General features: G+C 51.8%; 1 protein-coding gene across 2 annotated transcripts; it reads right to left on the bottom strand.

Annotated features, from left to right (window-relative positions):
• Positions 1-28,182: 28,182 nt before the first annotated feature.
• On the bottom strand, positions 28,183-49,212 carry TRIM29 (tripartite motif containing 29). Of its 2 annotated transcripts, XM_058423386.1 has the most exons (9): positions 48,358-49,212; positions 41,444-41,539; positions 40,035-40,268; positions 39,466-39,664; positions 36,401-36,484; positions 33,202-33,261; positions 32,165-32,266; positions 31,132-31,211; positions 28,183-28,245 (listed from the first exon to the last, which is right to left on the bottom strand). In XM_058423386.1, exons 1-9 carry the CDS (start codon positions 49,210-49,212, stop codon positions 28,183-28,185), a joined length of 1,773 nt encoding a protein of 590 aa, XP_058279369.1. The 2 variants fall into 2 exon arrangements, with proteins under 2 accessions (XP_058279369.1, XP_058279370.1); XM_058423387.1 differs by lacking the exon at positions 33,202-33,261.
• Positions 49,213-69,763: the final 20,551 nt, after the last annotated feature.

Raw genomic sequence — 69,763 nt, 5'->3', positions numbered from 1 at the left:
ACGGAGGGGAAATAATCTGGATGGGAGAGGTGGGAAGGAAGGGCAGCTACACAAAGTCCCCAGCACCCTTTAATTATGCTTCCCTCTGCTCGCCAGCTCTCGAACAGAAGGCAACATTTGAAATAATACATCCATTAAAACACCTTCAGTGCCTGTCAGATTCGCTCTGAGAGGATTCTGCTTGTTCCACACTGCTGAGGTTTTTATATTCACAGAATTCCATAGGAGCGAGCCAAAGGAAAAGAGGGAGGAAGAGGAAAACCCGCCTCTGGAATGGGGCTGGGCTGGCAATTAAAATCCTGCCCTGTGCTGGCAAAAACACAGGCGAGAACAGGCTGGCCTGTGCCTCTTGGAAGCGATGCTTCTGCTGAGTTTGGGCACATCCCAGGGGTGCCAGGCAACAATCTCGAACAAATCTGAAATTCCAGGGAAGGAACGCAGCAATATCGGGGATATTTGGGGTGCTGGATGGTTCCAAACCCCACAGTGAGGCCCCAGCACCAAAAATATCCCGGAGACTGCCACGAGAATAAGAGAGAAAGGAGAGAAAGGGGGATGTAGGATACTTAAAGCAAGGGGGATACTCCTGGAATGATCTGGGATTTGCTTCCTGGCTTTTTATTTTTTTATTTATTTTTTTTTTTTTTAATTTTATTTGTTAAGCTCTGCTCTTTGCCAGGCTCTGGGTGTGCAGAGGAGCTCTGGGCAGGGCTGTGCTCCTGCTCCTTGCTGTGGTAGTTCTCCTTCCTGCCCCTCAGCCTCACCCGGTGCCACCTCCTCATCCTCCCGTCACCCCCGCAGCTCCAGGAGTTGCCGTGGCTCCAGTTTGGAGTTCCAGCTTCATCTCCAGGTCAGCTCTGGTTTCAAGGCTTGCCCAGCCGTCCCCCTGTGCTGTGACCAGGGACAGGGCTCGAGGGACAATGGAGCTGTGTCAGGGGAGGAGTAGGCTGGATATCAGAGGTTCCTTTCCCCAGGGAATGGGCACAGCCCCGAGGCTGCCAGAGCTCCAGGAGGGTTTGGACACCGCTCCCAGGCACAGGGTGGGATTTGGGGGTGTCTGTGCAGGGCCAGGAGCTGGACTGGTGACCCCTGCGGGTCCCTCCCATCTCAGGATATTCTGATTCCCTGCAGTTGTCCCTACCTCAGATGTTCCCCCCGAGATCCTTCAGAGGAAAATCCTGTGTCTGGTGCAAATCAAAACCCCGAGCACGCCCTGCGCAGGCGAACGGCTCTGAGGATGAGCAGCACTGGAAAAAAGGGGCTGAATTTCTGCTGGGGATCAGTGAAATGCCTTTTCTGTGTGGTTAACTCTGTTTTCCCTGCCTCAGAGCTGCACCTCTGCCTCTTTGGACAGACACGGGAACCACCTCTCCCTTCGCCTTGCTTTGATTGTTTCGGTGTGAATCTGTCAACAGAGGAGTGTCAGCAGCCTACACGGGCAGCAGATTTATTTAACACCATGCCTTTTCCTCCTCACCACCGCTTTTCATTTAATCTTTCAAAGCCATAATTATCTAATATTAATGTTCTCATCATCACAACACTCACAGAAAGACAGCGGGGCTTTTGTCCACAGAGACAACGATCTCTGAAATTAATATAACGCTCATACAGGATTGATTTCCACCTCAGAGTTGCCCTCAGCCGGAGGGACCAATCTGTTTAAAAATATCTGCTGCTAATTACCCAAAGAGCCATCATTCAGCTGGAGGATTGAGTGAAATTGTCCTTCACATGTCACATCCACCTACAAACCCTCCCAGCCTTCATTGTTTCCGTGCGGCTCCAAAAACGTGGTTTAACCCCAGGCAGAAACTCAGCTCGGGCCCCCAGGGTGGGATGGAGGAGAGGAGCGGAGGAGGAGAGGTGAGAAAACTCGTGGGATGAGATAAAGATGGCTTAATAGGTAAAGCAAAAGCCAGGAAAGCGAAGGAAAACAAGGAATTCATTCTGCATGTTCCATCATCAGGTGTTCAGCCATCCCCAGGATGAGCTCTGTGTCTTTGTCTTCCTCTTCCTCTTCTTCTTCCTCTCCTCCAGCTCCGTGTGCTGAGAGAAAATCAGCTCCATCCCAACCAAAACCAGCACAAAAAACTGAGATATTTTATATCTGTTCCAGGAGGGAAGGGAGAGCCTGGGAACTGAGATCTGTTATTGCAATCTGCCCCCTCCCTGGAAGTGTTCAGGGATGGGGTGTGGAGAGCCCTGGTTTAGGTGTCCCTGATCACGGCAGGGGGTTTGGAATGAAATGAATTTTCAGGTTCCTTCCAACCCAAACCGCTCTGGGATTCAGGAAAATGGGGAATGGTGTCATCCTCACCTTCCTGCGGAGCTTTGAGAGAAGGCGGCGGCCACATTTGGAGATAACAGCAACAATTAAAGGTACAAGGCTTGGACCTGTGGGGCTTTGGGTGTGCTGGATGAAATCACCTTTCCTGGCGCAGATGGGTCCTGACCACAGAGCTTTAGTCTTAGTCTTGGTTTTAACTGTCCCGTGCTCCAAGAGGGTGGGGAAAGCTGGCTGTGCCACCACGAGCTGACACAGGGAAATAGCTGGGACAGGGAAGGGGAAGGAAAAGGCTGGGTCCTGCTAAATGCAGCCCCGAGTGGATGTTCGGTGTCTCCCTGGATGGCTCCATATGGGCCAGCCCACGCAGCCGGGCTGGGAGCGGTGACAGCCCCGGGGAATGTGAGGCACGACAGAGGCAGGGCTGGGAGCTGCTGCCCTGCAGGGAACAGCTCCAGGCTGCTGGGAATACAGCCCCACCTCCAGGGAGAGCCCACAAACCCCTTCTCTTCTGGGCAGCCAAACACCTCCCATAAAACTTCCCCAGGTGCCCGTAAAACCCCAGAGTAACAAAAGCTCTTTTGTTTATTTTTCGTCTCATTCTTTGCCGGTGTTGATGAGAACGGGTTTTACTGGGGGAAAGCATCCTTGACAGAAAAAAAATTATCGACTTCTCTGCTCCTTCTTGCACATCATCCCTCTTCTCTCTCACCCTCAAGGTCGTGCATCCCCCAGAGTCAGTGGAGTCGTGTGGGATTAAAGCCAAGGAGAGGGAATTCAGGAGTTTTACCTGCACAGGTGTGGCTGCTCAGCTGCTCTATTTCAGGGCTGGATTTTGCATCACCAGCTCTCCCCTGAACTTCTGCAGCTCTGCTTTGCCTCATTTTCCACCAGCGCTTTTTTGGAAGGCACCACACTCGGAGCTGAAGCTCCTGACAGCCTTTGCCGTGTCCCTCTCCAAGCACCGATCACGCGGTGCAGCCAAATCCCCATTTTCCTGCCACCCCCTGGCAGGGCAGGGTCAATAATTAAAGGCCTTTTTTCTTCTCCCAGACATAACCCCAGCCTGGAAGTAACAGGAAGCTCCCACAGGCCACAGGGAAGTCTGGAGTGGCTGCTGGTCCCGTTCATTTCCTTCACGTGTCATCAAGGCGGGTGCACAAGGAGCCCAATTAAGCTCCAAGCTTCAGAAAATGAAGGAGCTGGGTTGGGTTGTTTTTTATTTATTTTTTTATTTCTAGGAATTCACTCCCAGCAGCATCTGCCTGATAGGTTTGGAGGGGAGAGAGGTGGGGAATGCTGGATAAGTGGAATTTTTTTGCTAAGGACAGGAGGGAAAGAAGTTGGGAGCAGGAAAGTCCAAGGCCCTGATGCCTGGAAGTCCCACCCAGGTGATGCCATGGCTGCTTTTGGGTTTGCAGCCAATTTTACTGCAGAAAAGCAGCAAAAAATTGCATCCCTGCTGTAGGAGGGGAGGAAGACATCCCTGACTCTCCCAAATTTGCACCCAAAAGTCTGATTTTTGTGGCCTTGGGGAAAAAAAAAGAGCAGCGCCCAGAGGAAAATCTAGGAGCGTGCAGATTCTGTGCTTGGAATTCCGGCAGATGAAGATTTGCCCTGCTCTGGGGATCCATATCTCCAAACCCGGGCTGTAAATGCCGCAGCCTGGCATTTACGGACTTATTTTTACCTCAGTATATAATCCTAAATGGAACAGCATGGCGGAAAATTACGCCTTCTATTTATTTTCTTTTTTTTTTTTTTTGGCCTGAAACGCTCTTTTTAAGGGGATATTTCTGCCTCCCCCTTGTTCCTCCCCACCTCCTTCATCCCCAGTACCAGAGCTGTGTGACTCAGCCGCTGAATGAACCAAAGGTTCCCAAAAAAAGCCCCGCAGTGCTCAGAGCCGCTGCTGCTGCTTGATCAGTCAGAGGGGAGCGGATAAAGCGGATTTGCTGCGGCACCGCGAGCTGGGACGTGCTGGAGCTGCTCTCCCACATCCCAGCTCCGTTTGGAGCAGCTGCTCCTGGCTCTGGGAGTTCGGGAAGAGCTCAGGAAGAGCAGCAGCAGCTCTGAACAGCCCGGGCACCACGGGAGAGAGCCGTGGGATGCTCTGAGATGAATCCTTAATTAATGAGCCCGTGCAGAGAAGCAGCAACTCCAAGTGGCCTCCCCAGCACTTTGCCTGAGTCAAATCCCGGGAAACCCTGTGGAAATCCAGCTGCTGGATGCGGATTCCTGCCTTTTATCGGGGAGTTTATCAAGGCATCGTTGCCACAAAGTCATCCTTGAGCGCAGGGATCCTGGCTGTGCTCATCCCGAGCCTGAGGAGCTGCCAGGGTGGGATTGGAACCCGGGAGAATCCCTAAAGCTGCAGCCAGCCTTCCCTCAGCCATCCTCGGCTCCCCACCAGCCAAACTGGAGTTTTTTAGATGGGATACTGGGGAGGAATCCAATCCCTGTGAGGGTGGGGAGGGTCCAGAGCGGATTTTCCAGAGGATGCTCCATCCCTGGGAGTGTCCAAGGCCAGGCTGGACCGGGTTTGGAGCAACCTGGGATAGCTGAAACTGTCCCTTCAACAAAGAACAAGGAAATCTCAGAGGTCCTTTCCAAGCCAGGCCATTCCAAGGCACCAAGAGGGGGATAAATGGATGTTTGTGTTTTCCAGAAGAGCTGCTTTGATGTTGGTTTTTTTTTTTTTTTGGAGATTACATTAGCGCAACCAGTCAGCTGTAACCTCTGGGCAGATCAAAACCCTGCTCGAGCAGCTGGCTGGGAAAAAACAACCACCGAGGTGTTGCTAAATGCTTTTATTTCCTGCCACTCCGTTGTTTGGAGAGCCTTGTTGATGAGGAAAGGGAAAAAAAGTTTAATTTGCTCTAAACCCGTGTTGAATCTCTGGGTCCCGGTGTATCTCACCAGCGCAGCCGTTCCTCTGTTGTTCTCCCTCCCTTGAATAACTTCGTGAATTAAACTGGGAACTGGGTGATTCACGGCGTTTGGAGCCTATTTTGGGAGGAAATGAGCAGGGTGTGTGGGCTGAATTCACGCCTTTGTGAGGCTCCTTCCTCCCGTCCCTTTGCTGTGCCTTGGGGCGGCTGCTGCCGCTCATCCCAACCATCCCAGTCCCTCTCCAGGATCCCCTCGCAGGCATTCAGGCACTCAGCACCTTCCCAGCACATCGTTTGCTCGATAAATGCCCGAGTTTTGCCTTCCTTCTGTAAAATCCAGCTCCTTTTTATTTCTTTTCTCCTCCTCCCAATCCCACTGCGCTGCAGAACCGAGATTTTCTACTCCCTTTCCTAAAAGTGTTCCCTCTCCCTTACCTCTGCAAGGTTGAAGGTGTTGTCACAAGGACTGGGACATCCAGGACACATCTCTCCACATCACCACCTTTTCATTTGGATGCTCAGGGTTTTCCTTTTGGAGTTTCTGGCCTGCCAACCCTCCTTGGGAATATTTCCTGGCGCCGTGGCACCTCCCAGACAATGCCACACGAACTTTGGGTGGCCCCGGATGGCATCAGAGACAGGGAACGTCACCAGGCAGGGACTTTCCCCTTCTCCTTCTCCCAGGGGATGAATTCGGAGACCTGGGAGGGACCAGCCCCAATCTCCCATGGGGGAATTTCTGGTTCTGCCCCAGCTCCCATTTTAGCTCAGCATTTTTGTCACTTCTCATGGGTTTTTCCAGGGATCTCTGTCCAAACCTCCCGCTGTACCTTTGAAGGGGCTGTGCGTCCTCGGGGCAGAAGAAGCTCAGAAATAAGGGGGGGGAAAAAAAAAGGGGAAATGGGAGAGTGGGATTCCCAAACCGCAGTTATTTAATACTAAAGGCTGAGCCAAGTCAGTCTCTTCCCATTTTACTGAAGCATTTTGCCACACTGGCTATTTAGGTCAGGAAAAATGTCACGTTTTTCAGTGTAAATATCACATTTTGTAGGTTAAAGGCTGTGGAACAGCCCAGCACAAGCAAGGCAAACACGCAAAACATCCCTTGAATTTTATCTCAGTGTTTCAAAGTGGAGGAAGGGCGATGTGTCCCAAAATATTTGGATTTTCGAAGCGAAATCCCTTTGAGAACCTCTCCCAGGACTGACTCCCCCCTGCAACCAGCCCTGGTGAGGTGCTGCTCGTCCTGCAGGTGACTTTTTGCAGGTCCCAGCCCATGTCAGCTCCTTTCAGCTAAAAAAGGACCCAACAGATGGGTTCAGACACGAGGAGGTTTTTATAAGCGGTGATTTAACAGGAGCAGAGTTAAAAAAAAAAAATAAATAAACAAAAAAACCCTCGACTGTTTTTCGGTGAAACTTGGTCAGCTTTCAAAAGCGAGCAGGTTTGCTTCAGTGTTGGTGTTTGTAACCTCTCACATGGTAAATTGCAATTTAAATCATCTCCCAAAGCCGCAGCAGCGAAATTATTCCAAAACTGCCAAAGCAGAACACCTCATCATTGTCAATATCCTTTTATCCCCCCCTGGTCAAAATTAGCACAATTTCACAACATAATCTGCTCGGGGATGAATGACATTTTCAAATGGAAAACGGGCCCCATTCAGCTGCTCATTCATTTGATTGGAAATGAATTTTTTAGTGGCAGTTTCACACACTTCGCTTTCTGTGAATACTCTGTGATTGCAACTTTCTCAGACGTGCGTGTGTGTGTGTGTTGGCAACAACAGATTCCAAAAAAGAGTTTCTCCTGATACATCTTGGCCTAGAGCTTGTCACTTCTGGGTGTCTGGGAAGAGTATTTGGAGCAGCTTTGATTCTTGTCTGTGGCATGTTTTAAATCCCTGATTGGATGAGCATAAATCATATCCTGTATAAATTTTCGTGATCATCAAGCCCAGATTTGGTTTTCTGCTTAAAACGGTGTCAAAGACAACTTTTTTAAAGCAATCAATTTACTGTGATTCTTTAAAAAAAAACCAAAAAAACAACAAAACAAACCAAGATGAAGAGCCTCTGGACACTTCTTATCTCCAGAGCTTTTATCCATTTTCTTTCATTGCCTACATTTGTTTGTTACTTATCCCAATTGTGCTTAATTCCCGTTGAGATCACAGGGGCTTTTCAGCAGCATTTATCTCCCTGTGTGAGCACACGATTTCCAGCATAAAAGGAGCCTGTTCTGCTAATAAATAACACTGGTGAAATTCGATTTAGGTGGGATATTGGGAAGAAATATTTCAGCGTAAGGGTGCCCAGAGAAGCTCCATCCCTGGAAATGTCCGAGGCGAGGCTGGAGCAACCTGGGGCAGTGGAAGGGTTGGAACTGGATGAACTTTGAGGTTTCTTCCACCTCAAACCATTCTGCTGCTTTCTGAAATAATATTGCCCATTTTTGTAGTGGATGTGTTGGGGAAGCCTCGCCTGATAGCCCAAACCGAGGCTGGGTCTTGCTGCTTCTGGACTTGAAGGTTAAATCGCTTTAAATGGTCTTTAATTATTGTAATTACTTTTTTTTTTTTTTTTTTTTTTTTTTTTTTTTTTTTTTTTTCTGGCAGAGGTTCTCTTGGCTGTGAGGCTCCATCTCCTCATCCTGGAGCAGAGCTGGGGACATTTTTCCCTCTGATACTGTCACCACATTGCCACTGATGGGTGCCACAACCCAGGGCTGCGGTTTGAGGGTGTCAGTGCCACCGTGGCCAGGCAAGAAATCATTCCAGGATGTTCCCTTCCATCAAAAAGCTGCTGTGGACAGGGAAAAGTCCCTCTGGGATGAAAGTGAGCCTTTGGGGCAACTTTCCTGAGCTCTTCTCTCCAAGACTCGAGTCTGTATCCCCTTGAAATCCTTTATCCTGGGGAGCTGGAGATGTTCTGCCTCTGGGAATGTTCCTCCTCGTTTGGGACAATTCTCTCTGCGTGCCAAAGGTGTATTTCCTTTTATCAGCTCGGAATGAATCCTTTTTTAATGCAATCGCATCCCTTTATTATGGAAAGTAAACGCAGGAGCCTCCAGCTGACCTTCCCCTGCCATTTATCACCTCACACGCCTCCACCTTTCATTCCTCTCTTCCCTGGATTAATCTACTCTTAATATTTTTAATCTCTCCTAACACAGGAGCCTTTGCAATGTCCACATCGCTCCCACCCTCAGGGCAGCAGCAGAGCCCCGTCCTGAGCAGGGTTTTAGCTTTGAAAACTGCAATGAACATTTCGGAGGTGATGAGGTGATTCCAGCTTCCTGGCTGGCTCTGGTGGTGGGCTGTGAGTGCAGGAAATCTTGTTCCTGAGCATCTCCTGGACTGGGATCCATGATGTGGTGGATTCTCCATCTCAAGGGGAGATTTGGGAGGTCGCTGTCGCCCTCACAGGGGCTCGGAGATGGGGAATAAATCCGTGCAAAGAGCCCTGCTCCAGGGTTTCCCATGGATAACAGCAGCTCAGGGCGCTCCCAGGCACAGCCGAAGGGTTAATCCCGGCCCATCCCAAACCATCTCTACCTCTGGTGGATGCCTTGCTCTTATTTCCAAGTATCGAATCCAATTTTCCCTTCCCTTCCCTGTCCACATCCACAAATCCTTAATGATAAGAGATTTATGGAACTAATTTACTAATTTCAACTGGTTTGGTTGTGGGGTTTTTTGTTGTTGTTGTTGGTTTTTTTGGTTTTTTTTTGGCAGGGGTGTTCTTGTCACTCTAACTCCAAACAGAATTCCAGGCGCTCCCTGTTCCCTTGTGCTGCTCCCAGCGGGGTTTTTTTTTTAGAGATCCTTTTAATTTTGACTAAAACCTCCTCTCCTGGATGCACATCCCAGGCTGGAAGGTCCACCTGCACCCAAATTTCACCATTCCCATTGAAGTCAGTGGGGTTATTCCAGATTTTTGATGAGATAATTGGTGTTCAAGCCTGGGGATCTTCCCAGAGAAACAACCACAGAGGTTTATCAGTGTACACTGTAAAAAACATATTTAATCCCCAAATAAACGGCTCCAGACAATGGAGAGGAGGTCACCAAGGGATAACTGGAAGTGTTTCCTCCTGGGGAAAACATCTCCTAAGGAAAACATTTCTTCTCCCAAACATCAGGATGGTTATCCTCCAAAAAAATAGGAATGAAAGCAGATTACTGAGCTTTCCCCTTTATATTTAAGTCATTTTTTTTTCCTTGAGGCTTAGCGCTAATTGCCCAGCATTTAATTGTCTTGTATTTTTTATTTGCAATTCATTTTTTCCCAGGGATCGATGCAGTAACTCAGATAAAAAATTGGGAATCAGCTGCCGAGCCACAGCGAATTTATCACTGTGTATCGATTCCCGCGGCATCAGCAAATGAAACTCTTGTCCGCATCACGAAAAAAAAAAGAAAATAAAGCAAAGTGGGATAAATGAAGAGCAGGAATTGCGGGGTGGATTTGAGGAAGAGTCGCTCCATTTTTGTGTGGCCTTTGTGACCCAAACAGGGCAGAGAGCAATCAGCTGCCCTCCAAAGGCCTCGGGGAGCGGCAGCACAGAGCCGGGAGGATCACTCGGGGCTCTAAGCTTTAAATACAGGGTGGGGAAATCCTGGATTTGATCCATGGGGGGTTGTTAGATCCCAGGGGCCGCCAGCAGCCGCGGTGGTCACTAATTACACCCTGGCTGATTGAGGCAATCTGTGCACCCAGCTGAGAGAAGAGGGGAAGAAAAGGGAAATATTTCGCTGCGAAAGGCTGGGATTGGCACTCGTGGCTCCTGTGCCTGTTCCATCGGTGATTCCACAGCCCTGGAACGAGCCTGGATTCACATCCTCCCCAGGACCCTGTCCTTGCTCAGCCAGCCAACCCCTGCTGAGTCAAAAACCTGGAATCAAAGCTCCCACAGGAGCCTGAGATCTGCTCCAGCTTTGCGGGAATTCCTCTGGAATCACAGCCCCTTCCTGCACGGAGCCAAAAGGGATTAAAGGCAGAATTTGGGCTGTAATAACGTCACTCGTGCCCTGCCCGGGGGCCACTGATGTGTGAGCAAGCCCAGGCTGCCAGGCTTTTGTAGAACACGTATTTTATAGAATCTATATTTCATAGAACACATATTTTATAGAATCTATATTTCATAGAATACATATTTTATAGAATCCATATTTCATAGAATACATATTTTATAGGATCGATATTTCATAGGATATATATTTTATATCACATATATTTTGTATCACATATATTTCATATCATATATATTAGAATATATATATTATAGAATATGTGTTTGATATGTTTTATAGAATATATGTTTATGGAATCCATGTGTCTAGAATACGCACAAATAAAAATATAAACGCATAAAAATATGAACACATAAATATATAAACAGATACATATATAAATATATAAAATATATTTATATATTTATATATTTATATATTTATATATTTATATATTTATATATAAATATATAAATATATATATAAATATATAAATATATATAAAAATATATAAATATATAAATATATAATTATAAAAATATAAAAAATAACATAGACGTATAAAAATACTACAAACACATAAATAGATGCATTCTATATATGGAATATATGTATTGAAGGTACTCAGTGCAGAAGCCTGATTTTACATTCACCCTGAACTTGAGGCCAGCCAAGAATCTGCTCTTTTTACTGCCACAAACCACCAATAAAACCCTGCTGGTGTCATCAGAGTCTCCAGAAATATGCGTATTTGGAATATTTTCCTTGGCCCGTCTTGGCCAGAAAACAAAGCAGTGCCTGATCCTCTCTCACTTCGGACATAGGGGTTTTATTTTCCCTCCGATTTTCAGGCTGCAGACGTCACCTGGCCGAAGAGAAAATCACACCAGAGCTGATTTAGCTTCTCCCAAGGTCCCCTCTCCATGGCAAAGGCGCTGCTGGGGGAGTGCTGTGGGCAGCAGGAGGATGAGGAGGGGAAACAGCAAAATCCGGTTATTTTTTTTTTTAGTAGAAATGTGACTTTTAGCAGCTGCTCAGAGGGAGAATTGCGTTTCAGAGCTCGTTCTGGGTTTCCTGGTGCTCTGCTGAGTTCCCCCCCTCCTCGGAGCAGATTTCTCTGCCTCTCCTCCCTCCCCTCACACAGGCAGGGTGGGTGCCTGGGGCTCTGGGGTGTCTCTGAGCTCCCCAGAGCTGTCCGGAGAGGGGAAGTGCGAGCTGCCAGGGTGTGTGACAGCAGGGGACACCCGGGGTGGCAGCAGGGGACACCCGGGGTGACAGCAGGGGGGACATCCAGGGTGACAGCAGGGGACACCCGGGGTGGCAGCAGGGGACACCGGGGTGGCAGCAGGGGACACCCGGGGTGACAGCAGGGGGGACATCCAGGGTGACAGCAGGGGACATCCAGGGTGGCAGCAGGGGACATCCAGGGTGGCAGCAGGGGACATCCAGGGTGGCAGCACTGCCTGCTCTCCCCAGCACAGGCCCGGCGGTGAGTGCCCACCCTGGCACCGAGCCACGGGCAGCAGCGATTGTCCCCGGGGTGTGGCTGGAGCCTTTCCCTGAGCGCAGCGGTCCCTGTGCCCCCTTGGCCCTCAAATCCTTGTGTCCAGGTGGGATTGAGGCAGAATTTCGCTTAAATGGGGACAGAAGTTCATTTAAACATTGAGAACATCCGGAGCTGATGAGGAGAACAGCTCTGAGGGGGCTGGGGGCGAGGCCAGGAGCCTCACAGAGCTCGGCCTGGGAACAGAGAGATGCCAGTTCTTCTTCTCACACCCTTAAGCACCCGAAAGTCCCTTTTTGGAAAGCAGCCTGACCTTTCCAGGGAGTTTAGTCATAAACCAGCCATATTTTATCAGAGGAAAAATAAAAAGATTCTTCCCAAGAAATCTCCCCTCCTGGTCCTGTCTTCCCAGAAAAAAACAACACTTTTAGCATCCAACACCTCCTGCTGGTGCTGGGAGTGCAGGTGATGCTCCTGGCAGCAATGGGCAGCTGAGAAGATTTGTTAAGGATCCAGAAATTCCCTGGATTACACCCAAGACCGAGTGTAACCCCAAATTTTGGAGGCTGAGGACTGTGTGTCCCTGCAGCTGAAGGGGCTGGAACACAAAACTGATGCGGGGCTGGAGAAGGATGTGAGGCCAAAAGCGCTGTGGGCACTGAGCAGGGTGAGCCTGGCAGGCCGAGGGGGGACGGAGAGATTCAGGAGGATGCGGGGAGGTGGAATGAGTGGGAAATCAGCGAGTTCCTGCCGAGGGAAGGACAGATAATGGGCAGAGGCAAGAAAGGCGAGGATCAAAGTGGCTATTGATGCTGCAACAGGCCGGGGAGGGATCAAAGGGGAGATAAAACAGGTTGCCAAGGCATCCGAGGCTTTCTTCATTCCCAGCCCCCCGTTCCTTGGAAGGGAGGCTGAAGAAACAGGAACAATGAAGGCAGTGCCAGCGAGGGGCTGGGGAGCAGGGCCCAGCCGGGATAAATAACCCCCAGCTCGGCCTCGCCCTTTCTTTTTGATGCTTTTTTAAAGGTGAAAGCCGAATTCTGCCAGTTCTCCTGATGAGCTCTCCCTGTTTCTGCACGGCTTTGGTCCAACCCTTCTTAAAAATGGCCCTGCATTCCTCACCTGATCCCTCACCGGCAGATTTGGGGAGGTGAGGGGGCTGCACCGGTCACCCCAGAGCATCTAGAGCGCTCCCAACCCATCAGTGGCTCAGAAAATCCCCAAATCCAGGGCTCCTTTCACCTGCCCAAAGCCCTGTGCCGGCTGCCAGCGATTTGAAGTGGTCTCCAGGCCAGGGAATGGGTGAAAATAAAGAAAAGATGAGATCTAGTAACCTTCAGGGTTTGTTCCTGAGCAATTCTTGCTGTTATCCGGATGGGCCCCCTTCCAAGTGGATGTCTGTGTAACTCCTGAGGGGCATTAGCAGCTCTAGATCAGCATTTTAACCTCCCTTCAATTCCTATTTTCTTGTCTGCCCTCTGGGGACCATCTCAGAGCAGTAACGGGAGATTTCAAGTGAAACCAAGGGGGGCTGCTGGTGCAGAGCAGGAGATGCCGACCCCCCCCAAAAAATGGGATTTTGCCCAGATTTTGCTCAGCTCCGCAGCTGCGCTCAGCTGCTCTGAGCCGTGATCACTCTGGAAGAACCTGCCTGGCAACCCAACATGCAGACACAGCTCGATTTGAGACGAATCCCCCCACCCCGCCAGCTCGGCCCTCTGCAGAAAGGAAAAAAACCTCCCCGCCTTCAAAGCAAACCCCAGGTTCTCCCAAACTGGCAGGAAATGACTCGCCCCACAAATACAGGCTCGGGAATATTCGAGTTCTCCCCCAGGTATGAGGAAGCACTAAAAAAAAAAAAAACCAAACAAAAATCCCTTAATTAGGGTTTTGTGGGGAAGAGTTCGGGAGGTCTCAGGTGCTCTGCTTGTCCTGGGCTGGTTTTGAGCCTCTTCCAGTGCGCAGAGGTGCAAGAGCAGCCCCAGCTCCGTGATTTCCACGCGATTTCCAACCTTTTCCTGGGACAGCAGAATTGCTGCCCACACCAGCCAGCCCAGCAGCAGCTCCTGCCAGAGTGGTACAGGTAATTAGACAGGCAATTAGACAGGCAATGTCCAGGTAATTAGCCAGGTAATTAAGCAGCCAAACTCTGACTGACATGAAACTTGAGCACCCCTCCCTGGGGTCATAATTTCAGGATGTATTTCCCACTCAAGAAAGGAGATTTTATCCGGGGTATCTATCTAATCTACTATTTAGGCTCAACTAAAACCTGCTTTTCCTTGGCAATACCCAAGAATGCTGTTCCACTTCTATTTTTCCTATCCCAGGAACGACGGAATAACAAAACAAATCCAGAAATAATCCCCTGCCCTGGCTTTTGCTCCCTCAGCGGCTCCCTTTGGCCGTGCTGCCATCCTCTCGTGGCCATTTACTCGCAGTGATTACACGGATATTGTTCTGTAGGGTTTGCTCTGATCCTTGGGAGAACAGAAGTAAATGAAATGAATAAAACTCCGAAATAAAACTCCGCCAGACCAGGGGTAGCTGAAGAGTTTGGGGGTGTTTTTCTTACACAACCCCCTCCCCAGGTTTTGGATTTGGTGTTTTCTCTGGGAGAGATGGGAGCAGAGACGGTGGAATTATCATGGTCTGTGCGAGTTGCTTTGATTCCCATCCCTCTGCCCCCTCTCCCGGGTCCCTGCTGGGGATAAACTTCAACACATCCTCATTCTGGTGCTCCCATTCCACAGGGAATTCTCTCCTCAGCGTTGGAAAATGCCTCATTAGGAAGGAAGCAGGCGGGGAAGGTTTTGCTGAGACAGGGCCTAGGGGGGTGATTTTGGATTTTTTATTTTTGCTCTTCCTCAACTCAGCTGTGGTAGTTTTCATCAAGGATGTTTGGGTTGAATTTTCCCAATATATTAATCCCCCCAGATTCGGGGGATTTCTATTATTAATACCCTAAAGACAATCCGAACTGCTGTCCCAACACCAAAAAAATAACAACAAAATCCCAAATAAATAAGCACAGCTCCATCTCCTCTTCCCCATTTAGTGTCTCCCTTTTTGGGGATGTGTCAGACACTGAGCTCATCCTTTCAGGCACTGTGTTAATGTAGAGGAGCTGTTCAAATTGCCATGTGGAGATGCATTAAAAAAGCTCGATCTGTTTGTCTGGTGGGAGGAAATGTTTTCTCTTCGGAGGTTCCAAGCAAAACTTAGTCCACTTTTCCCCCCACCGTCTTTTCACTGAACTGAAAAAAAAAAAAAAAAAGATGATTTCATCAGATTTCCTTTTTTTTTTTTTTTTTTTTTTTTTTTTTTTTTTTTTTTTTTGAGGGCTTTTTCTTAAAGCTTCACCTCCCTGAATCATGTGTTTACCTCCAAAACCAAACAAAAAGAAAAACTCTCTGGCTCCCCCCTCCCGCCTTGCAGCGCCATTAAAAATTCCTAAAGCCGCGTAGCCTCAGAGAACAGCCTTTCCAAAAGACATGAAAAAGAATCGCTGATTTATTTATTATTTATGGAGCTCGTTATCTTTTAACTCCGGGGGGTGGCAAATACAGGATGGACTCCTTCAAACGGCTTGTGGGCCCTCCAGTGGTGCTCTCCGTGGTTTCTGTGCTGGGGAGGAGAGGGGAGAGCAGTTCCAGAGGAAAAGTGAAGTAAGGACAGGTAGGGTGGGCAGGTTTTGGAGATTTGTTGGACTGGGATGAGGAAAAACTGGGCCAGTTGGGCCGGGATTTATCTGGGATGGGATTCAGGAGATTGGGAGCTGGCACAGGATCATCCCAGCGGCGCAGGGAGGGAATATTGTCCTTGAGTGCTGTGAGACGCTGGGGATTTCCAGCTCCTCTCTGCTCATCCCTGCTCCATTAAACTCCTTCAGGAGGGATCCTGCAAATGGGTCTCAGCTGGTAAATGAGCCCTGGGAGCAGGAGCTGGCAGGGTGGAAAGGGGCAGAAAAATGGCCTCAAAATCCAAGGGTTTGGGAATTGTTTGGAAATCCACTCGGATTTCTGGTGTTTTCCCCCTTTGGGTTTGGTCACTGGTGTTTGCTGGGGCACACACAGGGAGAAACAGAGGTTTGGGGAGAGATGGGTTGGGACTGAACTGATTTTTGGGGCTCCAGACTGGAGGGGAAAAACCCAAAGAAAGAGCTGCTGCTGTTCCTTGCTGTGCCATTGTTGTTATAAGCCACAAATCCAAACCTTCCTCCTGTCCCTGAATTCCCTCATCCCAACGGGCCTGTTTAAAATCACATTTTACTGCTGCGGTGCTGCTGGTGGCAGTGTGAATTCAGAATATTTAGAGGAGAAAAGTGCCCTGCCTTAATTTCCAGCACTCACCTTTAAACCTTCCACTTCTCCCTATTTTTAGGGGGTTTGTGATGGCAGAATCCAGCCTTTTTTAAAAATCCAACAATTTTTTTTTTTTTTTTCTGATTGTGACTCCCTATCACAGCTTTGGTTAAACTTCCCCCAAATCCTGCTCCTTAGCATAATTTGGGTGGATTTCTTCTGCATCTCAGCACTACCCCTGATTATTTACGGCCCATCACAATCAGCTTCGATGGAGAAGGAGAAAAACACCCCCTGCCTTTGCCAACAATTCGTGGTGCAGGGGAATTTGGGGCTGGAAATAAATGCAAGTAGGTCATAGAACATCCTGACCCGAGGCAGGGGGGGAATCTTTGTGTTCTTCCATCAGGTGCAACAAAATTCCAGGGATTGCACCGAGTTGCTGCAAGTCCTTGATCTTTAATCTGTTTTTGTTGGGGTTTTTTTCTGCTGATTAAAGCTTTCCTAATATTGGGAGTGTTGATTTATGTAGATTTCTGAAGCCTGGCACTGCTTATGTGAGTGCACCTCAGGAATAAGGAGGGAAGTTGTGTCACAGATGCCCAGGGTGAGGGGATCCTCTGGAGAGGCTCTGCCTTGGGAAGCAGCTCTGCATCCAAGCTAAATTCCATAATTCTGGACATGAGGAACCACCTTAACCTCAACAGGGAGAAAATCAGGGAAGCCTTGAGTTGTGATAACATTCCAAGAGGGTTTTTGCTGTTCAAATTCCCCCTTCAAGGGAGAGGCAGCTCCTCGTGGAAGCTCAGCAAAGCACTCCCCAAAATCCCAAATTCCCACAGGGAATATTGGGGACGATTGTCCCAGCAGTGCCAGGGCCTGCACAGCCTCTCCTGATCCCAGCTTTGATTTCCCCATGGAAACTCACTCCGTGTTCTCAGCAGCTCCCAGATTCTTTTCTCCTTTGGGAAAAATAAGGAGTCACATCTTGTTTGTCACTGTTGTCTTGTTCCCGCCACTGACTCAGGGATAAGGATCTGGCACAGAACATTTTATCAGCTGTAGTAAATGTTCTTTCTTCATTAATTCCATTTGGGATCAATAATTAATGCTGCTGTCTCCTTTGCAATCCCCCTCGATGGGAGAGGTCAGGATTTTGCAGCTCTGTGTTCCTTGAATCCCTCACAATCCCCAAATACACAAGGATTCCTATTTTACAAAACTTTTTTGCCTTGTTTAGGGGTCAGCAAGATCCCAATTTACGGGGAAAAGGTGGATAATTGGGAATAGAATTCCCAGCACAGAGGAAAGGTAGCAAAGACTGAGCAAGGATCATCCCATCCCTCCCTGGTCAGAATAATTCAGAGAGACTTGTGGGGCAGCGAGTGAACTTTAAATTGGTAGGAAAAGCAGAGACAGAGAGGATTTCTCTGCCCACCACAGTCTCCCCAGGGCTGAGAGCTCTCTGACCAATTCTTCTGGCAGAGATCACCAAATTCCAGGTTTGGGTCAGCGCAGCCCAAACTTCACGCGCCAGTGGTGATTCCAAGGTGGAAACGCTTTGGGGTCTCTTGAGAAAACGCATGTCCCTGGAGCATCTCCTACCTCAAAAATCAGAGGGATTTGGGTTCCAAATTTCACAAAACAAATAGGGCCAGGCTCAGGAGCCAGAATTTCCCTTGCTTTCGGCTGTCTTTAGCCATCAGCTCCCCTTGGGCCAGCCCACAGCAAATAAAGGCTCTTTCTTGGCTGCTTTTCTGAGGCATTAACCAAGAGCAGATAAATCCTGAGCTGGAGTTTATTTCTGGAACAGCGAAATGCCAGGATGGGATCTCTGTGCCAGCAGCAGCACGAATCTCAGCCCCACCGGTGGCTCTGGACCCTGCTGCGGGCAAAAAAGAGAATTTCAAAAGGTGGCAGAGTACCTGATAAAGGCTCAGTTAATCCCACAGTTAATCTCAGTGTAAGAATGGCGGAGGGATTTCCACACCCTGCGGAGCCAGGAGATGTTTGTCCTCCTCCCAGGTGCCAGGGAAACAGAGGCAATGAGGATAAAATTCCCAATTCCCATCTTTTCAGAGGGTTTTCTTTTCCCGCTGTCTTCTCTCGAAGATTCTTCCCTCCCCCTCCCCTTTCTTAGCAAAACCCGAGTCATATAAATGCAAAAAGAGGGGTTTAATTCATTTACCAGACAAGGTGCCACAGCACTAATCCTGACTGGCGTTTGCTGGAGGACAGACAGGGAAAAACAGAGTTTCTGGGAGGGATGGGCTGGGACTGAGCTGATTTTTGGGGTTCCAGACTGAAGGGGAAAAGCCCAAACAAAGAACTGCTGCTGCTCCTTGCCAGAGTTGTTATAAACACAAATCCAAACCTTCCTCCTGTCCCTGAACTCCCTCATCCCAACGGGCCTGGATGAGGATGCAGATTCCAAGGCTGCTCCTCCTGGGAAAGTCTGGCTCCTGCGCCCATCCTTTCTCCCGGCTGCGTTTGCTCCAGTTTGGCCAAAGCTGCACAAATCCAGGAGAGATCTGGAGAGGCTGAGCCTCCTCCCCTTGGCTCTGTCCCTCACATGGAGCAGCAGCAAACCCCAGCTCTCCCTGTGTGGAAAATCCGGGGCCCTGCAGATCCTGCTGGAAAAGCTCGTCCTGCCTCTGCTGCTGGCATTTTTCTGACGTTTTCCTCTTGCATCCCCAGGCATTTTTTTGCCAGTGGTGGGTTTGATTTCAGTGCCCAAGAATTTCTCCTGGTGTGCCATTGTTATTTCCTAGTTCCTGGCTCTTCTGCAAAAGATCTTCAAACAAAGACCTGCAGTCTCAAATTCAAAAATTAATTCACACAGGTGGTTGGTGTTCGCCCCCTGTTTGAACCCATGGATGCTCTGTGGTATAAACTGAATTAAAATTACCTGGGCCAACCTCTGCTTTTGCGAACGCTCACCGGAGCATTTCAGGTTTTTTGCCTCATCCTCCACCAGAGGCATAAATGGGATTATTCCACAGGCTTCCAGTCAGCCACAGCCCCCAAACAGGGAAACAATGGAGCTCTCAGCCAGCAAAAGTGCAAATGGGATTCAGAGCCTAATTAGATGGGGAGACTGGGAGCAAATATGTAAATACCAGGTTGACTATTGTAAAAAAAAATATTTTCAGTTATTTGTACTGCAGGATTCCTTGATTTGCTGCTGGGACTGGGAGGTTTTATCTCCGTGGTCTCTTAGGAAAGGGGGGGAGAAAAATGCCACACAAATCAAAGCAGTGGCTTTGTTTTCCCAATGTGCTGGAAAGGGGGGAGACCAGGTGAGCATGCTCAATCAACAGGAATGAAAAATTCCTCCTAATTTTAAGATGAAGGGGGGATGAGGAAAAAAAAATAAAATAAAAAGGTGCCAGGGATCCCCCAAGTGCATGGATATCAACATGGAGTGAGTGGGTAATGTCTGAGCAGTGCAGAACCTTGGATCCAGCAAGGATCCACGCTGAAGGAATGAGGCAGTGAGACGAGCCGTGCTTCCTTTGGTGGGTTGGGTTTTTGTTTAATAAGTAGAGCCAGAAATGCCTGGCAAGGAGAGTTTAAGAGGCGCTGCCTGCAGAAGATGGAGCGAGGGATGAGGCACGAGGGGTAAATGTCCCTCCTGTGTGGGGATCTGGGACTCAGGGCTGCTGAAACCACAGCCCCAGGCAGGAATTTGTGTTCTGTGGCAGCGAACGAGAGTTTGCGGTGCCCTGAGTGGCAGAGAGAAAGGCAGCCGAGCTTCCTGGTAATGCAATTGTCATCTCGGAGCCGCAGAACCACCCGTGGGAGAGCAGCTGCCTGCAGCAGAGTCTGGCCTTTGAGTAAAAGCCGAAGGAAATTGCTGTGGGCCCTCGGGGGAGGCTCCGGAGAGCGGATTTAGGATGGGTCAGAGCAGTTCCCGGCCCGAATTGCCCTCTGTAATTTCTTGTCTGCCACGTGCCAGCCCATCTCAGCTCTCAAATCCCAGCATCTCCCAGAACCTGCCACTCTCTCCTTTCATCCCCCTTCCCTGAACTCTGAGCCCATCTGCTTTGGATAAAAGCATCCTTCCCTTCTTCCCTGAAACACAGACTTGAAATTATCCTTACAGAGGGAGCAGACCCCTGCACCAAAGCTTTCCTCCACTGCTGGAGCTCCAGCTCTGAATTTCCAGCCCACTTCCAGATGCTCAGCAGAGGAACTGCATCCCTCCAACACAACTGCAAGTGGAAAGAAATAATAATAATAACAATAATAAGAATAACAATAATAATAATAATAATCCTTTCAGCTGGAAACTTTTGCCCCATGGCCGTGTTTTCTCCATGGAATAATTCCTTCCAGGGAAAATTTGTGGAATTAAAAGGGGATTCCATGCAGAAGCCACGAATAATTCCGTTGACCGGCATTCCTTTAGCAGTGGTCATTCTTGTTTCGTTAATCTCATCCAATTTAATGTCAGATAACACTGGCAGAGTCCTTCAGAGCAGGAAATGCAGGAATTTCACTTCGATTTTGGGGTGCTGTGCTCTGCACGGAGTTCCTCAACATCTGGCCACTGCTTGTGTCCTGTGCCTGGGCTTTCACACCTCTGGGAGGCAGAAATTCCCTGCTGATGCCTTCCCTGAGAAAAGCTCTGGAAAGTGCCCCCCAAAATTTGTGGCCAACACATTTTTTATTTTTTTCCAGGGTAAAACTGCCCGGTTTCTGTGCATCAGTTTGTGTTGCTCCCTGATTTCTCCACGCTGGGTTTTTAGGTGCTTGCAAAGAGCAGAAAGGGAGAAATTCTCCTTTGCCACAAGCGGCAGGAGCCGTGGGCTTTCCCCTCCTTTTACCGGGGAAAGTAGGGGCTACTTAATGAAATAATTGCTCCTTAAACAAATGACCCCTCATTAGCCGAGCCACTGTGGCTGTGCACACTCCGATCTAGGGAATGAAGAGATATTGCCTTAAAATAATCCAAAGAATGGGCACAGCTGAGCTGCCTGGCCGCTTTTATCTACCAGCAGCTGACTAAAAGTGATGCCCTGTGCTGCTGACAGCTATAATAATAATAATAATAATAATAATAATAAGGCATCACAACACAGCTTTGAACCTGGCTGGTTCAGGGTGGAAAATGCTGGATTTTCCTGCAGGCTGAGGTTGATGCTGAGGTTAACAGAGGGGGTTTTTTTACCTTAGGCAGAGCCAGAGTTGCTGTCCCGGCTCAGATAAATGAGAAATCTCCCACTAAACCAGGTCCATGCTGGCCTTGGACACCTCCAGATCTCCAGCCTTGTTCTGATATTTCACCAGTCCAAGGCAGCCCTCTGTCCTTTATTTAATTCTCGGTATTCCAGTCAAACTCGCTGCTTCAGAAGCGATGGAATTGGGGCACGTGGAGAGGCTCAGACAAGGAGCAATAATTTCTCTGGGTGATGAAAATACAGAGTTATTGTGTTAGTTGTGAAGGGCAGGAGTCCCTCATGCCTACTGAACATGAGAGGATGTCGGGATGAGATTTTTGTTCCTGATTATTTCCCTCTCCTTCAAGTGCAGCTGTTCTTTTAGCAGCAGCAAATGGATTTGGGAATATTCAATCATTACTTCTCCCTGAAATTATTTTTCTTCTAAGTGTATCAAATAATAAGTGTTTCAGCAGGGAAAATTTTCATTTTCTCATACTTTTTTTTTTTTTTTTCAGAAAATGCATTATTCTGTTTAGCTTCCTCTGCTTCTTTCATCATGTGTGCTATTCCATCTCCTCTCTGAAGCATCCACACATAAAATATTAGAATTATTAGCTATATTTTGCATAGGCCGAGGTTGCCAGAACAGAGAGAGATTTTAGACTAGATATTAGGGGAAAAAAAAAAAAAAAAAAAAAAAAAAAAAAAAAAAAAAAAAAAAAAAAAAAAAAGAAAAAAGAAATCTTTACTGTGAGGGTGGTGACGCCCTGGCACAGCTTCCCCAGAGAAGCCGTGGCTACCCCATCCCTGGAAAACCCTCTCCTCCTGCTCCTGCCTTGCTCCAAACCCATTTTCCCTAAGAAAACCTCATTTTCTCTGTGTTTCTGATCTCTTTAGCTGTAAAATGGGAATTCCCATTTGCTGGGAAAATCAATTCAACGGAGGCGCTGATGCCGGGCTGCTCTGCTGAGGGGCAGCCACCCCAGCTGTGGGCTTGAGGTGATTTCCAGGCGCTGAAAGTGGCATTAATTAGGGCCAGGAGCCAAGTGCTCGCTGATGGGGGTCCCCAGAGGCAGCTCCCCCACATCTGGGCCGTTCCACCAGCAGCTGCTCCTGCCAGATGTGCTCCTCCCCCAGCTGCCCTTGCTCTGCCTTCCCTCTGGCCCTGTTCCTGTAGCTCCTGGCTGATCCTCACCCCCCAGGATTTCCCCCTGACACGCAACAGCCTTGCCTGGCACTGAGAGCCCCTTCCCCCCGCTCCCAGTAAAACTAGAAATCATAAATATCGCTGGCTGCTCAGCTCTGCAAGCCCAGCCGTGGAATTTTTTCCAGCCCAGCCAGGTTGTTGCCACCTGAGGCCTGGGCGGAGGTTGGTTCTGAGGATGCCGCTCAATTCCCATTCCTCGTGGAACCACACAGAAGTGTGAAAAACTTCCCTGCCGATCACTAAAGTGATCACTGAGGTGTGGGAATGGCTTGGGACAAGGAGCTGGACACCCTCAGCGACAAAGTACGGCCCAAACAGAGCCAAAATTGACTGAGCAGAGCAAAACAAAGGCCAGAACTCAGCAAATGCTGCCTGGGAGAGACAAAGCAGAGCCAGGCTGGAGGCCTGGCACCGCTGTCCCAGCTCCACGCAGGTCCTGACACGCCTGTGACACTGGTGCCACCAGAGTGGCACAGAGCTGCCTGCTGGGTTTTAATTAGAGCGAGACGAAATGACACGGAGCCCGTCCTTTTCAGCGCGGCCCGGGGAGAAGGGGAAGACGAGCGTTTTCAATTTAAGGTTTAGTTAGATAATGCCTGTTGGTGCCAGTAGATTACAGAGTGGATATTAAATCCTCCAGGATTTGCCATGGCAAAGTACTCGCAGAATGCACAAGCAGGAAGGAGAGCAGGGCTGTGGAGCTGTCGTCCCCTGGAGGACCCGGGCAGGAGGAGAAAATGGGAAGTAAATCCTCCCTTTGTAGGAAGCTCCACGTAAAGGGCACACAGGGGCAGGCTGTGGCCTTGAAAGGTTCCCTGTGAAGGAGATTTCCTGCTCCTGACAGGGGCCAAAGGGCAGGGAGAAGGTGATGGGGTTTGTCAGACTGCTGGGGCAGGGAGAAGCAGGGCTGGGTGAGGAGTGCCAGAGCTCCTGCTGGGGGTTTGGGGCCAAGGATCCCACAAAAACACCTTCTGGGGTGTCCCTGCAAACCCAGACAGCTGTGCTGGGGCCCTGAGATATCAAGTGAAATCCCCCTGAGCTGATGCTGAGCTGATGAGCAGCTCCTGATGGCAGCAAAGCAAACCCAAGCAAGCCTTGGGATGTGTTGGCCCCTTTAGCCTGCCTTCAGCGGTGTTTGGGGGCATCCAGGACTTGTCAAGTTCTTCCTAGAGCTCACCAAAGCCAGACTGAACCAGGTTTGGGGTGCCAGCCATGGGAAGATTGACAGGGATCGGGTTCTATGAGGGTAAAGAGACACTTAGAGGCAGAGTTTGACAGAATTTGCTGTAAATCCTCCCCGAAACACATCCCAGAGCACGGGGGTCAGGATCAGCCGTGCCAGGGAAGCTGCTCCTGCGGGTCCATCCCTGTCCTGACTTCTCAGGGGGGAAAGTGTTGAAAACTCACATCCACAACAACATTAAAACTCTTATTTACAAAACACTGAAGACCTGGTAATAACAAACAGAAAAGAACAAAAATATTCATCCTTCATTGCTCTCATATATAAGAAGCTTTACTACTCCAGCTCTAGATACATGGCTGATGGCACAGGGTAAGATTATTATTTTAAAAGCACTAAAATGTGCAAAACAATTACCACAACTATCCATGCATTAATGGCTTAAGTGCTGGGCGGGTTTTTTTTCCAGGTTAAGGGAAATATTAACCTGTAAGGAGCTCTGTCCAGGTCTGCAGCCTGAAGAGCTACAAGCCCAAAGATCTGAATGCCGGCAATGAAAATTCAAGAGCTATCATAGCCTTTGATTGAACATCCCAACAGTTTCATTAAGACCTCGTCCCTGCGTTTTATGTTTGCTAATTAGCAAATTCAAACTCTTTATCTCCGTGTTATCTTTGTGCAAGAGAGTGGCAAATTTATGTCATTATAAAATATTGCGAGAATTTAAAGGTTCACAAGCAATTAGATTTTGTAATTCTTGTTTATGCCTCTGAAGGATTGCTCATTTTAAAACTTTATCGTTAGTATGTACAAAGATAAAACAGTGCCCTGCGTTGCTCTGGTGACTGAAGTCAAGTGGTTGAGTGAGCTGAATGGATTATGAGAGAAAACTGTTTTGGAAGTGGCTGCTTCGATCCTCAGCTGGATATTTCAGGGAATTTACACCCGAGCAGAGCAGAGCAGAGCAGAGCGTCTGTGCCCATCTTAGTGACCATTTTCCTCGGCATCGTCCCCGTTCGGAAGCCCGGAGTGACGAGCAGGGGAGCAGGATGGAGCACGGGCTCGCTGTGCCGGGTGTCACCGTCGGGTTTTGTTGGTTTTGGGGGGGGAGAAGCGATGGATGCGCTGCGAGCGGCCGGAATTGCGCGGCGGCGGGGATGCAGCGCGGCGGAGCGCTGACACCTGCCGGCAGCAGCGACCTGGGACCGGCCCCTGAGCCGCCACAGCCCCGGGACCGTCCCTGGGATTGTCCCCGGGACCAGTCCCGAGCTGCCCTCTGCCCCGGGATCCACCCTGGGATCAGCCCCGAGAGCCTCCTGCCCCCTGGATTGACCCATGGAACAGCTCTGAGCCACCTCCTGTCCCCGGGGTCCATCCTGGAACTGTCCATGGAGCCACCTCCTCCCCTGGACTGGACCCGGGAATGGCCCCAGAGCTGTCACCTGCCCCTGGGATCCACCCTGGAATTGTCCACGGAGCCACCTCCAGCCCCAAGAACAGCCTCAGAGCCATCTCCTGTCCTCAGGATCCATCCTGGAATTGTTCATGGAGCCTTCTCCTGTCCCCAGGACCAATCCTGGAGCCACCTCCTGCCCTGAGTGACCTGACCTGGCAGTGTCACTCACCCCTGTCCACCACAGGGTTTAGAATGGGGTGACATTTAATGTCCATTCCAACCCAAACCGTGCTGGGATTCTGGGATTCTGGGATTCCATGATCCAGGACCTCCCAGGAGCTGCCACAGCTGCTGGCTGTGCTCCGAGTCACTCTGTGGGTGTCACTGAGCCTTGTCCTGACAGCCCCTCTGGGTGTCCAAGTGTCCCCTGCACCCCACAGCTGCTGCCTGGGACAGGGAAACCCAACACCCCTATTCCTTGGGGAATGGTGGGATAATTGGGGTGGGAAGGGAGCAAAAAAAGCTCCTTCAATCCAACCCCCCTGCATTAAAAATGTTCATTTCTCCATTCCAGCCCTGCTCAGGCCAGGAGCTCCATCACCATTTTCTGGTGTCCCTGAGCCCAGGAGCTCAGGGGGTGCTCGAAATTCTCTCATCTCCTGCTCCAGTGGTGGAACGGAGACGTTCTGCAGCAGTGCCAGGACAGGAAGGAGATTTCTCTTTGATTGCTTTTTAATCACAGTAATAACAGTAATGGAGGAATTGATGGGAAAGAGCTGAGCTCTCTCCTCTGCTGACTCCCTTGTGGGGTAAACAAGAAGGATTTACTGGCTCCTTCAGTGAATTGGTGGGATCCTGGCTCTTCAGGATGAGTGGTGGTGATGTCTGGGGAAGAATAGCTGGCATTTAGTGCCTGGGAGCAGAAATATGCCAGGAATCCTCTGGAAATCTTCCTGTGAATAACCCTTGTCGGCACAGAGTGATGCACAATTGCTCCTTTAAGCAGCTGTCAGTGCTAAATCTCCTTGGTTTTGGCCTTGATTCTGCATCTTTAGCACCCCGCAGGGGTTTTACCCCTCCCTCAGGGGAAGGAGAAGCTGCGATGGACACAAAACCTTGGAGCTGAGCACAACCAGAGGTCCCCAGGAGGGTTTGAGTGGGTGGAGGGTCCCAGTGGTGCCCAGAACCAACCTTCTGGGGAGATCCAGGTCCAGGCTGGGGCAAAATCCTCTGATTTTGGCCAGTGAATACAGGAACAAGCACTTCCCTCCAGAGGGAACCAGCGAGGTTTAACTCTGGCACAGGCTGAGGGGTTTTTCAGAAATGCCCTTGCAGGGAAGGATTTTTGTGCCATCAGTGCTTGGAAGCTGACCTAACTGGGTATTTTCGGGGTGTCCTACTAGAAATGCATCCATCAGCTTTTGTCCCTCAAGGATGTGAGAATTTTTGACCCTCAGGGATGTGGGAATTTCCCTTGACCTTCAATATCCAAAAAAAAAAATCAGTGAAACCGCCTCTGGGAGCTGGCAAAAATGGGTTCCCCAAGCCTGCTGCTCACATAAAGGATAATTTGGAGAGACTCAGCCTCGCTGGGAGCACGGAAACACCAAAGACAGAGCTCACCCCGTTGGGTTTTTTGGTCAGACTTTCTCCTTTATTTCTGCAGAGTGGTGCACACGTGAGGGGCCTCGTTTACATCACCAGCGCAGCCGTGTCCTGCCTGAGGAGGAGGAGGAGGAGGAGGAGGAGGAGGAGGAAGGCTCATTCTCATGTTTTGGAGCATAAAAAGGAGGTGGTGGAAGATTTTACTGGACCTGGTCAAGAGCAAAACAGTGAGACCTGGAGGGGGCTGGTTTTATCCCTTCACACACATCCTCAAACCCCTCAGTGCTTTTCCCAGCGATTCCATCCCTTTTTTCACGTCCCTTTTGTCGCATCCTGCCCCACCACGCCAGCCCCTTCCCTCTCTGGTCTTTATGGGGGCAAAAACCAAAATAAAAACCATCATAAAGTGACATTTCAAGTGCTCTGGAGTGACCAACGTTCAGCCGCAGGAGTTTTGGGTGAGGTGTTGGGTTAAAAAGCCGTGAGTATCTTTGTGAAGGGATGAGCCAGGAAGGAATTTTCAGGTGGGACCTCCCTCAGCAAGGTGCTGCAAGCAGGAAAAAGTGGGGGAAAGCCATTCCAAAACTGCTTGAATAGAGCAAACCGTGAAAAGGAGCTGTTAGGTCTTGGTTTTTCAGCATTTGAGGGCTGTTATTGCCATTTCTCCCCCTGCACGGAATGGACTGAACCCCTCAGCTTGTCCAGGGAGAGGGAAAATCACCTCAGGGAGATCATGGAATGGTTCTCCAGCCCTGCATGTGATTCATCTGTCCAGGGGACAAATACAAAAATATTATCCTGAGCAAAAAGCTGTGGCAGTAATTCTCATTGCCCACTGCAGGGGAAAAAAAAATAAAATATAAAATATCTGAACTACAGTATATAAATCAATTTTGGTTTAGGGGAATTAAGAAAAAAAACAACAAAACAAAACAAAACCACCGCAAACCAGAAAAGCACCCAGCACCTATGGCATCTAATCAATCTTGTAGTACTAGGATGGATTTGCTTTTTATTTCTTAATTTGAAAAGGTGGCTGGAGGGGCACTTTAATGGGCTGGAAAGCCTCCCTGCCCTCCTCCAGCAGCTCCGGGAAAATCCTGCTGGGTTGTTTTGGTTTTTGTTTTGGCAGGGAGCAAAGCTGAGCTGATGGAGCACCCTGGGGACACGAGGTGCCACCAGGGGATCTGATCCCAGCGGGAGCTGCGTGTCCCCAGGGTGGAGAGGAAAGGGAAAAGCTCCAGCCTGGGACCTCTCCGTGCTGGGAAGAGCTTTGGGAACACCCAGCTGGGGACATCCAGCGGGACCCCACAGCTCTGGGGACAAGGGGACAGCTGCCTAGCAGGGGGTGCCACCCAAGCATCCGCGATTCCCAGGAGGGGCAGAGCAGCTGGGGACAGGCAGGGCACAGGGAGGGGCCAGCAGAGGGTGTTAAGGCCTGCGGAGCTCTCAAGGGCAGCGGGTGATCTGGGGAAAAGTCCCGGTTTGCTCAGGGAAAGGCGATTCCCTCCCGCCCGTCCCCTGGCGCTGGCAGGGTCGGAGCGGCAAGGGTTAACAGGGTAGCAGGTGCATCCATGGAAATCCGCAGCTGTCTTCGCTGCCAGCTCCCCCCACATCCTCAGCAGCTCAGGGGGCCTCGTTGGAGGTGGCTCCGTTGCCTTTGTTGACGTAGAAGGGGCGGTAATGTGACTGCAAGGGAGAATTTGGGACACGTCAGTTTGAGCCCCCGGCTTCTCCTGACCTCCCACACCTCGCCCCTGCACCCACACCTCACAGGGAAACCCATCACCCCTATTCCTTAGGGAATCGTGGCTTAATTGAGGTGGGAAGGGAGCAAAAAAAGCTCCTTCAATCCAACCCCCCTGCATTAAAAATGTCCATTTCTCCATTCCAGCCCTGCTCAGGCCAGGAGCTCCATCATCATTTCCTGGTGTTCCTGAGCCCAGGAGCTCAGAGGGTTCCTGCCTCAACACCTCCAGCTTTTCCTCCTGGCCAGCAGCACTGCCTCCTTCCCCTCCTGGAGGTGCTGGAGACATCAAATGCAAATAACTTGGCTTTTTTTTCCCTTTATTTTTTTTTTTTTATTTTATTTTGATTTACACCTGTGCTTTGCATGGCCCTCACTGCCGAGCCAAATGATGCCTCATGCAAAACCTCCGACTGTGACTCACGGCTCGATGAGCGGGTTTCTTTTATTTTTTATTTTTAGGGAGAAGGCGAATGTCACCTTTATTTTTATGCCTCTGCCAGTGTGTTTCAATTGCTCACTAACCCGACAGCTCAGGGGAGCTGTCACACTCAGGGCAATGCAAGTTTGGGGTTTATTTGTGCTCTCTGGCTGGCAAACCCCAAACTCCTGTGCGTGGGGATTCCCACGCAGCGGGGCACTCTCGGTTTGTGCTGCGGCACCCCGTGTTTGTGTCAACAGAAACAGAAGCGCAGAGATGGGGCAGAGCCAGCAGGAATTGGCATTTTCTGCCCCTCCAGCTGGGTTTGCTGCAGTCCCTGGGTGAAGCTCAGCCCATCAGGACCTGTCCATGGAATTTCACTCTGATCTGCCCCGTTTCAACGCGTGGCAGAGCTGCGCTGTGCAGCCTCGAGCTGCAGAAACAGCAGCCCATTTATTGCCTGGGATCACCGGCTGCACAGTCTCCAGCCTGGGTGAGAACACCCTCCCACCACTGAAGGAAAAACCCTGGAATTCAGGAAAAAAATAAATAAATAAAAATGGGGCTTTGAATGTCCAGCCTGTCTTGGGTTTGTTCTCATGTGCAGAAGGTGGGAGAGACCCCACAGGCCCCTTTTAGTGCTGCCCTGCTTAATATCAGGGACAAATAATTAATTATTATCAGGTTGCAGAGCGTCCCCAGCCCATCTCCCTGCTCGGTGCTCAGCACCTCCTGCTCAGTGCTCCCTTTTGTTGAGATTCCTTTCATTTTATGGCTTTAATTTCCAACAGAATTCAGATATGAAAGGGGGGGTGGGTGGGGGGGGCTTCATTTAAAACAGCTCCTTGGGCCTGAAAAAGCCCTTCCTCCTTAAACAACACAGTCCTTTGTGAAAATTCATATTTACAGACCTTTTAGAGGGTGTATTACTTAAATACACATTCAAGGCTATTTTAAAAGCCAGATTATTGGCCCAATAGACCATAAAAGCCCCTGCAGAGATACTGCAGCCCCGAGTATGTATTTCTATTTTGGTGCTTTTTAAATGCTTATATTTATCTGCTCAGTTGTTGGGTTCAGGGCTGCGTGGTGAATACTGGCTATAAAGAGGAAATGGTCATTACAAATGTGAGCACGGGAGACAGGGAAGGGATGGTGGGAGAAGTTACCCGGATTTTCTCCGTGAGGATTCAGGAAAAATCCCTGGGAACACAATGGATGTGGGTGATGGTGTTTGAGAGGGTCGAACCCAAGGCAGGAGGGATGGCAGAATTTTGCTGGCTCGCTGCAGCACCTTCAAAGGCTCGAGGCTGGATTTCCTGGAAGAATCTGCCAAGGAACATCCCTTCCACAGGAATTCACCTCCTGGGGAGCCTTGAAAGTGGAGCAGATCCAGCTGCAGTCCTCAGGCAGCCACTTTCTACCTGTCGTGCCCTTCCCCAAGTGTGGGAATGCTCTCACTTCCCGACCCTCTGCTCCTCACAGTAAATCACCTCTCACAAATGCGCAATCAGAAATTACAGGGAAAAAAAAAAATTAAAATTTAAAAAAAGTGTTTCATTTGTGGCGGCCAAAAAGCTCGACAGTCCTGCTTCAGATCACGCAAGGCCTCACCGCAGCACAGCGTGAACAAAACCAGATGAACCCGGTGCTCCTGAGGCAGTGCAGGACCTGGCTGTGTATTTGAGACCACGAGCCCTAAAACATCTCTGCCCTGTGCCTCTGATCGTGCTCAGTGCGGGAGGAGTGGCTGCGAGGTGTTTGGTGATTTCTGGCCCCAGCCTGAGCCCTCATCTTTGATCCTGCGCTTGTGATCAGCAAGGGCCTTTAATGTGCTGCTCATCTACACCTCGTGGATGTCACAGAGTGACACGGAGTGGGTGACACCCCTGCAGGCAGGAGAAGCCCTATCGCTATCATTTGACAGCGTCTGCACAGTTCCTACCTTCTGCATCAAATTTTAGACCGAAAGCTTTCTGAAACATCATTTTTGCAGCATTGATTAGAGCTGTGAAAGCTGGGGGGGGGGGGTTTTAATCTGCATCCTGAATAGGAGCCGAGGGGTTGAAGCTTTTATTTCCACACTTCCAAAGGGCCCATCCTTATCCCTGAAGCCCCCCTTGGAACAGGCTGAAGCTCTCCCAAGAAAAAAAAGTCATTTTTCTTACCAATACAGACTGCTTGTACTATCTTAGCAATACAGACTGGTTCTGTTATCTCACCAGTAACGACTGCTTGTCATTTTCCTTACCAATACAGATTCTCCCAAGGAAAAAAAAATTGTCATTTTTCTTACCAATACAGACTGCTTGTATTATCTTAGCAATACAGACTGGTTCTGCTTGTCCTTTTCCTTACCAATACAGACTCTCCCAAGGAAAAAAAAAAAAATTGTCATTTTTCTTACCAATACAGACTGCTTGGAGGAGGATTTCCACGTCTGAGGCGTCACCTTTGTAGACTGGTGCCTCACTATGGAAGGGTAGGCTGTGACAACACAGAACACAGGCAGTTACAGATCAGCCCCTGCCACTGCCACCCCCGTGTCCCCTCCCAGGACGAGCAGCAGGACTGGAAGTGCCACCTCATTAGTATTGCGTTGCTCAACGTGGAAAGGCAGCCAGCCATCCCCGGTGGGACAGGACAGGACAGACAGCCGTCAGACAGATGCCTCTTCCAGCACCCAATCAGGCAGGAAAAGGCAGGAGAGAAGGCCTGGCTAATTAAAACGTCTGAGGAATGCGGAGAGGCGGAATGCAATCGGACCAATTAAACTCGGGCCGAGTCCCAAAGTCAGCGTTCTGCCTCTTGCAGAGGGCACTACGGGCTGTTTAATTAGTGCAAGGAGCTGAGCCCGGGCTTCCTGCAGCTCCTCCGGCAGCTTGCTAAGCCCTGGCCCCCCTCCAGCACCCAGGGGTGCAGCAGCCCTGCAGTGGCACAGGGGCCTCGCACGATGGCCCTGCCCCACCACCCCAAATTCATCAGAGCCGACTCTGCTGGGCAGGTTCTGGTCTCTTGGATTCCACCTCTGGTGGGCAGTGACAAGAGGGTGACGAGATGTGGAATGGGGGTTTGGTTCTGCTGAAGGAGGACAGGCAGCTCCTGTATATATAAATATATATATATATATATATTTTTTTTTTTTTTTTCTCTTAAGGTTGTGCTGTTTATGTTATTTTTCAGTGATGAAGCTGGAGGGGCAAACGGCGTCTTCCTCAGAAATCATCTAAAGTTCATCCCTACCCGTTACGAACAAAATTTAAAATCCCTCCACCTGTTCCTTGGATAAAACTTTAATCGTTTCGAACACTCCTCGTCGCCCTGCCTCAGCAGGGTCGCTCCTGCGCAGGTGCAGGAGCGCTCCAGGGAGCCAGAGCAGGATTAAGGGGTTTGTCACCTCGGGGGGGGCAGGAGGAAGGGGAATACTCAGCTCCTAGTACCGGTCTTAGTGAAGAGGCTCCCATCAGACTGTTTGCTGAAGTCACCGGGCGGATTCTGTCCCACCGAGGAGAACTGAAAAGGCAGCTTAGTGCCATTGCCTACTGGAAGACAGAAGAGGTGGTGTTATTCCAGGGGGCTGCAGGGGGGCATTGCAGACACGCCTGCCTCGGGGGGCACGGGCACGGCCCTGGCCCTTTTCTCTCTTTGGGGGAGAAGAGGCAGCTGTGTGTGGGGGTGAGGTGATGCTCCAGGCAGGGAAGAGCCTTTCTCTGAGAGCCCCAGAGCGCAGGTGTGGCCGGAGAGCAGCAGCACCTCCAGATGCAGGAGGGATGACTCCAGCACCGCCCTTGCCTCCCGGGCTTCCTCCAAACCCCGCTGCCATTAAAGCTTCCCCCTCTGGGCTCCTGGGGGTCAGGCGGGGGCTGCCAGGAGGAATCTGAGAGCGGGGAGATGAGAGGGACACGGCCCTGCCTGTGGCCTGGCAAGCAGGAGGGGCTGAGGTGCGGCTCTGAGTCACCAGAGCTCCCCAGGCAGCGTGGCCCTGGCTGCTCCCAGCATCATGGGGAAGGCTGGACCTCCTAGGGATGAGGCAAAGGAGGAAAATGTTGGGAAAGGAAGACGGGGATCTGGGAAGAAAAGGCGTGAAGGTGAGCCAGGCTGTGTCTCTGAGAAGTTTTTAACAAGAGGTGTGATGGAAAAGAGGCCCCTCGTGCCTCTGAGACCGGCTGAGAGCGTTTGGAGTCTCCTCCTGGTTCTGCCACGGGGTGTTCTGCAAGTCCAGGACCTGGGGATCTTTGCAAACCGCCTCGTGTGTTTTCCACCTCCTTTCTCTGGGAACAAGGAGAGCCAGGGGTGCCTTTCCCTCCTGTGAGCACGGCTGTGTGCAGACAGTGCTGCTAGCCCAGCAGGAGCTGGCTCTGGGGTTTTCAGGTGCCAGGGCAGCCAGGAGGGGCAGCAGGAAAGGTGCGTTAGTCAGGCAGGAAGCTGTGGCACGGGGGGTTAGATCCTCTCAAACTGAAGGCGGAATTACCCGTACCAAGTGTTTCCTCAGTCGCCTGGAAGGAGGAAAATTCCCATGACCGTGGGCTGAAATTGGCTGTAAAACAAGAGCATCCGGTTCAGCAGTCGGCTCCTGTCGGCCTGTACCTGGCATTGCTCTAGGAAAAGGTCCCCACCGAGCTGGGAGCAGCCCCAAAAAGGAAATCTGGGCCCAGGCAGGCAGAGGAGGACCTGGGTTTCATCCCTGGCTGTGGGGGAATGGGGAATAGGCCTCTCCTGCAGTGAGCAGAGCTCAGGGTGTCACACAGCTGCCAGCTCGGGTTTGGGCAGCCAGCAGCAGAGCTCTGCAGGCAGAGGGCTGGGCTCAGAGCTCCAAAGGCACTGGGACAGGGACATCTCCCAGCCCTGTGCCAGCTGCGTGCCCCAGGCTTCCACCAGGACACTCTGGAGCTGCTGCAGCCCTTTTGGGAGGCACGGGGCTCCCGGTAAAGCCAAAAGAAGATGGATTCTTGGAGCTGCTCTGCTGCCATCCTGTGGGCTGCTGCTCTGTTTGAGATGTGTTTGTGCTAACACAATTCTCTCTCTGTGTGCCCGAGTCCCTTCTACTCTTCATTCAAAGGCTTTCAGGATGGTTTTTCCAACCTCCTCCTGGCTTTGGCCAAACTGTTCGACACATCAGGAGAAGAAAGCTTAGTGGGAGAGGACAGGAAGAAGTGTGGAGCAGCTGAGCAGATTGTTCCTCTGTCCCTGAGGCAGTGTTTGAGATGTTTTATGCCCCTCTGCCTCATCCTGCAAGCAAATATTGGATCATAGAATGGTTTGGGTTGGAAGGGACCTTAAAAATCATGTCATTCCAGCCCGTGCCATGGGCAGGGACTCCTTCCACTGTCCCAGGCTGCTCCAGCCTGGCTATGGACACTTCCAGAGATCCAGGGGCAGCCACAGCTTCTCTGTCTCAGGACCTCACCACCCTCACAGGAAGAATTTCTTCATAATATCCTCTCTAAACCTCCTCTCTTTCAGTTTGAAGCCATTTATGATGAAACTCGAGAGCAGTGGAAGTCTCCTCGAGTTTAAGCAGGGCTTAGAACCAATAGGTTCAGCTGGAACCCAAGCAGCTCCCCAGTTTGGGGCTGCTGTAATCAGCACAGAGCATTCCTCAATCTAGCAAACACTTTCCACTGCGGCCTGGGGCAGAATCTGCAGTGACCCGGCCTGGCCAGGAGCAGGGTGTGTAGCAAAGCTGCCATGAGCTGTCGAAGGATTACACAATGCAAGGGGTGGTCCCCGGTTTTTTGTATATATTTTTTTTTTTTTTCCCCTCTCGTTTTTGGGATTCTTTAACAAAGATGCAATCAGCTGCGCTGCAGGACTTTGATGCCACAGGGACGGGGAACAGAGAGCTCCAGGGAGTTCAGTGATGATGGGGATGCTGCATTATTCATCGGGTAATCCTTGGCTAGCCAGCCTGCAAGCCAAGTGGGTCACTCCTGCTTTGCCTACTGATCCATCCTGCTCCCCAGATCCCTTCCAGCAGCTGGGACCTTCCTGTCACGCCGAGCCCTGCCCCTGCTGGGCTCTGTTCGAGGCTCTGTGTGCCGTCACGGCCTTGCTTGCTTTGGCCACGGTCCCTTCGCTGACAGAAAAGAGAGTGAGCGATTGGGAAGGCGGCAGTGTCTGTGTTTCCAGGAGAACACGGGTGTGGAGGTGGAATAAAGCCTCCCCCGGAGCTTGGATAGTCAGCAGGAGGAGGGGGATCGCTGTGCAGCCCTCGCTGTGCTCTGCACACGAACACCACAGGGATCTGGCAGTGCCTGGGGATCCCTCCTGGATCTTTGGCAAGTTGGAATGCTGGAGCCTCTTCTCCCAGGTGTCAGCAGCACCGGAGAGCAGCAGAGGGAAGCTCAGGCACTCATGACAGCACTGGCCATGCTGTGCCTCTGCCAAAATGGCTTTTTCCTTCTTTTTTCCCCTCCTTTTTGCCAGGCTGGGCTGTAACCCTGTCCCAGACACACCCGGGGTGACATTGTCCAGCGCTCCTCCCTGCCACACTCCGGAAATGCCTTTGGGGCTGTTTCCACCTGAAAGCTCCACATTTTGGGTAGAGATAAGCTCAGCTTGTGCAATGTTAGACTCGATTTTCAAACTTCCCTCGGGGCTGGAAACTTTTGGGTGCAGGGCTGAGTCTGTGGCAGCACAGGGCCTGGAAACCCTGAGGCAGCTGAGCAGCAGAGCAGCAAAACAAACCCAGCCCTGAAGAAAACGCCCCTCTACCCCTGAATTTGGGAAGAGCCCCGCTCAAATCCTGCTGGCACCGAAATGGGAATGCTCCAAACAACGCCCTCAGGGCTGCCAGGCGTGGGCTGAGGGCAGAGGAGAAGGGCAAAGCTGGATCCAGACAAAGGGCTCAGTGTTGGGGTCTGGGTTATCCTCAGGAAACCCAGCACAGGGCAGGAATGTGCCCTCAGGGAATGTCCCTGCTCATTGCTGCCCTGTCCCTGTCCCTGTCCCTGTCCCTGCCCACCCTCTGTCTGCAGAACAGCAGCTGGAAACACCCAGCAAACCCGGGCAGGGCTGAAATTTGGTCACTTGTTTGGTGCCACCCTTCCTGTGGTTCCTTTCCTCGCCTTGCCCGTGCTTTCAGCACTCTCAGCTCCTTGCTCTGGGTGCCAGTTTAGGAATGCCAGCTGGGATTTTAGAGCTGGATGTGTTGGAAAGCTTGGTTCACTGCAAAAATTCATCCTGCAGTGGCCACACAAGTAGGACACAAACAAATCACCAGGGCTCTTGTCAGAGCTCAGAGAGGAACTCCAGACTCCTGCCTTTTTGTTTCTTTAGGACACATTCCTCGCTTCTTCTGTCCTTTCCCAGTAAGGAAAAATTATGTTTGGTGGTGAAAGCAAAATCCTAATGCTTAGTGCAGCTTTCACTTGATAGCACAGAGACATAAGCTTTGGGTGGAGAAAAACACGGATTTTATCCTGGTAACTCATGTCAAAACTCCCCTATATTCATTTTTGGATAGAGTTCAGTCACTCCAGCTCTTCCCCATAAAACTGAGAACCTTTCCTGCCTAGTTTGAGGCAAAACCTTGTCAAAGCTCTGTAAGCTGGAGAGAAAAAGAGGTGCAGAGGGATGGATCTGAAATGTGAGGGAGAGCAAATTTGGGGACGCATCATGAGTGAAGTTCCTTTCCTGAGCTGGAAGGGAGCCTGCCCACCTCGGGGGTGCCGTACCTTTGGGAGACAGGAACATGGAAAATCTCTTCAGGTTGTCGGGCTGGTTCCACTCGTAGTTGTTCATCATGAACCGGTGGTCTCCTGGAGAGGCAGAGCAGGGAGTGAGCTCAGGGAATGCACTTTGGGGGTCTTTAATCCCCCCGTGGGATCTTTGCCTGGGAGCTCCAGCAGCTCTGGAGCTGCCCAGAGTCTAAAATAAAAGGTTCCCTCAGAGGCAGAGCCCAGCTGGAGCATTCAGCCTCGCAGCAGACACAGGATCTTCCAAAATCCACAGGGAGGCCTGAGGGTTGAGGCATTTTTTCTTACCAAAACACTCTCGTGTGGCTGAAAACGACTCCAAGAGTTTGAGTTTGGCTCCTTTTGTGTGTTTGACCTAAGCACAGGGCTGGCTCTTGGAGAGCTGCCACTCTAAAGCTCCACAGATCAGCTCTGGGAGGGTTAAATGTGTTGGCCTCTCCACTTTTTAGAGAGAGATGCTAAAGCTGAGTTGCAAAGAGCTCTGAACTCTTGGACAGGGGTGGTTGGTTCAGGTTTCGTGGATCAGACTTACTCCTACACAGCCAGGGTTTGGATTTCTGACACTGATTCACAGGAAATGAGGCTTTATCACTACACCTGCTCATAAAAACATTCTTTGAAAGCCTCTATAAAACCTATTGTTCTCTGCAAGGAAGTAAATTCGGTTTTCATGTCTAAATAGCTCCATTCTTTGATTCTCGAGCCACTGAACAAACTTTTCTTTCATTTCTCCCATTTATTTCGGTGCTATTAAAGCTCCCTGATTATTTGTCTCCTCGCCACGTTGGTACCTGTTATGACAACTAAAAGGCCGTGGATTCCCTTTGGAGTCTGCTATTAAGCAGCTTTCATTCCATTAATGTAATATTTCTTCCTGGGAAGTTTTTTTTTTACTGTAGAAGATCAAGCCAGCTGCAAATGAATTTGTTGCAGTGACTCAGGGGGAGTCCGAGTTAATAACTCCACAGTTCCTTAATGGATTTAATTCCCTTGCAGCCACTGGATGCAGAGTGCTGCCCTCTTTCATCTGTGACCATGGCTTGGGGAAGGAAGAGCTCTGAAGCTCCTGGGACTGGCCATAAATAACATTTCCCACCTGTTCCCAGCTTTTCATTAGGACAGGATCCAAGCTGTGTCCCTGGTAAAGCTCCTGGAAGCAGCCAGGCTTCTGGCAGGAGTTAAAAATGGTTTCGGCACTTGAATTCCATGGATTTCAAATAACAACGAGGGCTTCTGGTGTCAATAGCATGGAGGAGACCCCAATTAAAATAATCAAGAAGTAATCAGGCTTTATCCTGAGCTACCAGAACTGAGTAGCTGCAGAACCTTGCTGGGTTTTAAAAATGTCCGAGGAAAATGCTCCAGGACTGGCAAAACCCAGCCCAGCAGACGGAAATTCTGCACAGCTTCAGGTGAACAAAGAAAGAAAAATGCCCAGAAGATATTTTTTTGGATCTGTCTGTCATCTACTGATATTGAGTTATTGTCAAATTTCTCGGTAATTCTGGAGCTTGTGGAGTGTGGAGAATTTAAATAGGAATGTTGCAGTGTTGAAGGATAAGTAATGTTCGATTTCTGGTGCCACTTTAAAGGCAGGGAGAGTTTTAAAACCTGCTGTGCGTCCTGAGCAGTTTGGGATCCCTGAAAGGTTGGTCCAGGAGGATCTGGTCCCTATGATTCGTGTCTGATGGAGCACGATGGCTCTGGACAGTGTCATGGATACAGGAAGGGTGTCCAGAAAATGCAGTGAATTTGAGTGAACAATCAGCGAATCTGCAGATTTGCAGCCGAGCTCCTCAGCTGCCTGTGCTGTATGAGCTGTCCTTGAGGTTATTCCTGCACCTTTTGGGCTCCCACATCCTCCTGGAGGAGCAGGCTGCCGTTTCTCCTCCCATCACCCGCTGCTGTCCTGGCATCTGGGGTTCCTCAATGGCTGAGGTTACATCCAGGTCAGATAACCTCTCATTCCCAGCCCTGCTGTTCCTGGTGCAAGAGGCCATTCCCTGGGATTAGGCAACGTGCCCAGGGTTACAAAGGCAGCCTGTGGGAGAGCTGGGGAGTGCAGACAGCTCAGCCCCGTTGTGGTGCCCTGTCCTGATCTTAGGTGTGAGCCTGATGCGAGACAAGTCCTTTATTCACAGCTAATTGTGAGGAAGTGGGTTGTGAACTCAAAAGATTCATTTTGGTGCTGTGGCGTTGGGCTGTGGCCTCTCTGTTCACCTTAAAGATCACCTCAAACGTCGCTGGAGCCTGGGGAACAACCTGGAACATCAGCAGAGCTGCCCCGAGTGGAACAGGGAGTACGACCAGAGTCATTCCAGCTCAAGTTGTGGCTGAACACCCTAATGGAGCCCTTTTTACTTGGAAAACTCCATTTTCAAATGTTTCCTTTTCAGTGACAGGTGCTTGCAGGGTATTTCATGCTCCAGCCAGGCAAGCAGAAGCTGAATCCCTGCACTTGCAATATTTGATGTCACACCAGCACCCTACATGTGCCAGCCAAGTGTACAAATAGGATTTCAGGCTTGTCACCCCACTTTCACCTTTGTGCCACTGCCTTCGCCCTTTACTGAGCTGCCTCAGGAGATCTGGGGAGTTTCCACTCCTGGAAAATGTCCTGCTAAACTTCCAGGGGCTTGCTGGAGCCTGGCACAGGGCAGGGGAGAAGGGTGGCTGCTCTTGACTCCACCCAGCAGGTGGCTGAACCCATTAAATCCTAAACATGAGACCCTAAAAATGGACCAAGAATAAGGGAAGTGGGGCCAGTTTGGTGTCCCACATGAGACACCCTAAATCCCTGGCAGCTCAACTCGTTCCATCCCCACACAGGAGTGGTGGAATAACTCTGATATTCCAGAATTCCTGTTCTAATGACTCTCATACTCCAGAATTCATTCCAGCTAATGAAGTTGCTACTCCCACTTTCCCCCCAGGTCTCTGGTTACTTTCTTCTTCATCAGGAGTGCTCCTCATCCTCATCACCCCTGCCCCTGCCCTCCAGGGAAGCAGGGATGGAGGGGAGGGGAACATTTGGGATATTTTACCGTTCTCCATGTGGTTCCTCTCGATGAAGTTGCGGCCCAGGTCTGCCTTGCAGATCTTCTCCACGTGCCTCATGCAGACGTTGAGGAGGTCGTCCCTGAGCAGCCCCATGGACGGGCTCATGCTCTCCCCTTCCAGCAGCACGCTGTAGGTTGGGAGGGATGGAGGGGGCACGTAATTCCTCATCAGAGCCCCAAATTCCTGCCAAAAAAAAAAAAAAAAAAAAAAAAAGGAGCGGGGGGATCACAGTTAGTGAGGAGCATAAAGATGTGGAGGCTGAATCTGAGGGAAGTGGTTGGTGTCAGACTCCAAAAGTGCAAAGGAAAGCAGTGAGGGTGGGCAGGGAAATGTTCTGTCCGTGGTCTGCAGCCATCCATAAAAACCAATGGCATGTCCAAGCCCTTTCTTCACCTCCCGGAGCACAGACAGCTCCAAATGTCCAGGTGAGTCCCTGCCATGGATGTGCAGTGACCTGGGGAAGGTTCACACGTCCCACACCCCTTTGGGATCATCTTTGGGACAAATCCCACCCTCACGGGGACAAAGGAGAGGGCAGTGAGCTCTCTGTCACCTGCAGGAAGAGCACGGAGTCACTGATCTGGTGGATCTGCTCCCTGTTCTCCTTGTCCTCCCGCAGCAGCTTCGCCCTCTCCTCCAGCTCATCCACGATTTCTTTCACGTTCTCCGAGGCGATCTTTTCCCTCTGATCCAGCGCAGCCTTCACCTCATCCCTCTGCCTCTCCAGGTCACGGATCAGCTCCTTGAAGTGCTGGTCCACCGTGGCCTTCTCATTGGTGGTGTAATTCTGGATGGGCAAGGGGCAGAGAGAGGAGTCAGCAGGCAAGAGGAGCAAGGAAATGTTAAAATTCCGCCGTGTTCTTTGCTAACAGAGAGACGCAAAGGGGGATAAATCCAAGGATTCAGCATTTAGAGTATGGGAACTCCAGCCATGCAAGTCTCAGCTGCAGGAAAGTTGTGCCAGGAGAAGCAATAGCTGTTCCTGCAATAATCACATGGATGCAATCCAAAGGGGCCGCTGCCTTCCCAGGGGTAAGGGCCTATCTCCTGCTTCAATTCATGCACGCACAGGTGATGCTCAAAAACACTCTGTGACCTTCTAAATCAGGCTTCTGGCTCCTGGGCAATTTGAGGAGCAAATTCCCACCATTTCAAAGGACGAAAGGTGCTGAAACACTTTCTACAAGCCTGACCTCGAGGTGCCTCTGAAATATTCCTCACAAGGACTGGGGATGTAACTACGTTGAGAGTCAACATTTCTAGGTCAGGTTTCCAATAATAATAATAATAATAATAATAATAATAATAATAATAATAGCAGTAATAATAAAGCAGATGAAAAGCAGAGCTGGTGAGCCAACGTGCTTGCACCACATAAAAGGGAGAAGAATGACTTTGCCTGTTAATATTATGCAAATTTGCTGGGGTGGCTCCAACTTGTGCTTTCACTGCTTTATTCAGTTAGGCTGTAAAAGAAAAAAAAAAACATACCATGACTCTATTCCAACCTTTACCACGGTGCAAGAATTATAAAGGAGACCTCTCTCAGCACGGAAATAAGCTGTTCCACCATAAATAAGATGTTTGTTGGGGTAAATTCATCTGCTCCTGCTGTCTTATCTCAGTTTGGGCAACCCAGAGCCCTTTGGCAGGTTATTTCTGGGTTTTGTTTCTAAATCTGCCGGGCTACTGGTGATGGAAGGGCCATAAAGGACCTAAAAAAGGAGCCAGAGCAGGGAGGTGCCGTGGTTTTCTATCAGGGCTGGATCTCCCCGCCAGGAATGTCGCAAGATGACTTCAGTGGGAGTTGTTGTTTCCACGATTTGGCTTGGAGTTTGGGATAGGGATGGGATAGAGGCCGGGGAAGGGATGCAGTGAGGAAAGGAGGGGGATGTGGGAGAGGGGAGGAGAAAACGGTGATCCCAGGAGGAGGAGGAGGTGAACCGGACACCTCGGACGCACCTTGATGCGGTCCCTCTCCTTCTGCCACTTGTCCACCTCATCTTCCACCTCGATGATCTTCAGCTGCAGCTGCTCCTTCTGCAGAGACAGCTCGGCCTGTGGGGAGGAGAGGAGAGGGGAGGGCAGGGGAGGGAGCCTGGTGAGCTGGGGCTGAGCTCAAAGAGCCCCGAGGCTGCCCTGCTGCGCTGGGAACAGCAGCGGAGCGGTGCCGGCTGCAGCGGGCACCGAACCTGCAGATGCAGCTCCCTCAGCACAGCACCCAGCTCCCAGGCTGTCAGGGTGCTGCTCTTAATCACATGGGAGTCATGAGCTTCAGGGGCAGGGAGCTGTTTCAAAATTCAGCTGTGTGTGCAGAGCAGGGCCCAGCCCAGGGTGTGCCTGTGCAGCAATAACAGTTTTCATCTAATTACGGAATGACGTTTGACGAGTGTTGCAACAAGAGGATGATGCCTCCGGCAGGAATTCTGTTTAGACAGGATTGTGGATTAATTTGCTCTGAATTGAGAGCTTTCATGTAGCGATGGAGCTGGGGAATGCTTGGAAAAAAAAAAAAATTAAAAGAAAAAAAAAAATAAAGAAAAAAAGAAAGCCACAAAAGGAGGAGGGGAGAGGTGTAGTCAACCTGCCTGGCTGAGATCAGCAACTTCGCTGGGACTTATTTGCATTTCGTTGTGCAGTGGCTTCCCAGAGAAGCTCAGAGCTCAGGTTTGCACAGCAATTCGTGGCAGTGGAGCTGTGGAGACCGTGCACTGTTTGCCTGGATCATTTTTTCCCTGGATCATTTTTTTCCCTGGATCAGCCCTGGACCTGGATGTTGGCAAAGCCTTGCCCCGTTAACTCCAGCGACCCAGGGCCCCATCCCTGCCCCACAGATCCTGCCCCAGCCTTTGCTGGCGCATTTCGGCATTTTGTGTGTGTGCAGGTTGGTCTCAGCCGTGGCTGGAGGCAATCTGGCTGTGGGAGAGCCCAGAGCCGCTGAGGAATTCCAGAGCTGGCAGAAATTCCCTGTGTTCTGTCACGTTAGGAGAGTGCTGAGAACCTGCTGTTCACGTGGGATCTTCTGGAAAATTGCTGGATTAACCCAAACCACTTAAAATCAGGCCAACAATTAGAGGCACAGATGGATAAATCCACTCTCACACTCCAGCTGTGCATCCAAGAACGTAGTGGAACATGAAAATCTGGGTCCTGATTGATCAGAGCTTACAAGTTTTCAGTTCTCCACTTAAAATGAAGAGCGGGGAAGAAGCTGTGAACCAGCCCAGACAGGAGCTCTTGTCCTGATGCCAGCCGAGTGTCTGAACACCCTCTGGAGCTGGAATCCAGCACAGCTGCTCTGAGAGCCATCAACTCCAGCTGCTCCAATTTAGAAAATCTCTGTTTATGGAGGGAGAGTGATTGGCAGCTTTGTTTCCTTATAAAACATGAGAGTAGTGGGCAGGAAAAAGGGAAATGTGCTCAGAGGTGTCTCGGTGCCACAAAAGCTGCATCCCCGGGTTGTTTTTAGGAGTTGGGAGAGCTCTGGCTTTCTAAATATCACCCACACACCCTCGGTAGTGGCCTGAACGCTGCCATGAGCTGATTCTCACCCTCTGCAGGGGTTCAGGGCACACAGGAAAGGATTTTTGTGCCACAGCTCCGCCAGGGAACCCACCCTGGTTTCCAGATGAGAAAAGCTGCTCTGCTGCTGATGGAAAGAACAAAGACAGCAGTTTGATCCCGTAATTTTTACGTTTTCAAGACAGTGACTTGGAGGAATTCCCGCTGGCTTCCATTCCCACGTGCAGTGGGAGATGTCCTGTGCCTCGAGACTCTGCACAGCAGGGAAATGCAACGAGATGGAAATACTTCAGATCCTTTTATCCAACGTGAGAAATTACACCCAAACTCCAGCTGTTTCCTGGAGCCACACAGCGCCATCCAGGTGGCATTAATTGTTTGTCGAGTAAAAAGCTCACCTCCAGAGCGTTCACTTCCCTCCTCATCCCCAAAACTCAGCACATCCTGATAAGAATGTGAGTGAAATCCTACAGAGAAAGACTTGGGAGGAAATTCTGGGGAAAAGCAGAACTTTCACAGCGACGTAGACACTCCCAAACTCAAGGAATTTGCAGAGAAAATGACAGGGAAAAAAAAAACACAATAAAAATCAGGTGATGGCTGGAAGGTGGTAATAATATTATGCTTTTGTATTATTTTTTAATTAAGATGGGTCTCCAAGGACTTTTGGGAGCTGTTATTTGTAAAAGTGCTCCAGACTCTCAGCAGTTCAAACGCCCCCCAGAAAGGTGGTGTGGGAGGGATGTACCAGCCATTTAAGAGCAGAGGCACACAGCAATTTGGAGCGAGATTCACGACTTGCAAATGGAAATTACAGAGATGGTCCCAACAGCCAGGATGCAAATCCCACACTCAGCCAGGTTTGGCAAAGGGGAAACCCCAGCACAGACTCCAGCCAGAGCAGGGGAGGTGTGATTGTGGCCTACTGCAAACTATTCAATAAATACTACAAAAAAACACCCTAAACATAGGAAAAAAATGGTAAAGAGAGGTGCAGGGAGACTCTGGACTAGTGGAAAAATTGGTGGCATGGGCAGGAGGGTGCTCTGGAGGTGGGGCACAACCTCAAGGGTTCAGGAGGTGATTTCCTGGTGGTTTTAAGACCATTTTTTTGTCTGGAAAGTGGCTTTTGGCTGCCCATGTATATCACAGATATACTGTCACAGGTATAAGGGACAGGCCGTGCCTCAGCTTCACTCTCTAAGAGAAAACTCTTCATATTTCTCAGATTTTTCCAGGGGTCAAAAAAAATCCTTGATGGACCATCCAGAACAAGTCCAGTGGAAGATTTGGGGTTCAGAAAATCCTAATGAGAGATAATACAGCAACACCCCCATCATGGGAGCCGCTCCAGAGGAGAAATAACAGCAACACTGGGGAAAAAAACCCCCAGATTTTGACAATTTTTGAGCACAGCAGGCTGAGAAATGGAGGCACTGGGGTCCTTCAAGGATCCCCTATTAGAGCCTCAGTTAATTAGGGCAGCGAGGAGGCTTCAGTGAAAGTTCAGCGTGTACATGCAAAGAGCTGAGCCCAGCCCTGGTGCTCTGGAGGACCTGCAGATGGGAGATTATGAGCCCTGCACGATGATGCAAGTGCTTTGTGCAAGGCAGCAGCGGCAGCACAAGCAGCATCATGCCCTGACTGCTCTGGGAACACCCCCGTGTCCCCAGCCCTGGGAGAGCTCTGCTCATCAACCTGCCAGCAGCACCCAAAGGAAATCACGGAGCTGCACAAGAGCTGCTCCGACTCCTCGTCCCAGTGCAGGGACTGAACAGTCAAAGGATTGTTTGAGACGTGATTTCTGCTGGGGTCACAACTGCGTTTTCCCACCTCAGTCTCTGCTGAGCAGAGCTGGGTGTCAGAGAGCTGAAACCTCTGCCAGCATCCTATAAAATGCCGCTGGAGTCTCTCTGCACAGCTTGGAAGAGAATTCCTTGCTTGCAAGCAAGTGGATTTTCCCCGTATTCTGTCCTCAGCGTAGAGGATTCATGCAGAATTTGGGCAAACAGACAAATTTACTCCAGTTTCCAGCTGGGAAGAGTGCCCTTCCTGCAGGAAACTCTGAGGAAAGAGCATCTATTTTGAGCTGTGTCCACAGAGCAGCCACAGCTGGCGCAGATAAAACCTCACAGCCAGGCTGCAGCAGTGGGAAAGGTCCCCAAACCCTTCCAAGGTTTAATTTTGTTTGCTCTCTGCTCAGTGAAAGTGATGCAGGGATGGGAATCCGTCTGGATCCATCTCCGTGGATGGTTTTCTTCAAAGCCTGGCTCAGCTTTTGTGAAATCCCTCCCTTTTCAAAGCTGCTCCATGGGAAGGAGGAACACCCAGCTCCCCTTCCTGCACAGCAGCTCCCTGTGCCCACAGTGAACTTTGCTTTAAAAGATAAAGAATTACAGAAAAACAACCAAACCAAAGTGTCTTTCAGCAGAGCTGGCCTGGCATGGTGCTGGAAGGTGATTCCAGGTTATTCACAGCTCTGGGACTGGCAGGCAGAGGTGAAGTTGTCTCCTGTGGAGAGCAGCCCTGTAAAACAGGTTTGGGACGAAGGATCCCCTTCCAGAATGAAGGATGCTGGCTCCAAGGAGAGGCTCTGGTGCTGCTGATAAATCCAGGGGTTTATTGGGCTGTACAAGCCGCTGTGGAGCGTTCTCAGTTTCCAAGTGTGAGTGGTTACTACCCAGCCTCACAGACCTTTTCCTGGCTGTTTTTTTCTATTGGCTCTGGGTGCAAACTGCTCTTTTTCCTGCAAATCTGCAGCAGGAAGTGAATGCAAAGTGGATCTGGGGAGAGCATTAAAGGTTTGCTGGGTAAAATAGGCAAATAGCACTGGGTGGGAAGTCAGGACAAATGTCTCTGTCTGAGTCCCTGTGCCTTTCACTTGTGGCTGCTCAGCAGGAACAGGGGGTGAGTGACTCTCACCCCAGGCTCCTGAAAAGTGGAAGATGCTGCTGTGTTCTCTGTCTGAGACAGAGATATCAGGCTTTGCACTGCCCTAACTATAGGTGTCTGTGTTCTGGCTTGTTTGCATTCCTCTTCTCTGTCTGCTCCGTGAGACAAGCAGCGTTTCCTAATTCCACAGAAGGAGCTTTCCCAGCTCTAAAGCACGGCTCCTCTCCTCCCTACAGGCCTACAGCAAAGACCGGCTGAAATGTGCATTAATTCTGCAGAACCGAAGGGCAGATGTACCTAAACCAAGCTTATTCTGTGACACTTTGGGCCCACCAAATCGCTGAGCTCCCAGGCTGGCAGCGCAGCAACACGAACACCAGTCCTGGAGCCACACAACAGCCAGGGACAAGGGAATCCTTGCAGATAAATCCTGGATGTCCAGCACTGTGTGAAAGGCTCTGTCTGGACACAGCTTTATTCTGGTCACCGCTCCAGTGGCAGAATGGGTTTGGAGGTTCTAAAGCCACCCTGGAGCTGCTGGGATGCCAAGCTGGGGAAGCAGGGCAGGGGTGGGGATGAGCTGGTGTGAGGTCGTTGCTTATCCCTTCCAAAAGGGCAGCAGCACCAGCCACTCTCCCACTTTGTGGTCGAATTCCAGCCGGGCTCATCTGATAAGAAGAGGCGTTGCACACCAGGGGCTTGGAAATATTCATTGCACTTTGTGGCTCCTGCTGAGGCTCCACCTCTGGTGAATAAATCAGGGGTGGGGACAAACATTTGTAGGCAACAGCTTTCAGTGCTAATTGTTTTTGTCTGAGTGAACACTCGCTCGAGTTACAACATGATCGAACTCGCTGTCAGGAGAAACTCGCACATGTGCGTGATTCATGTTGATAAATCCTAAATCCTTCAGGCTGGGTAGCAGCAGAGCAGGAGCTAAAGGTGGCACAAGGGCTCTGAGAGAGGAATCAAACAGCATTTAAATCCCAGTTCTCTGCCCAGCCATGGCTGTGTCTAAAATCAAGGTGCTGGAGGTGTCCCCAGCCCCAGGAGGAAGGATCTGAGCAGCTTTGCTTCCTCAGGAAGCAGCTGTTCACCTCGTTCCAGGCAGGAACTGGACAGACACCAGCCACAGCCTTGTGTTAGAGCTCTGCAACGTTCAGGGCTGACATCAAAACCACGAGGACGGGCAATTATGGAACAAACAGCAGGCTGGCAAGCCCTGCAGGAATTTGGGAAAGGATGTCTGAGACATGGAAAAGGCTTTGTCTGGTTTCAGCGAGGCTGCGAGCTGGAGATGACACGGCAAGAAAAGACCAGAGAAGCCAGAGATAAGCTCTACACAAGATGCTCTTTCAGCCTGATGAGATAAATCTTCCCAGCTCCTTAGGAAGAGTAAAATTGTTCTTCTCATTAAGGGGACTCGGGAATTTCTCACAGCCGGTGCCTGTGTTTGCCAGGTCACCACATCACAGCTCTGGTTTGGGGTTTAGGAGATCTCAGTGCCCTCCCAGGTTGTGACTGTGTGACTCCAGGCACGTTGTTTTATGTAATTATTATTTTACAGGGCTCCTTTTTGGCATCTCTCCTGCCCTGTCTGCTCAGGGCCAGCTCCTGCTTTTACCACGGGGATGTGCAGCAACAAGCGTGGTGAGACCCTGATGATTTTTTTTGCTAGAACAAGTGAAATCCTCCTCATCCACCCAGAAAGCAAACAACAGGAGGCTTTGAGCAAACAAAGGTGAAAGACATCTCATTAGTGAAATCTCCCTGGATGTCCATCCTCTGAACCTGTTGCAGTAACACCTCAGGGGAAATGATCAGGTTTTGCGCTTGCACCAGGGTTTTTTGTTTTCCATCTAAACTTCAAAAGACTCTTTCCATAGGTGTGGCTCAACAGAAAAGAAAAAAAAAAAAAAAAAAAAAAATCCAAAACCTAATCTCGCTGTAAGGAGCTGAGATAGCAATTTTCAATAGTTCTTAGTACCCATGAGTAACTTTAGCAGCCACTGATTTGACAATTTGTATTCTGGAGGTGCTGATCCAGCTTTCTGTGGGTAACACCACATAAACACTGCCAAAACTCAAGAATATCTTTAAAAACTTAAATTTAGGGCTTTAAAAAAAAAAAAAAAAACACCTTAAAATCTAATTTAGGGCTGTGATTCAGCCTCTGCTGGAAGTGTCAGGTGTGCTGGCAACCCAGGTTCTCCATCCCTAAATCCAGCACTGCAGCGCTGTGCTGCTCCAGGCAGGATCAGGAGAACGACAGTCCCATGGAAACAGCGCCCAGGCAATATCATTTCTCCACTAGACACTTCCCATCCACCACCACTGCATCCCGGGCTTCCATCCCCGGATTCCATCCCAGGCACGACCTGAGGAGGGATTGCAGCCCGGGGGTCTGCAAGCTGCTGGGAACGGGAGGAACGGAAGGAGGAATAAAAGGAGAACACAATTACCTCTTTGCCCGCCTTCTCGATCTCCACTGTCACCGTGCTGTGGTTCTTGTGCTCCTGGAACATGCAGAGGTAGCAGATGCACATCTGGTCCGTCTGGCAGAACAGCTCCATGGTCTTGCCGTGCACGGGGCATTTCCTGGCTTCGAAGTCCCTGATGGGGTCCAGGAGCTGGTGGTCCCGGAACGCCGCTCCCTCCAGGTGGGGCTTGAGGTGCAGCTCGCAGAAGGAGGCCTGGCACACCAGGCAGGACTTCACGGCCTTCTGCTTGTTGTCGATGCAGGAGTCGCAGAGAACGTCCTCGAGCTTCACGCGGGGCCGGGAGCCCGCGGCCCTGTCGGCCTTGTTGAAGGGTCTCCTCAGGTCCCCCGTCTCCACCAGAGGCAGGGAGGATTTCTTCAGCTCCCCCATCTGCCCCGCGGAGAACAAGGACTTCCTCCCTTCCCCGTCAGCGGGCAGGAAGCTCTTTTTGGAATCCAAGGAGAAGAGGGACTTCCTGAGGTCGCCTTTCTCCGGGAAGTTCAGGGCCGGTCTCCTCATGTCTCCGATCTGGCCGCTGGGGAACTGCATCTTCTTGGAGTCTGCCGAGTCCATGCTGAAGTAGGTTGACCTCTTCTCGTCGGATGACTCCACAAACTGAATGATGGGCCTCTTCCAGTCACTCCCAGAGAAGAGGGAGCTCTTGATTTGCCCTGTCTCCAAGGCAGCACCGCCCGTGCCTTTTATAGCTTCTTTCTCGCCTCCTCCAGGGCTCGTGGCCTTCTTGGCCTCCTCTTCTTTTTTGGGGGCAGTCGGGCTCTTCACGTCCTCGGGCTTGCCGGCGGTGCCGTTGGTCCTGGCTGCGCTGCCCGTCTCCATGGCCTAAAGGGGGTCGGTCGGCGGCTCCTCTGCTCGCTCCCTGCCCCAGCTCCCGTCTCTCAGCCCCCTCCGAGGCAGGCAGGCTGTGCCCGGCCCTGGGCTCAGCGAGGAATGGCTCTGGAATGCAGAAGGCAGGGAACCTTCCTGCCCAGGTGACGCGCCCCGAGCTCCTGCGAGGAGGAGCAGCGCGCCCGGATCGCGCCGAGGTGGATGCGGGGGGAAAGAAAGGAGGAAAGGAAGGAGCAGACGTTGAGGGATCAGAAGCTCCAGCTGTGCAGTTAATTATACAAGGCAGTCCACACCCAGGAACATTCTTGTCTAACCAGGTTGGGGAGGAAGGGCTGTTTATATACATAGAAATGTCTCCTTAAAAAAAAAAAAAAAAGGAACCATTTTCATTAAGATGTAGCAACCAGTTCCACGGCTTGTTTCAAAAATAATTTGGCCAGCAGCAGCTGAGGTTCCCTCCTTGCAGAGATGGGCAGGGTCGGGGAGACCACGAGATGCCCAAGGTGGGTTCGTTAACTGGGTCATAGCCGTGCACCAAAATAATTAGGGTTGTAATTAAAATGAACGCCTAGAATAAAGCATTCTTCATCCAGCCTCCCCCCGGGGCTTGCTGCATTCAGGAGGGAGGAGAAATCCATGGTTAATACTGGGTTTAAACAGCCCTATTATCTTTATTTTGGTTTTATTTTGGGTTTGTGCAAGGTCTGTCCATCTAGACCTGGAAATAACCCAGCCACGGATCAGAAGAGGCAAAAATTGGCTGGGCCTGCTTTTCCCACAGGCCACGCAATCTCCAAAGGATGAGCCGTGAAATAAAACCCCCATTGTGTGCTCCGAGATAAAGCTCCAGGTGTATCCTATGCAGCTCTTCCCATAAATGTCCTCAGAGCTGGAACACACCTGGAACACGCCTGGAAGAGGAATCATTTTGCAGCTTAGATGGTCAAATTTTTTGCCAGAGAAAAGAAATTAAAAAAAATTTAAAAACCATCTGTCTCCAGCAGCTGAATTCCTGGGAAACGTTCACTTGTTGGAATCACGAAGGATTTCAGGAGAAAAAAGGCTCTTCATGAGCAATGGTGGATTCCAGGGACTTCTAAAGGATGAGGTTGATGTTCGTTTAACATCTCTTCAGATTAAACTCGGAATTTCAGTGAGATTTCTCTGAGATGAATGCCCAGGGTGCAAATTAACCACGCCAGAGATTTGTGCTTAATTGAGTTTTCTCAGAACGCCCCAGTGGCGCTGCTGAAGGTGTTTTTTACCTGTAAAAAAATCTCAAACATGCACCAGGAACCCCCTGTTGGAAGGGATTTGAGTAAAAATCCAGCTCTGCTTTTTCCAGCTTCTCTTGAGGTGTGGAGGAAACAGAGGCAAAGCAGGAACAGCATAAATTCTGGATCTGATTGGAGAAGGAAAGAACCTGTCTTGAAAACGCAGTTTTTAAAGGTTTTTTCTGTGCAAAATGAGAGAAAATGAAAGTGAAATTCTTTTTCCAGGCCCCTGGCTCATAGATCCAGCCCCTCTCGCTGCCTGCATGTCCTTGTGACTCTCTCTTTATGAAAAATGCCTCGGCATTCTGCATTTTTCTGGCTAATAGTTGTTGGGAAAGGGCATTTCTTCCATTAATAATTTCTTATTAATAGGCCCACAGCCTTTCATGAGTCAGAATTCATTCCCCGGCGCAGGAAAGGGCAATGCCGTTTTTTTTAAGACCCGATTTCATAAAGGAAAAAATTTGTCTGACATCAATGCATTTCTTTCCCCCTGGCTTGCTGGGCTGTGCTGTTCTTTAGAACATCAACAGTCCTGTAAGTCTCCAAGTAATTAAAAATACTGCAGGGTGGAGGCTCCTGTTCTCACGTGTACTGAGGAGACTCAGCAGAGCTGTTCCAGCCAAGGTTAATCCTTGAGGAGCTAAAAACATCCCGAGGAAGAGGTCTGGCTCGGACAAAAGGTGACCTTGGTTTGTTCTCCTGATGCTTTGATAAGATTTTGGTGCGGGTAAGGCAGACAAAAGGTGGAGGGTTGGGTTTTCAGATCTTGGTTTCACTGAGGCAAATCCAGAGTAAATCCCAGAATTACGGGATGGGTTGGAAGGGACCGTAAAGCCCATCCAGTCCCACCCCTGCCATGGGCAGGGACACCTTCCATTATCCCAGGCTGCTCCAGCCTGGCCCTGGACACTTCCAGGGATCCAGGGGCAGCCACAGCCGCTCGGGGCATCCTGTGCCTCCCCACCCTCACAGAGCACAATTCCTTCCCAACATCCAACCCAAATTTCCCCTCCTTCAGTTTGAATCCATTTCCCCTTCTCCGGTTCCTGATCCAGAGTCCCTCCCCAGCTTCCCTGCAGCCCCTTCAGATCCTGGAGGAGCTGTGAGCTCTGCACACAACCTTCTCTTCTCCAGCCTGAACATTCCCAACTCTCAGCCTGTCTCCAGCCCCTTCATCAACCCCCTGGCCTCCTGCTCCAACGCTTCCATGTCTTCCTTGCGTTGGGAGGCGCCAATTTGTGCACACTCACATTTTCCAGGCAATTTAGGAGCCAAAACAACCCAGCCTGGACATCTCCTTATCTCTGCCCCTCCCAGAGGTGGCTCCAGCATGAGTTCATTTTTGTAGGAGCATCCCCTGGGATTTTTGCTCTGGTCCCTGCACAGGACAAGTGTCCCCTGCCAGGTGCTGTCCCAGCACACAGGTCCCTGGCTGTGCCTGTGACTCAGAGCACACACCCACGGGTGGCATCTGCAGGGCCTTTCATCTCCAGGACTCGGCAGAGCTTTTCAAAGGTTCGCAAATTAAACCTGACAACACCTTTGCAAAATAGGTCTGGGCTGGTAACCCCACGTAGCAATTAGGGAAACTGAGGCATGCACTGGGGAGCTGGCAAATTTTTCAGCAAAATGAAAGGGGTTTTTTTTTCCCTCTCCTGAAATCACTGTGCAGCCTTTTCGCTATCTCTTAATTTTTAATTTTTGCACTCTCTTCTTTTTCATCTTTTGCATCCCCTTATTTTCCATGATGGTGACCCCTCTAAATCCTTGCTCTTTTTTATGAATCCCTCATGATGCTGCTGTTCTTGCTTAGAATTTCTTTTTTTTTTTTTTCTTTTGGTCGCTGCAGCAGAAAATTTGGTTGTTTTATCGCTCGCACCAAAACATTTCCGCTCTGCAATATCGCCGCACGCGGCTGGTGCTGGAAAACCAACCTCCCCGGGACGAAAAAGTGAGAGAAACTGGGCCCACTTCAAACTAAATAGAACAGAAACAGTTAAGCCAAGCCCGGGGCACTCCTCTAGACAGGCTCCAGAGCAGGTTTTCAAACAGCAGCGAGTGATGAAGTCATGGGGACTCAGGGAGAATTAGCTCAACCAGCCCGTGATTCACTGGCCCTGCTTCTCACAACAACTCGGAGCCAAGCGGGAGCAGGGAACCCGCCTGGTAACTGCCTGCTCCCTGCTCTGCCCACTAATCCACGCCGCCTTGCACATCCTGCCCATTCCCAGCCCTTTCTCATTTCTTCCACTCCTTGCATGAAATCAATCCCAGAAAACGTGAGGCCGAGGTGCAGCTCGGAGAGCAGCCCAGCAGCCGTGTGGGCACCATTGGGCAATGGCAGGGCAGGGGAGCAGCTCCCAGGGTGACAGAGGAGCTGGCAGAACGAGTTCAGGACTCCCTGCTGCTCTCACGGGGATCACATCCAGGCAGCAGCGCGTCCAGGTGGGTCGGTGGGGCTCTCCTGGAAGAGAGGGCGGCTCTGCAGAGACTCTGGGCTGTGATTTCGTGGTTCGGGGTGGAAGGGACCTTAAATCCGGTCTCATTCCACCCCTGCCATGTTCAGGGACACCTTTCCCTGTCCCAGGCCACTCCAACCTGGCCTTGGACACTTCCAGAGATGGGGCAGCCACAGCTTCTCTGGGCACCCTGTGCCAGGGCCTCAGCACCCTCTGAATAAAGAATTTCTTCCAAACATCTGTTCCCTCTTTGTGTAAAACCCCTGCCCTGTTGTTATCTACCCATCCAAAAAAGTCCCTCCTTTTTATAAACCTCAATACTGGAAAGCCACAGTGAGGTCTCCCTGGAGCCTTCCCTTCCCCAAAAATGCAGAGTTTATGTGAGGTGGACTCAGTTTATGTGAGATGGACTCAGTTTATGGGGCATAAAGTGAAGCTCAGATGTTTGTGATGATCTGACCATCAGCTGTGCCTTAGATTGGGGGATGAAGGGAAGGAAAGCTGAACCATCAGGGTTCAGTAATCTGGGGGATGAATTTGGTTCAGTTCTGCTCAAGTCCTGCTCAGGATTTGGTTTCCTACACCAAGACGTGGATTTTTGGGGTGCTGGGAGCTCCTCCAGGGTACCACACATGCCAAACACCCTTCCAGGGCTTAAACCAGGCCTGCAGGCTATGAGCAGGACCACGGGGAATCGTAATTATTGCCAGAATTGCAGGCAGGACACGAGTGCCCCGTTGTGTAAGAGCGATACTGGGCGAGGCAGGGACAGGGGTGTGACAGCACGGAGGATTTGTGCAGCCTGGGGGGGGACAGCCCCTTCCCTGGGCTTGTGCTGAGTCTGGAAAAGGCAAAACGACAGCTCAGCACGAAATCAGAGGACAGACAGAGGGGAGTCTCAGAGAAAGGACAACGCCAGATCACAAGGGGTGAATTCACTCATTACAAATACAGGCTGGGTGTTGTAATAAATAAGCAGACGGGACTCAGTTTCCTCATGCAGAAAAGCCAGTTCTTTATTCCCAAAGCTCATATTTATAGGGAATATCAGGAGCACTGTGTTAAACCTAACTGGGAAACTCAGCTCATTGGTCAGTGAGGGCTGTTGTAAATGTCTATCGAATTTTCTCTCTCTAAATATCTTTATGTATTTTCTTCACCGATTCTCAGAGGACAGATTCATTGTTTATGCAGGTGCAAACTTATTTTTCCCTCTAAGAATAGGTTGTTGTATTCATTCTTATGATTTTTCATCATGGGAATTTACAAGCTACTTCTATCTTAGCTAGAGTAGCAGGACCTGAACCATATTTTATAAAGCCTTTCTTTTCTAATATCACTGCCTGTCTGCAGCAGCTGGGAATTAGGGGAGCACCACAGGAGCAGAGGCCGGGCTTTGGAGCAGCCCTGGACCCCAGAAGGCAGGATTCTGCAGCCATCAACACGTTGCATAACTGCAGAGGATCCTGCATGCCTCCGACGTGCTCACAGGGCTTGTTGCACCACGTTTGCGTTGTTTAGAATTCATTAATTAACGCTGCTTTTCCAGGCTCCTGCTGGTTGCCTGCTGAGGCCAGGAAGGATCCCCCACACACACACTTTGATGATTGACTCGGTTTCTGTGTCATTGGGTTCGAGTTTTTGTTTTCTTTGCGCTGGAGATTGGCCGGGTGGAGAGGGGGAAGTTGGCTGGAGCTGGCTGCACCCCTCAGGTGTCTGCTCCAAAACACCAGCTCCAGATCTGGCATTGGGAAGGGACAATCCCGGATTGGAAAAGGAGCCCTGGGGATTTCTTGCCATCTGCTTTGGCTTCTTGGGACTGTGGACCCTGGCAGTTTTCAGGCTCGGTGACTCTGGAGCTGGGATTTCATGGATGGATGGTTCCCCGTGAAATTCGATCTTGGGAGATGGAGATTCTGCTTTGCTCCAGCCTGTCTGAAGAGCTCTGAGATCTCTGGGAACAAAGCAAGCTGTAAGAGAGAGATTATTTATGTGAAATTGATAGTTTATAGAATCTTATGCTTTTGGGGAGCTGTAGAAGGCTTATAAAGCATTTTTCTCTTTTTATTGTTTATTCATTCCTTATTTACCCTGCATCTGGCAGAACTGACTCTATTGAGATCTGGGTGGCTGCAGGAGGTTTTATCTCCACAAAAAGGTTTGGTTCTGGGGTGTAGCTGCTATCAAGAGTCTGTGGCCCCCAGGATCTCCTTTGAGGATGTTCTTTTGAATCTGAAATTATAACTTTCAGCATAATTTGCTGCTGCCCCCAGCAGCAGGAATCCCTTTGTTAGTTTAGTTCTCTCTGGATTTGCATCCCAGCAAGAAATTCCCTGTGTCCAACGCTGCAAAGCCGGGGAATGCCATCTCCATTGTGCGCCTCAGGAAACTGCAGCCTGCCAAACTCTGGCTTCTCAGAAATCCAGAGACTGGAAATCCCCAAACAGAGACATTTATGTCCCTGTCCCACTGCTTCAAGACTTGACTTCCCCCTGGAGCTTCTTTTGCTGGTCTGTGAGATGCACGGAAGCTCTGGAGCAGCGTCAGCAGATGGGAAAGGCTCCCAGGGCTCATCTGGAGCAGGGCACAGGGACAGCTCGGCTCCCTCTGGTTCAGCTCGTCCTGCTGGGGTCCTAGGCTGGGACAGAGGTGCTGTGGGATGGAGCCCAGGCTGGGAAAGGCTTGAGGGCACCACTTTGTGATGGGAAGGACTTGACAAGCCCAGATATCCAGAAGCTGTGCGATGATGGAGCTGGAAAAAGCTCTGGGTGATGAGAAGGATCATCGCCTCTTGCTCCTCTTCAGTCTCTTCCCAGAGGTTCTCCCTTCCCTTTGTGGTTCCCTGTCTGCCCCTCCAAGCATCTCTGCTGCTCCCCAATTCCCTCTGGGTGCAGCCTCTGCAGCCAGCAGAGCCCGTGGGATTTGTGACCCAGGGAGCCCAGCCTGGAGAGAACGTGGGGAAACAGCAGGAGAGAGAGAGCAGAACCAGGCCTGGCAGGGAAAGAGGGAAAGGGCAGCCAGGTGTTAATGGAGCCTCCTGTGAAATCCTGTGAAATCCTTGGGATTTGGCAATCCCAAGCCCAGCATCCCTGCAGGTTGTGGTCCGGCGCTCCCTGCCCTGGGGACAGAAACTGTGGCTCTGTCTCTCCCGAGCCACCCAGGGTCACCGGGCAGCCTGGCACGGTGGCAGGGACAGAGGACGGGTGAGGATGAGGAAGGGGCAGTGCTTCCTCCCCTCCCTGTGCTGGTGAGGAGCTGGGGGTGTCGGCGAAGTCACGGATTTTGGGGTCAGCTCTGGGGTTTTTGGGCAGCTTCTTCACTTCTCAGAGCACATGTGGTGTGCCCCAAAATGTTCCTTCACCTCTTGGAACAGGCTCCAGCTGGATGTGACTCCTGAGAAGGCTCAGAGGGATGGGAGGCGGCAGGGCTGAGCAATCCCATGGATGAGGGAGAACCCCAGCAGAGGAAATCCTGCTCCTGCCCTGCACAGAAACCTCCACCAGCGGCTTTGGCCCTGCTTTGGGGCCAGCTCAGCTCCTGGAGAGCTCCAGCTGCCCTGCAGAGAGGCTTTGGGTGGGCTTTGGGTTCCTGGAAATCAGGAAAAGGAGGGGAGAGTCCTGAGGAGCGAGGCCACCACGCAGCGCAAAGGAGAGTGAGCTCAGCCCTGGCCTGTGCAGAGGAATTCTCGCTCTGAAAAGCCCCTGGGAAGTGAAATGGGAAAACGTGTTGGAACAAGGACACTTATTCACCCTGTGACTGAGCAAGACAAATATCCAGCCCATGTGTGTGCCTGCACGTGTGGCTCTTGATTTACTCCCCTCTCCCTTCCCACTGTAAATACAGAATGAAAAAATAGGGCAGCAAGAGAAATACGAGACAGGGGCGAAGGGGGAGAGAGCAAGAAGAGGGAAAACACTGGGAAAAGGATTGAAAAACATCAGGGCAGTTCTGGGAGATAAATACAAATACAAAAATCTAGATAAGAGCGTGAACTTGGGGCCCGAAGCGGCCTTACTCATGGCAATAAATCCAGGACAACGTGACAGGAGCCGAGGCAGGTGGAGGGTCAGGACCAGACCTCGGGGAGGGTTCTGCATCCACCACTCTTACTCAGCACCGAGCTGCCCTGCCTGGGCTTGCAGTCCTGGGTCAGCATTATCCCTCTGCAGCCCAATCCCACCCTCTGGCTTCAGGGTGGTGGCAGCTGCCTGGGAAACAACTCTGTGTGTGTGATGCCATCCCCTTTTCCAGGAAAAACCAGCAGGATCAGCAGGCCAGGCCAGCGAGGCTGCTTTGTTCCAGGCAGCAGCACAGAGCAGGGGTTTTGGTGGCTGGAATTTAGATGGAAACGGGATCAGGTAGTGTTGTACACAGCTCCTCTTCCCAGCTCCCTTATCTGCTCCTGCCAGGGTTGCTCCGTGGTGGAGGCTTGGGAGGGATCAGTAATTCAGCAGGAGCATGTGGACACCAGCCCTGGCTTGCAGGAATGGGAGGGAGATTTGGCATCCGAGGGAAGCAGCGTTGGATGGAAAATGTCTGATGTTTGCCTTGGAAAGGAGCTGGCGCCGGGCTGAGCACGGCCCTGACGTCAGCGGTGCTGAGCTCACGAGCCTTCCTCCAGCTGCTGCTTGTGTCTGCTCCCAGCCCCACCGTGGGATGGCAGGGATTCACCTCCCCATCCTGCTCCTGCCTCTCTCCAGGCTCCATCCTGGACGGTTCCCTGCACCCCAATGTGCCCTCAGCAGTCTCCACCACACTCTGAGGCCTCTTGGTCTCACTCCTACCTGCTCTGGTGGCAGACAAAGCTCTTCCCACCCAGCAAAACAAACCTCTGGATGCTCTCCAGCTCAAGGAACATCCCCAGCAGGACCTGACTTGAAATCAGGGCAGAGAGTGAGGTTCTGGGTGGCACAGCAACAACCACCCGCTGCACCCCTGTCTGTCCATCCCATCCCAGCCTGTCCATCCCATCCCAGCCTGTCCATCCCATCCCTGTCTGTCCATGCCACCCCTGTCTGTCCATCCCATCCCTGTCTGTCCATCCCATCCCTGTCTGTCCATCCCATCCCTGTCCATCCCATCCCAGCCTGTCCATCCCATCCCTGTCTGTCCATCCCATTCTAGCCTGTCCATCCCATCCCTGTCTGTCCATCCCATCCCAGCCTGTCCATCCCATCCCTGTCTGTCCATCCCATCCCAGCCTGTCCATCCCATCCCAGCCTGTCCATCCCATCCCTGTCTGTCCATCCCATCCCATCCCTGTCCATCCCATCCCTGTCCATCCCATCCCTGTCTGTCCATCCCATCCCATCCCTGTCTGTCCATCCCATCCCTGTCCATCCCATCCCATCCCTGTCTGCCCATCCCATCCCATCCCTGTCCATCCCATCCCATCCCTGTCCATCCCATCCCTGTCCATCCCATCCCTGTCCATCCCAGCCTCTCCCCAAACCCTCCGGGGCAGGATTTGCTGTGTGCCAGCTCTCTCTGGACTCGGTGCCAGCTCTGTCACTGCAGCAGCTCTGTGTGGGGACTCGAGTGCCCAAAATACAGCGCAGGGAGTGGGCTGGGCGCTGCCAGCAGCAGCGAGGGCACAGCCCAGGGCCTGGCATCGCCCACACCGTCACCTGCACGCCAGGGTGGCCACCGAGGCTGCAGAACTCCTGTGCAGCTGCGCGGGAGCTTTGGGAAGCGCCCGGAGGGCCCGGGAACTCCTGCATTCCTGCCTCCCCACCGTGCTCCTCCTGCAGCATCCCACCTCCTGGCAGGTGGGACGGTTGGGAAAGGAGGTTCCCAGGCAGGGAGGCCAGGGAGCGGGGAAGGGACGCTGCCTGTCGTGCACGGGCAGGGCACAGCCGCAGCTTGGGCAGGGCAGGGAGGCTGGCTCCGCTGGGAGCCCGGCCTGCTCTCCTGCCCGGCCTTTATTACATTAATTGCCTTCACGTTGGAGGCTCCATCGAGTCCCAGCTCAGCCCTGTGTGGCGTCCCGGGGCTGGCTGGCACCCAGGGAGGGGAGCCAAGGGGTGGAGGGAGGTTGGGAGGTTGGGAGAGGAAGCTGCAGCTCCCTCCTGGAGCAGGGAATGGCCTGGCCCCGCATTCCAGGGCTCCCCGGGGCGGTGCCCTGGCAGGGGGATACGCTGGCACCCAGGGGTGCTGGGCACTGCTGGAAGGCTCTCACAGCTCTCACCTGAGGCTTTGGTGCTGCGATTTCCCTGCCCTTGGTGGTCACATCCTGCCCGTGCAGTGAGGGAAAGTCAACCACAAGCGGAGATGTCCCTCCCAGGGCACTTTTAGTGGCTTTTTTTCCCTAGAGCAGGGCCCTCCGAGCATCCAGCCAGGCCCCAGGATGGTTGTGCAGCCCTGCTGCCCACCCAAATCCCTCCTTCCCCGTGCCACCCCTGCCAGGCTCCTCCAGCATCCTCCAGCCCATCCCAGCTCCCCTCATCCTGCTCATCCCGGTGCCCTGCACAGCCTGGAGCACACAGGAACTGCTCATTCCTCCCTGCTGACTGCCTGCATCCGTATTCCCACCCCATGGAGCGTCCCAGGGAGCCCACACACACCCAGGGCTGGGCTGGGAGGGTGCTGAGCCCTTCCCTTTCAGGTGTGGAGCAAGGACAGTCGTCATCCCTGCCTGGAGGATTTCCTGGGGTCTGGGGAGCTTGGGGGATGGAGAGGGGACATGGAGATGGAGAGGGGATGGAAATGGAGAGGAGATGGAAATGTAGAAGGGAGATGGAAATGGGGAAGGGAGAGGGGAAATGGAGAAGGGAGATGGAGGAGGAGATGATGATGGGATGGAAAGAGGGGAGAGGAGGATGAAGTGGGAGAGGAAATGGAGAAAAGAGACTGAAATGCAGACGGGAGATGAGGATGGAGATGAGGAAAGGGCATGGAGAGGGCAGAGAGATGGAAAAAGGACATGGAGAGGGAAGATGAGGATGGAAAGGGGAGCTGGAGAGCAAAAAAAAGACATGGAGAGAGGAGCTGAGGATGATGTCGAGGATGCCGAGGCTGGGGAGCAGCGCCCAGCAGAGGAGGTGCTGCGGGGCAGGACACCCGCACGGGCCGCCAGCCACTAGGTGTCCTCCGTGGCCCACACACGCGTGTCAGGGGCCCCGAACACCTGGGCGTGTTGGAAAATCCCTCCGGAACGCGGCAGGTGAGTCCCTCTCCGCCCTGGGATGGATGGGAGCGGGCGCCTGGAGCTGAGCAGGGCAGGGGGCGTTACCACAGGTCCATGGGTTTGGTGGGAAGGTGGTGCCTGCACCTGGAGGGATGTGCGGCCATCCCTGGTGGGTTATGCCGGGTGTGATCCTCCTGGCTTTCCCATGCTCTGGGAAAGGGGAGAATCCCCTGGGATTGCCATGCAGCCAGCCCCGCGGAGCCCTGTCCAAGTTCTCCATGCGCTGCTCCCTGCTCCGTGCCCGTCCTGCGGGTCCCGGGCAGGGTCAGCGCCCTCGGGATTCCTTTCCAGCAGTTCCAGAGCTCCCCGGGGCTTTGGCAATCCCCTTCCCTCTCCTCCTCCTCCCCGCTGGAATGCCCCGCGTGCTGGGAAGGGATCCGTTGGGTTTACAGCGCGGTAAACACCCCGGATTCCATCCCGGGGGTGAAATCCTGGAAATCCCAGCTCTCCTAGTTCTGCTTTTTTCTGTCCTGAAAAGACCTCGTCTCTAATCGGCCCGACAGAAGGGTCCGGGAGGGAGCGGAGCAGAAGGATGGGCGTCATCTGACATCCCACTCTGCACAGGGCAGGAGGGTATTTCCCAAACACCCGGCAACTTCCCATCCCCGTGCTCCCATCCCGTGTTCCCATCCCTTGTTCCCATCCCACATTCCCATCCCACATTCCCATCCCTTGTTCCCATCCCGTGTTCCCATCCCGTGTTCCCATCCCGTGTTCCCATCCCTTGTTCCCATCCCATATTCCCATCCCGCGTTCCCATCCCTTGTTCCCATCCCCGTGTTCCCATCCCGCGTTCCCATCCCTTGTTCCCATCCCTTGTTCCCATCCCGTGTTCCCATCCCATGTTCCCATCCCCGTGTTCCCATCCCGCGTTCCCATCCCTTGTTCCCATCCCTTGTTCCCATCCCGTGTTCCCATCCCCGTGCTCCCATCCCCTGTTCCCATCCCCTGTTCCCTCCCGGTTGAAATCCCCGGCTGCCGCGTTATCTTATCAGCACACTCATTTATCCCCTCAGAAGCACCGTGTAAACGCCCGCAGCAAAGCGCTCTCCACGGCAATTTCCTCGCCCAACAAAGCCACTTTCCCGGCTCGAGTGATGCTCGAGAGGGAGGATTCCTGTTCCCGCTGCTGTTTGAACAAGCCGGGAGCAAACACAGCTCCCTTTTCTGGGAGCTCACCGTGCACCTGCTCGGCCGAGTTTCATCACAGGAAGGTGTCTGTGGGAACGGCTCATTAAAATCCTGGCAGCTCCTAACCTGGAATTTGGCTGAGGGAGGGAGATAACGCCGGCAGGAGATGCCAAGGGAGGGTTTTTTTCCCACTCCGGGCTGTCAGGCAGGCGGGTTTGATGTCTTATTCCAGAGGATGGCACCTCTGGTGGCACAGCAGCTTGGGATCACAAAATCGTGGAGCTGCCGCTGGGCACCAGAGAGCAGAGGGGGAGATCACAGAACACTCATCGTCCTCAGCCCCTGATTCTTTCCTCTTTCGTTCATTCCCTGCCGCTGCTGTGGGGTTTAGAGCAGTCCCTGGGCTGCTCCACTCCACCGCAGGTAACGCTGGACACAGCCCAGCGCCTGCCAGGGATTGCAAGGGCTCTTTTCAGCGTTTCAGCCCAGCCTGAGGAAGCTCTTCCAGCTTTCCCTGGTGTTTCCTCCCGCTCTGAGCGACCCAGCCCGGCTGGAGCAGAGCCCTTGGCCGCCTTCCTCCCTTATTGAGAGAGAGAAAGAGGGAGGCTGGGCAGAAAGGGGCGAAGAACAGAAACTAAATTAGTCTCCCAGCTGGTAGCAGCGATTCCAGGAGCCCATCCAAGTCCTTCTCCACCAGCAGGCTGTGGTGCAGCCCCTCATCTCCTCCCTCCAGGAGCTCTGTGCTAACTCCTCCCGCGGGCTGGGGGTGTCTGCTCACATCCCACCCCGCTCCCCCTTCCCTCTCAGCTCCCGTCTCACATTTTCCCTTCCTTTCCCCGTGTCAGTAACGCCGCATATGGCCCCGAACCGTGCGTGCAGCCCGCCGGGCTGCTGCTGACAGCAGCCAGAGCTGAGCCAAGCAAACAGCATCCTCCAGCAGCCTGGGCTGCTGCCCGCCTGGGCAGGCTGGGGGAAAGGAAAAAAAAACCTCACCAGGGGGAGAAACGGAAGAGTTCTAGACGGGAACTCAAATACAACGTGGCAGAAAATCCCCCTGGGTGTTGTGCCTTGATTGCTTTGGTTTCTTGCAGGGATGTGATGGTGCTGGAGATAATTTCTGTCTCACCCCACAAGCCCTGGCACACATCAGAATGAAGTGCTGGTGCTCGGGGTGCTTTGCAGTTTTGCCCTGTGTCCACACCAGCTCTTTGCATTTATCCAGTTGCTGAATGGTGACTGAGAGGAAAATTTAACTGCAGTCTTGGGGTTTAACTCTGGGGGTTTTTTGAAGCCGGAGAGATTAGAAGTGAGAGGAAAGGCAAAGCCTTGTCCATTCTGGGCTGAACCCTGGTTTCAGCAGCTCCCTAACTCGGGTATCTGCATTTCCTCTCCGTTTGCAGCCTGCCCTGCCCTCTGAGGATGGGTTACGCCTCTCTGATGAAGTGCAGGAGCACTCTGAGACCAGATCTGAAATAATTCCCGTTCCCTGAAGGGATGTACAATACAAGGGGCAATACAGAGCTTTAGGGTGAGAATCCTCCAAGTCCTGACATGCTGTAAAAAGAATCTACAAGGCTTAAGATCAGTGGGGAAAGGAAGCTGAGCTGGTCCTGGCACTGTCAGGGGAGGGTTCTGTGCATTCCCAGGGTCAAACTGGGACGTGGAATGAGAATTCTGCAGAATTATTCACCTGACACAGCCTGAGAAAATGTGTTCTTGGGAAGAGAGTCTCTTACTTATCCTGAAAATCAATGACATTATTAACAGCAGGGAATCTCTTCTGGCATGGGATGGAGATGAATTTCCTCATGAAGCAGTGAGGAAAGGCATTGCCCTGTCCTGGGGTTTGAGCAGCGATGGGGGCACCACGCAAAGAAAGCAACCCCGGCGTCAGGGGTGAACTGCTGATTCCATGAACACGAAATGGAAAGGCAAACAAAGCCTGCAAACGAGATCCTGCATTTCAGACAGGCAAATCCTCCTTGGTGGAGAGAAATCCACAGGAATGAAAAATTGGACTCAGGAGCTCAGAGGAGCGATGGCAATTTTTCCTGAAAAAAAAGAAAAAAATGAAAAACAAAACCAACCAACCAACCAACCAAAAAACCCAGGGGAAAAACAAAACCAAAACCAACCAACCAAACAAACAAACAAGCAGAGTTCACAACGTTTGAGAGGACACCTTCCAAAGGAGTTCTCCAGTTCCCGCTGGATGAATAACCACCTCAAAACGATGCTAAGAGTCATCAGAATGCCCTCGAGGGATGGAGAACCAGGCCAGATCAGCAGGGAGAGCAGAGGTCGGTGTGTGGAGGAATCAGCTGCCAAAAGCCAGGCTGAGTAACCTCGAAAGAGGCGCTGAAATAACCGGGTTCTTTGGGTGCAGAACAAAAAGGGCAGCGAGTAGGGCACAGTGGGTGACGTTTTGCAATCAGAAAGGGGTCGGGTAGGGATGAGTCTCAGGATTGCCTCAAAAGAGCTTAATCATCAGTGGGGAAAGGGCTGAGTGTGGGGCAAGTGCAGGCAGAGGTCCCGAAGGGAAATTGCCAAGTTCCTGGCAGAGGCAAAACTCAGAGCTTGCTCCCTGGGGAGGAGGATTCAGGGAAAAAGCTTTCCTCCCTCTGGTTCTGGGGAGTTGGGGAAACCACGGGTCCTTCAGCGGGGTTTTCAACCCCTCGGAATATCACAGGGTCAGAGCACCTGATTCAGGATCTGCAGCTAAAAAGGGGATGGAGATGGGAGAAATTATTGTAGATTTATAGGGAAATGCTGCTTCGCTCCTCGGCAGGATGTCACAGAATCCTGGATGGTTTGGGTTGGAAGGGACCTTAAAAACCATCTCATTCCACCCCTGCCATGGGCAGGAACACTTTCCACTATCCCACGTTGCTCCAACCTGGCACTGGACACTTCCAGGGATGGGGCAGCCACAGCTTCTCTGTGCCAGGGCCTCCCCACCCTCACAACCAGAGCAAATTTTTTTGGGAGAAGAGGGGAGAAGAGCTAAGATTACAGATAAATTGAAAACAAATGCAACTGTGGCCACCTAGGTTGTTTTTCTGACTGGTTGCTTTTGTTTTCTAAAAGAATTCGACTCGTGATAGAGCCTTTGAGGGGAAGGAAAAAGCTCTCTATTTTGAGGCAGGCAGCTGTGATATGATTTATCCTGAGATTACTCCAGCAGATCCGAGCCCTGCCTCTGTGTCCTCCTTCCACGTGGCCATGAGTGAGCTGTGACCCAAACTCTGAGATTACAGAACCAGATTCCAGTGTTCTGTTTTTCCCAAACCCTGCAAATCCAGATCTGCTCTGCTTCCCTGCGCAAAGCAGTGAGAAACCCGAGCCTGTCCTTCCCCTTTTCCTTACTTTCCTCTCCTCCTGCTCGGGCACGTCGCTGAGGAGGCCAAAAGTCAGGGCTGCTCCAGGAGGGAGCCCCTGAAGTGACACAGGAGGAGAGGAGCCAGCTGGCAAGGGAATGACAGCAGCAGAGGTGGCAGGAAAAGGGCAAAGAAGCAGAGAAAAAAGTTAAGGACACTGAAAACATTTTTGCTCCAATTCGTGAGAAATCTCCCCGTTGTGCTTTAGCAAAATCTCCTTTTTTCCTGCAGCAGCTGCAGCCTCGAGCTCCGGCCTGGAAGCTGGGGAGGATGAAAGCAAAGGAAGGGGTGGGAGAGGGCCCAAGCCTCGCTGGGGCAGCGGGATGTGGGATGTGGGAGCTGCAGCAGTGCCTTGGCTGTCAGCGCTCTCTGCTGCTCCCCACCACTGCCCTGGCAGCACATCTGAGCCTGCACAGCGGGAAGGGGCTGCAGGGAGGCAGGGGAAGGGGGAATGGCAGGGGAGCTGTGCTGCCCAGAGGCACCTCAGTGGCCAGAGAGCGTCCAGGGCTCCCTCAGGGTCAGTCTTTGCCAGCCAGGACTTTCTCCAGCTCTGCCTGCTCCAGATAAAAGCTCCTCTCCGTGTCCTGGCTGGCAGCAGCTCCACTCCAGCACCAATTCTCCTCTTGGCACTGCAGGAGCAGATGGGAAGATCTCCTAGCTGCCTTGGAAGAGCCTGTCCTGACTCTGGGCTTTTTGTTCTTCCTTTTATTTAAAACCACAGTTCACATCTCCAGCGCCGAGCTGTGCTGCTCATAACCCCTGGATGTTGCACTGAGCAGATCTGCTCCTGCTCCTGCCCCTGCTCCTGCTCTGCTCCTGCCCCTTCTCCTGCCCCTGCTCCTGCTCCTTCTCCTGCCCCTGCTCCTCTCTGCTCCTGCCCCTGCTCTGGCTCACAGGAGGGGTTCAAGGTGCTCCTGTGGGGCAGGGGAGGGGGCTGGCAGCTCCTTGCCTCATCATCCCTTCCAGAGCTGCTTTATGACCTCGCAGCTCTGCACTCGCTCCCGTCCACCCCATCCCGTGGGCTCTGCCTGCCCTGCGCCCCTCCTCAGGGGGTTTTGTGGGCACAGCACCCCTGCCCTCTCTCCAGGTGCTCCTTAGGGACCTTTCCACCCTCCAGCAACGCCAGATGAGCCCGGGGCAGTGCCACCATCCTCCGAGGGGCTGGGAACGTCCTCCCCAGCTCCGAGGGGTGAAGCAGACCCCAAAGAGCACAACAGAAACCAACCTTGTACAGCAGCCAAGGCGCCTGCCCCGCCAGGATTAATCATTACACCGAATGCAAGACTTCCACGGAACCCCGGGCAGCTGCAGTGCCAGGGCAGGGCTGGCCTGCCCTCCAGTGTCCTGCCCTTCATTGTCCTGCCCTCCTGTGTCCTGCCCTCCTGTGCCCTGCCCTTCATTGTCCTGCCCTCCTGTGCCCTGCCCTTCATTGTCCCTCCCTGTCCTGCCCTGGTGCCTTGAATGCCCGCACCCCAGCGCTGCAGGAGCTGTGCAGGGAATGCAGCCTGGCATCCTCCGCTGCTGGGGGAGGCTGTGCTCCCAGGGAACAGCTCCCGGGCTCTTAGGAGCTCTTTGGAGCTCGTGTTTGGAGCGGGGCCCCTCTCCCTGACCCCACCTCCTTTCCCCCTTTTACGAGGAGCTGGCCCCTTTCAACTGACAGCGGCGCTTTCCTGCCAGGCTTGTTAGCTTTAGCTGGAGCAAGTTCCTTTGAACTCGGCTTGAATTAACATCTCCATGGCAATGGGATCGGGGCTTTTGTCTCTCCGCAACCTGCCCTTCAGCCTCGGCACGAGGTTGCAGCGGGAGGTGGGCAGGGATGGGCAGGGCAGCCCGGCCAGGAGCACCGGTCCCTGCTGCGGGGAGCGCAGGGGAGCAGATGCTGCCAGCTCCCGGCTCACGTTAGGGGAGCTGAAGTGCTGGATGTGCAGCGGAGGTGGGATCAAAAGGCCTTTGAGATCATCGAGTCCAGCGCTCAGCACCACCACCATGGTCACCATGGCGTGGGAGCAGAGCACATTTCCCTCGACCATTAACAATCCCAAACAGTGTTCCCTGGGCTGGGTTTCCCTGGAGCAGTGGAAGGAGAGCTGTGCTCCTGCTGGATCCAAGCTCAGCTTTTCCCCTTCTTTCCCCTCACGTCTCCCACAGCCCTCCCTGTGCTCCTTCACCTGGATGTGCTGCAGCCCAAGGAGGTTCTCCCGTGCTCCGGGCACATCTCTGTTTGCTGCTCAGATTCTCCTCCTTTATTCCCTTTTCCCAGAAGGAAGATCCCTCTCTCGGGGCTGTTGAGAAACTCGGACCTTTCCAGCTCTGTGCATCACCCCCAGCGCATAAAGAGCCACTTTATTCCCTCCCTGTCCCACTGCTGCTCCCAGCCCCGGCCCACGTGGGTCAGGATCTTTGGCAGGAGTGGGCTCTCCCCAACAATATGCTTGTGGGTTGTTTTTTTTTTTTTTTTTTCCTCCTCTTGCGCAGTGAGAGGCTGCTTTTGCAGCCAACTCCGTAGGTGGGAAAAAGAAAAAAAATAAAAAAAGAAGAAGGAAAAAAAAATAAAAAAAGAGGCCTTTTTCTCGGAATGTCGGGTAAATTCTTTGGGAGCTGCCTGGGGGGGGGATCACAGCTTGGCTTCTTCTCTTTGGAGGTGATGTAAACAGTGCAAGGCTGCTCCTCTTCACCCTTTTCTCTGCTCCTAAACACCCTGGGCAGGCAGTGCCCTTCCTGCTCCCCGCTCCCAGCATCCCGGGCTGGGCTGAGGGCGCCTGGGCAGCCCCAGGTGGGGGTCTGATGTGCAGAGAGGGTTTGCTGGGGGTTACGCCGGGGTCGAGGCCGTTCCAGCTGCCATCCCCCAAAAGATTTGGGGATCAGGCCACGCTGGGGCCAGTGTGGGTCCAGCAGGGTCCACAGGGAAAGGAGTGCAGGGACGAGGCTCAGAGCCCTGAGTGCGAGGCAGTGGTGCTGCTTTGGTTTCCTTTTCCACCTCTTTCTTTCCCCCGGGCACTTTTCCTCCCTCCTCCGAGGGAGCCGGGCGCAGCTGGATCCCAGCAGGCACTTTTCATTCCCTGTTAATGAGAAACTCCTGCACTTTGTCCCTTGAAACAGAGCCACGTTCTCCACGTGGGAAGGGCCCTGGCTGAGGTTACGGGAGAGGAGAAGGGATGAAGTGGCTCCCGTCCTACACGTGCTTCCAGGGCTGAGATCAGAGCCTGGCTGGAGCCAGGGAATGGGAATCCATCCCCTTCCCACCTCCCCCAGCCCCATCCTCACTGTGATGAGGGCTGCAGGCACGCAGCAGCCCCCACGCTGCCAAAATCCTGACTCAGGGGCTGCCGGGGTGCTGTCCTGCAGCTGGACAATGGGGTCATTCCTTCCTCACCTCCTGGGAGGGCTGGGCAAGGGGGGAGCAGCTTTTGGGAATCCCAGAGGGTCCCAAAAGCAGATTTAGGCGTGTCCCTGGGAAGGAGGGAAGGGGAGATTTCTCTTCCATGAGCCTCAGGAGCATTTTCCCTCCTGCCTCTGCTGTGAGCAAGCAAAGCCCGGTGCCCCAGGCTCTGCCTCCCTCCCGCTGTGCCCAATGCCTCTTATCTCCAGCAAGAGGTCTCTCTTCCCCTGACAGGAGTGCCCTGACCCTTCCGTGGCTCCATCCCAGCCAGGAATTCGCGTTCTCTGGCACTGCTGGCCCTGAGCTGTGAAGGGAATTCGATGTGATTTGTCCTGCAGCGTGAGGCACCGCTCGGTTAATCCTGGGCTGCAGCTTTCCTCAGAGCCAAGGGGAAATTCCTGACCCACCAGCAGCAGGAGGGATTCTCTCCAGCCTGGCACTTTCAGCTCCAAGTCTGCCTGGCCTGGAAGTTGTTGGCGGGGCAGGGCACAAGCAGGAGCGACCTGTTCTGTCCTGAATCAATCCCTGAGCTCCTGCCACAGTGCTTTGGTCAAACAGAGGAGGCTTCCACTGGCAGCTCGGTCTGATTCCAGCTCCTGAGTCCCCTTGTGCCTCCTTTTATGCTTCTTCTGCTTCCCTGAGTCACCAGCTGATAGTGGAACCCACTGGGGAGAAAGGCACATCCCAAACTCCAGAGGCACGGCTCGAGCCAAACATCTCCGGCCTCTGGAATATTTGAAATTCAGAGTTTAGGCCTCTCCTGAGGGAGGGTTGGGAGCTCTGGGGATTCGAGTCTCCAGTTTTTGGGGTGGCTTCTCAGAAGGTGCTGCTGATTTCTCTCACCTGCCACAGAAAGGGAAGGCAGAAGCTGGACTGGAGGGAAGAAAAATACTCCCAGCTCTGGAGGCTTCTCAGCTTTTGCATTCCTGCTTTCCCCACCTCCTCAAAGGGGGGAGGGCGAGTGAGGGGAACAGGAAACTCTCAGACAGCTGTGATTTTTCACCAGAACCCGACAAAATGCCTGAGCTCAGCAGCTGCGCTTTGAGGTGGGTCATTAAAATGACACAGCAGCTCGGCTGGGCTGCAGGGGAGCAGGGAGAGCTTGGAGAGCTTGGAGAGCAGGGCTGGGGGAAGCCCCTGCCCTGAAAGAACTGGGAGAGAGAGACAAAAAAAAACCACCAAAAAGATTCCCCCCAAAATTAAAAGAAAAACAGCTTTGGAAAGACTGACTGGAGATAAGAAAAATATTCCTGTAAAGTCTGACACCGTGCCCAGCTGGAGCTGCTGTGGGTTTTTTTTCCCCCCCACTGGTGTGGGAGCAGGGTAAAAGGTCACCTGGAAGAGTTTGGTTTCCTTTGCTGGCCTCGTGCTCCTGCTGCTCCACCAGGCGAGGAAGGGATTATTTATCTGATTCTGCTCTGCTCCATCCCCCAAACGCCACATCAGCAGCAAACTGCGGGATGACCTCAATGAGGAACAGATTGTCCCTTGGCCTGCCTCCATCTCGCTGCTGTGGGGACACCAACCTTGGGCTGGGGAGAGACTGATGAGGGAGGCTGGACTGATTCCAGGAGCCACGTGGCGGGAGAACGTCACCGGGGAGCTGGAGCAGGGTTTGGGAGCACCGGGAGGGGTTGGGAATTACAGAGGGGTTTGGGAGCACCAGGAGGGTTTGGGAATTACAGAGGGGTTTGGGAGCACTGGGAGGGTTTGGGAATTACAGAGGGGTTTGG

The sequence above is a fragment of the Hirundo rustica genome, chromosome 23, assembly GCF_015227805.2.
Source record: "Hirundo rustica isolate bHirRus1 chromosome 23, bHirRus1.pri.v3, whole genome shotgun sequence".
Lineage (NCBI taxonomy): Eukaryota > Metazoa > Chordata > Aves > Passeriformes > Hirundinidae > Hirundo > Hirundo rustica.
Note: the sequence above shows the minus strand (reverse complement) of the source record. Positions and strands in the feature narration are given on the sequence as shown.

Bases quoted from the DNA above. Each gene is read 5' to 3' on its own strand.
- TRIM29 (XM_058423386.1), bottom strand. From the start codon at position 49,212: ATGGAGACGGGCAGCGCAGCCAGGACCAACGGCACCGCCGGCAAGCCC. The intron at 36,485-39,465 runs GTAAAATATCCC...CTGCCTCTCCAG, and splicing joins GAGGAACCACATGGAGAACG to GAGACCACCGGTTCATGATG. The intron at 28,246-31,131 runs GTAAGAAAAATG...TCTCCCTTGCAG, and splicing joins CCTCCAAGCAGTCTGTATTG to TCACATTACCGCCCCTTCTA.